This window comes from Thalassophryne amazonica, chromosome 2, assembly GCF_902500255.1.
Source record: "Thalassophryne amazonica chromosome 2, fThaAma1.1, whole genome shotgun sequence".
Lineage (NCBI taxonomy): Eukaryota > Metazoa > Chordata > Actinopteri > Batrachoidiformes > Batrachoididae > Thalassophryne > Thalassophryne amazonica.
In genome coordinates, this window is record NC_047104.1 from 69,191,352 (window position 1) to 69,263,440 (window position 72,089).

Here is a 72,089-nt window from a genome sequence, read left to right on the forward strand (position 1 = left end):
GACTCCTAAATATCAGGAAGTCTCAAGTCTTCACTAAATTAAACTTAGCTATGACCTACAAAGCCTCTTATGTGGATGTTTATGTATCATTTTTGTTTTCGTGTTTAATAATCAATTTGAGTCAGTGATTTTTTTTTTTATGGTTACGTGTCATTTACACTCTATTCCACTAGGTGGCGGGAATGTACCTTTACGTCGTTTACCAACCAAAAGTCGAAGAAGTCGATGTTTTGATTACGTTTTAGGAAGTGCGCAGCTCCAGGCAGCTTCTTCGTCAGCTCATTGCCAGCTCGGTGAAGTCCATTAAACGCCAAAAATGGCGATGTTAACTGTATTTTCAAAGCAGCTACTTTAAAGTATTACTTTTCATATAGTACGGGGCGTTGGATAAAACATAACTGAAATTGTGACAAACTGTAAGTGACGCTTTGATGTGAACTCGGTGTCATTGTTCTTGGTAACAGTGAGCTAGCGTTAGCTGCTAACATTGCTATTTGATAGCTACAGTAAATGGTTATGCTGCGGGTGTGAGTGTTAGCTAAATAATAGCTATTTACAATAAGGCATTAACGTATTTACTATAAATGGACACAGTCAAGGTTGTTAGAGGGCGACATTTTTCACCTTTGTTGGTTTTGGTAAAGCTGAAGGCATTCCTTTTCAAAAAATAATGCTACAGGTAGCTTTGCTTGTCAGCAATATATAAGCTAGTTAAGTGGTGGGACATCAGTTTTCGTTGTCGATTGGTTTATCGCTTATTCAAAAAGTAAAAAAAAAAAACTCTTAGTATTAAAAATAACAATTTTGCAGATCCCACAGAAATACCAGAAATACCAGTCGTTAGTGTCTCCAAAGACGTTGTGTTAAGCCCCGGTCACAACGGGGGTGCGTTTTTTTTCACCGTACGTTTTCTGCGGATGCCACGGCCACTACGTTTTTGTGAAAACGTACGGAGGCAGTAGCAAGAGGAGGGAGGGAGTATGTTCAACGCACGTCTCTAGGAGTGTAACGATAAAGAGAGATGACAGTAATGCAGTGTGTGTGTGTTGGGGGGATGTCGCTTTTCTTTTTTTATGAGACCGGAGCGGCAGGTGTTTTTCGGCGTCGGCGATGCATGAGCATGTCCAGCCTGCAGCGGTCAGTTGTACGAGTGTTTACTTGCCTCGAAAAGTTACAGCTAGTTAACAGACTGAAGCTGTGGAGTGTGTGTTGCTGACGTTTGGAAATAAAGTCCAAGTTCAAGTGAGAAGCTGCATTGTGCATGCAAGTCTGTCGGCCTCCAAATCCGTACTGATTTGGTTAATTCAATAGTAATTGAATGAAAATGTGCTGCTTTGAATCCGTACTGAGGCAGTACTCACAACTTGCGTCATCTGTACTGCTGGTGAATCCGCATCCTGACCGCAGCGAAAGTTCTGCATGCACTAAAACCTCTGCGTGTGTCTGCGTGCTCCTAAATTCGTACTGAGGCAGTACTTACGAAGTACGGATCTCCAATTTTAGCCCACGTTTTTGCATGTAGACTGCACACACGTGCAAGTACGGCGGGTTGTGACCACGGCTTTAATGACAAACATCGTTTTACGAACATTGGTATATTTATTACATAAATAATGCTTAATCTATTGTCAAAATTGTCTGCGATGTTTGCTGATTAACTGATTTGTTCCAGCACAGGATTACACACACGCATACAAAAGTTTAACTGACCTTAACTTATTTGTTCATGTCCCGGTATTATAGGTCATTTTCAGTTTTTGGCTCAGGACATACTGATTTTTCATAAGTAGAGAAGTGGAAAGTCACCTCAGCAATGCCTCTGTTGTTTTTGGAGCGATTTCCTTGGCCCAGTCTGCAGACCTACACAGCACTCAGTGTGGCGTTACTTGCTGGGAGCATCTTCAGTGCCTATAAATCTGTGACTGACCCAGGCTTTACGACCTTGGAAAATGATGAAACACCAACTTCTCCTGATGTCGAGCTTGAACATCTAAACAGTGAACTTGGTAACACAGAATTGGCAACCACAATCCTGAGCTACCTTGTCACTGATAGTCTCTTTGTATGGGTGAGTCTGATTTTATTTTCATTTTGTGATGAGTTGATACTTTTTGTTTAAACTAATTATAATTTTTTTTGTGTGTACTCTCCTAGGTTTTAGTCAACATGTTTTGCTGCTCATTAATGTTAATTGCAAAAACAATTCAATATGTGGTCTTTGGCCCTCTTAGGGTCAGTGAGAAGCAGGTGAGTTTGTGTAACCCCAGCAGTTTCAAAATAATACATTTTGATGTATGTTTACACAGTCCTGGTTAAAATTTCTATCCCTGAATTTCAGCTGTATAATTTAGAATAGTTTTAAAAATAAATGCAGTAGATCCATTTTCAGAATTCTTAATAATAGAATGTCTAAGGTTACTGAAAAAATATGCATAATATTGAAATAATCCAAACACAGGATGTACCTCAGACTCGAATATTGGGCCCCTTCATAAATATTTGGTTGCAGAACATTTGGCAACAGCAACCATTTCTGAATGTTTCTTGTCAAAGCTTTTAATGCAGCAAATCCACCATTCATTATTTAATTCACATCATGTGAACCCTGAATAATAAACAAGTGAGTCTTATTTGTTTCGTAATTTAAATTAATTATATAGGTGCAAAACCCTGCATTTAAAAATGATTTAATTTGCATTTATTTCTGAAGATTTTCTGAATTTTGTACTTGAAATTCGGGCATGTTAATAATTTTGACCACAACAATACAAGAAACCTGACTGTGGTTATCAATAACTAGGGTGTTTTGATGTGTGTATTGTTTATGGGTAATGGCCCGGTCACACGGCATACGACGATTCCTGAATGAAAGGGGAAAAAGTAAAAAAATAAAATAAATAAACAAATCGTCGAGAAAAGGTGGACGAATTAGCTTTTGACTTTTCCCATCACCGGAGAGCCTGTGAATCAAGAGTGCAAAAGGAACGAAAGAGGAACAAAATGAAACCAAAGCTAACATTGATCTTGATGCTTTAAATGAAATGCGCCTGCCGCCTGGAGCCACTGCTGGAGCAGTGTGTGTCTGCATCCTGCTCTGCGTTCCAGGACTCGGCACTGGAACGGAGCTCTGTAGTGCCTGAATCCTGGAGTAACTGCAAAGAGTAGCGCGTGATCCGACCCATTGTGGAGATCTGTGCGCACTTCGGTGGATCTCCCTGCTCTGGTTGCTTGTCCAGAACAAAAGAGGGATCATCTCCTTCATCAGAATCCTCACTGTCTGGTTCAGACTGACAACACGCTGTGTTGTCTTGCTCCAGTAAAAAAAAAAAAAAATACTGAAGCACTTGCTCAATATTCATAAGACACCTCATTTTTACAAAAAAAAAAAAAACACCACCACACTAACCACACATGCTAAATACTCCACCAAAATAATACACACTCCAAACATGCCAAATAGTTCTCAAATCTCTCAAATACCAAAACTCTAATCACTATCTGTACACCGAAATGCGCACATACTCAGCGTTTTTCGTGTTTCGTTGCGTTTAGATTTGCTTGCAGCTGTGTATGTTTGCTTTTAATGTATGTGTACTGTTGTGTGTAGCCCTTTTTTTTTTTACATTGCAGAAATGCGCTCAGTTCTCAAAATGGTAAAGCAAACGGCACTCATGTTTCCAGATGTACAGCGGGACATCTGCTTCCTTGTTAGGGCTGGGAACATCTGATCGCAAAATTCAGTCCTTCTGTTCCCCCCCCCCCCCCCCCCCCCCCAAAAAAAGAAAATATTGGCATTTAAAGTCACAAGCAAACTTAAAACTTCCCGTCTCTTGTTTCGAGAGAGAGAGAATACGCAGCCATCAAGGATCACCTCCTCAAGACTTTTGAACTGTCAGACACTAAAGGGCCAGCAGCAGGCTCTTCTCTCTGCACGGGCTGGAGAACAGCAAGCCCTTCAGAGTTCATGGACAGAATGCTGCAGCTCCTGAGAGGACACCGGCTGGACTTACTGTGCCGCAGCCTCTCCTCAGGTGCGCGCAGCGCTGGCCAACACCACGATCACGGACTGCCGTGCGCTGGCGGAGGCGGCCCATAACCGCTTCCTGGCTGGCCACGCATGACAGTAGCTGCACTTGTCCCATCACACACAGCGGCAGAAGCCCCATACCACACAGCGGCACTGCCGCGGAGAAGCTGCATCTCTCCTCCACAGCAGTGCTCACAAACCGGCTTCTGCACTGTATGAAAACATTGAGCTGGTAAAACAGTCGAACTAAACACTGACATTACAAAAACTAAGCAAACAATAAGAAACAGTCAAGAACGGCAGCAATACGAAATACAGAATAACTGAGGTTTTCGACGGCATTTCTTCAAATGTTTTGACAGTTTAAAAATTCTGACGAAGCACCAGCTGCAGAAACAAAGCTGCGCGAAGGTTAAATGATGCCAACAAAAGTCCAGATTTCTTGTTTCATTTGGGCTTTGTTGTCCTTCGTTAGTGCCGTGTGAACGGGCCTTGGAACAGCTGTGGTATTTTTTTTTTTTTTTTTTTTTCCCCCATTTAGCCCAGTTACTGATATTTTGTACAGAGTGGACCACCAAAATAACATTTGGGTGAAAGATAAAGCAAACAGGACAAGGCCCACAAAGGTTAATAGGTTTTGGCGCATGTTGTAAATGAAACTAGTGACCAGAGACTTTTCTTCCAGTAGCAAATGTGTATTAAATCCACATCTTTAATACGAGGGGTGATAAAAGTTTTGAGCCTGACCCAGAAAAAGGAGGGTGTAGTTCTCCATCTTTTACATTATGAAAAACCAACATTTCTCTTGAGAATGTATGAAATTGTTACTCACTGGGTACAGTGTTGCAGTTACCATATTTTAGTGAAGTGAGTAATAGGTGTCTCAGATTGGTGAAATGGGTTAATGTGGTGGGTGTGCTGTGATTCAGTATCTCATGACAAAGGAAACGTCTTTGAAAGAGATTCATGAGGATATGTTACTGGCATTAGAGGAGGATGTCCTGTCTCATGATACAGTTAAATGCTGGTGAGTTGAATTCAAGAGGGGCAGAACAAGCATCGAAGATGCAACAAGATCAGAAAGACAGAGAACTGCCACCTCGACTGATTATGATCCAAAAAAAAACCATGGTGTAGTACTCGCTGACAGAACAGTAAGTAAGTGGCACATAGCCATTTCGGTAGGCATTTCTCAGGAGAGAATTAGTTCGGTTCTGATGGAAGAACTGAATGATGAAATTTTCAGCACAACGGGTCACAAGGCTTTTCACTGCTTATCAGAAATGCACGAGGTTCCAGAAATCCAGGGAGAATCTTTGACTTTTTGACGCCGATCTGGATAACTTCATTCAACGTTTCATGATCATGGATGAAACGTGGGTCCATCACTTAGATTCAGAGTCCAGACAACGGTGGAAGCAATGGAAACATGTGGGTTTCTCCCCCGCTGAGGAAAGCAAAAGCTGTCTCATCTGCTGGTAAGGTCATGGCTTCTATCTTTTGGGATGCTGAGGACATCATAATGGTGGAGTATCTCCGGAATAGACAGACCATCAGTGGAGCCTATTATGCTTTCCTTCTGGGATAACGGTGGGAGAAATTAAAGCAGAAGCGGCGTGGAATGCTCAGCAGACAAGGTGTTCTGTTTCACCAGTCCAAGACAATGTTCTGTTCCACACGTCATTCATCGCAGATGGCTGCCATTCATGGATGTGGCTTCGAACTTGTACCGCGCTCACCTTACTCCTTAATTTGACTCCTTCGGGCTTCCATCTGTTTCCAAACCTGAAACGGCGTCTTGCTGGAACTCATTATAATACTCATAATAATGTCAGATCTGCAGTGGATGACTTCCTTAAGCTTCAGGATAAGACCTTCTATGAGAACGGTAGACATTGCAGCGATGCTGGAAAAGTGTGTAAACTTGCATGGGGATGATGTTGAAAAATAAAGTATTACATTAATTTAGTTGTAGCTTTGTTTTGGTTGGCTCAAAATTTTTCAATCACCCCATCCCTCATACCAACATAGAAACGTGCCAAAGAAGCATCACCTCAATGCCCAAGTAGAGGCATTCTATACAATCCCAGATCAGAGTCTTAACTCTATAGAGTATAACAACTTGGCATTTGTCAAATGTTAGAAAAAAGACTGACACCCCCCCCCCCAGATTATTAATTTCCTTCACATCTATGTTAAATTGTAAACACAAATCACAAACTCTCTTCATTGTGTAAAATAATGTTGTTGATATGAAATCTGATTTGCTGTGTTTTTATTCCTCAGCATCTGAAAGATAAATTCTGGAACTTCGTCTTCTACAAGTTTATTTTCATCTTTGGTGTACTGAATGTGCAAACAGTGGATGAAGTAGTCATGTGGTGTCTGTGGTTTTCTGCATTGGTCTTTCTTCACCTCATGGTGCAGCTCTGTAAAGACAGATTTGAATATGTAAGTTTTTAAAAACACACATTTACATTGTTTTTATTGACATAAGGCATTGTGTCTGCCTACATTATTTGAATGTAATTGAATTTATGTAGCGCCTTCCCACACACACACACACACACACACACACACACACACATATATATATATATATATATATATATATATATATATATATATATATATATGGCAATCTATGGATGTACAGTGAGGAAAATAAGTATTTGAACACCCTGCGATTTTGCAAGTTCTCCCACTTAGAAATCATGGAGGGATCTGAAATTTTAATCTTAGGTGCATATCCACTGTAAGAGACATAATCTAAAAAAAAAATCCAGAAATCACAATGTATGATTTTTTTTTTTTTTTTATAATTTAATAATAATTTATTTGTTTGCAATTACAGAAGTCAAACTTTTCCTGTAGTTTTTCACCAGGATTGCACACACTGCAGCAGGGATTTTGGTCCACTACTCCATACAGATCTTCTCTAGATCTTTCATGTTTGGAGTTTCAGCTCCCTCCAAAGATTTTCTATTGAGTTCAGGTCTGGAGACTGGCCAGGCCACTCCAGGACCTTGAAATGCTTCTAACGGAGCCCCTCCTTATTTGCCCTGGCTGTGTGTTTTGGGTCATTGTCATTCTGGAAGGCCCAGCCATGACCCATCTTCAATGCTCTTACTGAGGGAAAGAGGTTGTTTGCCAAAATCTCGCAATACATGACCCCATCCATCCTCCCTTCAATACGGTGCAGTCGTCCTGTCCCCTTTGCAGAAGAGCACCACCAGAGTATGATGTTTCCACCCCCATGCTTCATTGCTGGGATGGTTTTCTTGGGGTTGATCTCATCCTCTAAACATGGTAAGTGGAGTTGATTCCAAAAAGCTCTATTCTGGTCTCATCTGACCACATGACCTTCTCCCATGCCTCCTCTTGATCATCCAGATGTTCACTGGTGAAGTTCAAACGGGCCTGGACATGTGCTGGCTTGAGCAGGGGGACCTTGCTGCCCTGCAGGATTTTAAACCATGACAGCCTCATGTGTTACTAATGTAATCTTTGTGACTGTGGTCCCAGCTCTCTTCAGGTCATTGACCAGGTCCTCCTGTGTAGTTCTGAGCTTTCTCAGAATCATCTTTACCCCACAAAGTGAGATCTTGCATGGAATCCCAGACCGAGGGAGATTGACAGTCATCTTGTGTTTCTTCCACTTTCTAATAAATAATCATAACAGTTGTCTTCTACCAAGCTGCTTGCCTGTTGTCCTGTAGTCCATCCCAGCCTTGTGCAGGTCTACAGTTTTGTCCCTGGTGTCCTTAGACAGCTCTTTGGTCTTGGCTATGGTGGACAGGTTGGAGTGTGATTCATTGAGTGTGTGAACAGGTGTCTTTTATACAGGTAACAAGTTCAAACAGGTGCAATTAATACAGGTAAAGAGTGAAGAATAAGAGGGCTTCTTAAAGAAAAATTAACAGGTCTGTGTGAGCCAGAATTCTATCCTGGTTGGTAGGTGTTCAAATACTTATTTGTAGCGGTAACATACAAATAAATTATTTTTAAAAAAATCATACATTGTGATTTTCGGATTATTTTTTTTTTAGATTATGTCTCTCACAGTGGACATGCACCTAAGATGAAAATTTCAGACCCCTCCATGATTTCTAAGTGGGAGAACTTGCAAAACCGCAGGGTGTTCAAATACTTATTTTCCTCACTGTATATGGCACAGCTTGTGTTTGTTGTGCATAGCCACAGTAATTAAGTGATCAACACCAAACTTGCTATGGTGACTGAGGGCACTAAGGGGGAGTTCACTGGGGCCCTTAAGGTGCTTTTACACATAACCAAGACGAGTTACGAATGTAATTTTTCTGTCATTCGTGACACATTCCTGACATTCTTAATGTGACTTAACGCATCTGAATAGGTTTCTTAATAGTGCGTGTTGGTGCGTGATATTCTTGATATTCGTGGAGCATGTTTTTGACTGTCAAAAAATCTTCCACGAATGTCACACACCACCCTCATTTCGTCTCACGTTGTGGAGGTCGCAACTGAGCATGTTGATCCGTCTTGATGAGTAGTGATCCTTAATAGAACGTGACAACGTTTGTAGTGGTTCCTGTGATGGTTCGTGGAGCCCAAACTGTCACGCGCTATTACGAAGTGACACGGAAACTGTCAAGTTTTGACACGACTTGTAACGCGGCGTCACATTTCACTGCGCGCCACGACAAATCAGTTTTCTGTCATGTGCGCACAATTAAACTCGGCTCCATGTGTCCTTCCACGGTTCCTGCTGAAGCTCCTCAGGACGCTCCTGCAGGTGTTCCACCTGCTGTTGTAACCGATGAGCGGGAGAACGAGTCTGAGCAACCAGAGGAGCGAGAGGAGACTCACGTGCAGCCAGACATCTCTGCACCTCCTCCAGTCCGGCGGAGGATGATACATTGTGATTTCCGGATTTGCTCTGCAGAAGCGGTTGATTACAGACCCTGCAGCGGGTCTGTAATCAACGTAGAGAAATGATCATTTTCCAGACAAAGACCCTCAAAAACAATGGCTGCTCTGAAGGACCGATAAGGGAATCATTAAGTAAAAAGATTATTGATATCGGTGGATCGAATCATTTAACGATACCCAACCCAAGATGCGAGATGTGGTCCGTGGTGCAAGACCAGAACAAATAAAAAGAATAAGAATAAGACCATAACAAACATGGCGGACTCGGTGAAGTTTGTTGACAGAGAGATGTGAAGAAATTCGACTTTGCCGCCGCAGAACATGGTCAAATAAATAGAATTTTGCGTATTTTTGTAGGGGCCCAAGCGGGCTATCCTTTGATAAATTGTAGTGGCCCGAAAGTGGGCCAAATCGGCGCCGGGCCAGCGGGCAAATGGCTTTGTCGAGCCCTGGGTCATTGGAGCCTTGAATGGCTCGCATCAGCCACGCTGCCACATAGCGCGACATCGGTGCACGAACGTACATGTTTGGTACTACCTTCCGCCCCTCCCACACTTGTTTCCTCATGGAGCAGGAAAGAGAAGAAAAAAGTGTCCAGATGAAATAGTCTTCTCGAGCCCTGGGTCATTGGAGCCTTGAATGGCTCGCATCAGCCACACTGCCACATAGCGCGACATCGGTGCACGAACGTACATGTTTGGTACTACCTTCTGCCCCTCCCACACTTGTTTCCTCATGGAGCAGGAAAGAGAAGAAAAAAGTGTCCAGATGAAACAGTCTTCTGTGATTCCAGAAGTGATTAGAGGTGTTTTCAGCATCCAAGATTTGGCAGAAAATGATTATAATCCGGTACAAAATAATTATTTTATATACAGCGTCCAGAGCACAGATAAAGGCCACCACAGATAGAGGCACTGGGATAATGGGCTTTTAGCAGCCTCATCCACACCACAAACATGCCTCTAAAATCTTTGTTAGTTGCCATAGTAACTCGTACACAAACTGCCCCACGCTGTTGTTGCTAAAGGCTTTCACACCGGGCCCACTTCGAGTTGCATCATGTGGCGTCATGACGACACCACGTGGAAGCAACCCAGTGCCAAGACAATGTAGCTCAACGCCACAACAGCACGAGGGACGCAAAGGATGAAGTGAATCGGTTGCCAAAAATTAAACATGTTTAACATTTAACATGTTTAAGGAAGAGGTTTCAACACAAGTCAGGGCAATGCGACGGTACGCCACGTGACTCGAAGCCACACCCACACAATATAGCGTTACCCGACGCCAATTTATGATTTCTGCTGTGTTCCGTTATTCCCGAAGTATAAATAATGCAGGATTGTTCTTATACCATGTACACAATACCGTGAAACTACATGCTCAAAAAGAGTACAGAAAGAAAATGCTCAGCCTGGCTGATGCTGCAGCTACTCGCTTTTAAATTCTCTCACAACTGTGTTTAAATAAAGTCCATAAAAGTCCCGCTCACAGACTGATTGCCAGAGACAGGACATGTCCACATCCAGTAAAAAGTCCGGACATCTCCAGTCCGCTCACGGACGATTCGTTTGCGCGCACACATGTGAACAATTAAAAGAAAGAAAAAAAAAAACTGGTTGGCTGCAGGCAGTTAGTTCCTTGCTCTCCCCTCAAACTCTTTCATAATTGTGTTAAATAAAGGACAAGAAAGGACATAAGTCCTGCTCACAGACTGATTGCCAGAGACAGGACATGTCCACATCAAGTATAACTCCAGACATCTCCACATTTACACACGGATGGTTTGTTCGCATGCACGCGCATGCATGCAGCTCACGGTCAAAGGAAGAAAGATAAACTATAACAGAAGGATTCCTGCTCAAGAACAAATATAAACTAGAAGAGAAATCAGAGTGCATAGTCTGGCTGCAGCCAAACTGTGCAGTCTGATTTCTCTGTGCAGAGGACCCGCAGGCTGCGTCATCAAAGCCTCTCTGCCCCCCTGCTGCGCGCACCTGACGTATACATTCCTGCGTTGTCATGACACCACATGAAGCAACTCGAAACAGCCCCAGTGTGAAAGGGGCTTAAATTTTGAACATCTTGAAATTAGCGCCACGCTCAAAGATGAGCCTCATTAACCGAAGATAATGCCTCTAAGAGCCACTCAGAGCCACTATTCTCCCACAATAGTTGAATAAACCCTCTCATAGCAAAAAAAAAACATGCTGCATGGCTCATTATTCATCCTTCATTATTTGGTGGGACCAGGGCTTAAGCCATTTAGTAATCGTAATTACAGAAAACAAAAGTTTTCAGTTTGGATTTAAATGATGCAAGAATATCTGGCTGTTTAAACCTGTCGCAGTTTATGCCACACATTACAGTATAGCCTGCTGACGTTTTTCTCCAGTTATAGTCCAGTCACACGGCACTTAACGAAGGGCAACGAAGCCCAAATGAAACAAGAAATCTGGACTTTCGTTGGCATTGTTTAACCTTTGCGCAGCTTCGTTCCTGCAGCTGGAGATGCGTCAGTATTTTTAAACTGTTAAAAAATTTGAATGCATGCCACCGAAACCCTGAATTTGTCCGTATTTTGTTTTGCTGTCATTCTTGACGTTTTTTTTTTACCGTTTGCTTAGTTTTTGTAACGTTAGCGTTTAGTTTGACTTTGTTCGACCAGCTGAATGTTTTCACACAGTGCAGAAGCCGGTTTGTGAGCGCTGAGGCTGCTGCTGCGTTCATGTACCATCAGAAATTACAGGGCAAACTCAGCCTGTTTGCTTGAATTTTTTTTTATCTGGGTGGGGGCTCAGCTTCAATGGGCTCAGGCACCTAATATAGGCCAGAATTAATCTTTTGTGTGGATACAATTAATTATTTTGCCACAAGCAACTGCTGAATTTGAAACAACAAATTATGTAATTTCCGATGGTGTGGAATGCAGCCGCTGCAGCAGCTCCTGCGTGTGCTTATTATTTTTTATTAAATATAACAATATGAGTGTAGGAATGACAATCCAGCCCTTATGTACACGTGACAACAGGTACATGATTCAAATTATTATATAATGAGCTGTTCTGGAAGGCAGAATTCACATTGTGGATCAGCTGCAGCTGGTGGAAATAACCACACATGAGTCAATGCGCATTCACACGGACTGATCAATTTACTGCTATGTTATATTCATTAATCTTTACACTTATATTTATTCCCCCTTTTGACAGTTTTCTGTTATAAATCATATTCCTTAGTAACATAATACAGTGATACAGTAGTCACCACGGCACACCAGAGGTTTTTTTTTTTTTTTTTAACTGGAGCAAGACGGAGCGCCCAGCATGTCGTCAGACAGTGAGGGTTCTGCTGATGAAAGAGATGATCCCTCTTTTGTTCTGCACGAGGAACCAGAGCAGGTGGGTCCACCGACGTGTGCACAGATCTCCACAGCTTCTATTGCAGTTTCTCCAGGACTCAGGCGCTATGAGCTCCATCCCACTGCCAAGTCCTGGAACGCAGAGATGCAGACACGCACTGCTCCAGCAGTAGCAAAAGACGCGTTTCGTGCAAAGCGTCAAGATCAACGTTTGTTCCCCTTTCGTCTCTTTGCGCTCTTGGTTCGCAGGCTGTTCGGTGATGAAGCTCGTTCGTCCACCTTTTCTCGACGAATTGTGACATTTTTACTTTTTTACCTTCGTTTGTTGTATGCCGTGGGACTGGGCCATTAGGGACACACACACACACACACACATATACACAGCGAGCCGCAGGGCAGTGGGCACTTGACAGACTCATGGAGTTAACTGCTGATCTTTGTTGGAAATCGTTCAAAGCAAAACACCCAGAAGCAGTACATCATTTGTGTCACACTTTGAAAAAATAAATAAATAAAAAGGAAATATTTACACATCAACAGAAATAATTTTCCACTTGCAGGCTAAAACAGTCTTTCATAGTTTGAAAGTGTAATGGTTTTTTTTTTTTTAAACAACTTTCTGATTCTGTGTTGCTTTGTTTTGAATTTTGAAAACAGTAGCTGGAGGAAAAAAGACCCACACAAATGTTGATTTGCTGTTTAGTCCCGTTGTTGCCTTGTTAGTATTTAATTAATGCGGCAGTCCCTATCTTGGTTCTTGTTGAAGTTAATTTTAAAATCTAATTCAGCAAAAAGTTGGGGGATGTTGTCATTCTTTTTCTGAAGCATTTCTGTATGTCCTCTTATGAACCCCTATTTCTATTTATAGTACTGTACTCAGTAAACATGATAGGAGCAGAACTACTTTTCTCAGTGGCTGTCCTCTCATAATACATTTACTCCCAGGGCTGAGAAATAACGCACAGTAGTCAGTAACAAAAGGACTTGCATTTGACAAAATCTAACCCCTTTCAGAAAATGAGATTTCATTGAACTGTGTGCTGGGTGTCCAGCATAAGTGAGAGTGACTGTATCATCTGCAGCTTTGGAACTATTAATAGTACCTTTACTTGCATATCGTGTTGATGATACAATTTCACATCGACACAACGCAGTCCATGTATCAGATCTTGTTTTGCATGTTGAGAAAACAAAATACCCAGTTTAAATAAAGGGTAAAATGGCCTTAATGAGACTGAAGCAATATAGTGCATAGTTTGATTAGATTTCAAACTGCATTTTGTATTTTGCTAGATTGGCTTTGGGAGTTACTACTAGTTTGTATTTGCTGGCAGGTTTGCAATTTATGGCTAATTGGTGGTTGTGCAGATTAGCTTTAGATCAGTTGTTTTGTATTAATGCATGAGGTTTTGTTATTAGCGAGATTGGTTCAGAAAAAAAAAAAGTTTGTGATCTAAGTATAATGACTATTAAGATGCTGATGTGTAGATGAAGAACAGCTGAACAGTACAGGTTCTGTTTTGAACTTTGCTCAGTGTCTCAGTCAGAGAATGGCCTTTTGCTGTGGCCAGTCATCGAACTTCACCAGCACCACATCTGTCAGCTGAATTTGTTTTGGGAGGCCATCAAGGTGGAGCTAGATGTCCTACATTGCACGGGTATCAAGTTCCTCAGTGTCTGGAAACTAGATGTTCTGCTTACTGCTCATCCTCATTGTTTTCAAGTTAGCCACTGAACATGGATAATTTGATGTTCTATACCTATCTGTTCTATCAAGAAGTGCTGTGTGCTTTTTATCCCCCGCTGACCGAAGGTCCAAAAGGGGATTATGTTGTAGCGATTTACATCTGTCTGTCCCAAATAAAGGGTATAGGCGTTCTGAAATTACCTCCTCTCACACTTTTAGGAGGAATTTTGTGAAAGGTACAAGTCATTGTTATAGGTTGGTAATACACCTATTATCATGCATATCATTCGAATTGGACCCATTTTACCAGAATTATGGCCCATGATTAACAGATCTAGACTCCATCAGTTTTATGAGTGGGTGCCTGCATTCTGAAGTCAACTGCTCTCACATTTTTAGTAGGTACTTTGGGAAAGTTGGCACAATGCCTCATTATAGGTTGATAATACACACATTGTAATATTGTACAAGACTGGCACATTTTGGCAGAGTTATAACCCTTAATTAACCAACCTAGACACTGCCAATTTCATGAGTTGGTGTCTGCATTCTGAAAGCAACTATCACATACCTTGACATGTCGGAATTTAGCAAGCACTTGTACCAAAGCAGCATTTGCCAGCGGGGATATTGTGCTCGTGGAGCACTCTTGTTAATGTTGTGGTGGGCGATTACCTGCTTTTGCTTTTCCTCCTTTTAATGAGCAATTAGTTGCTTAACTTAACCCTCTGGGGCCGACGCTGGCGTATACGTCGGCTAAGACCAAGCTTTACTAAATTATAAATAACTTTTAAATGATATGAGATAGAAACTTACTTTTTGTTTTTGTTTTTTTTTTTGTTTTTTTGTTTTTTTTGCTGAAAAGTTAACTCCGTGGACTTTCGAGCCAGCCATCGGCCATCTTTGTACTCCTCATGGAAGCTGTGTGATGACGTGCGCAATGTGAGTGTCCAATCGGAATTGGTTCACCGTCACGTGGTTTTCCAAAATCCATTCGTAGGGCAGATTTACCTCACGTGAAAAGCCAAAGATCGTTTTCAGGAGTGATATGTTCCTAGTTGGCCCGTTTGAATAGCCCCCTGGGTGTGCCAAGGAGTCCATACTATTAGTACATACTCAGTGCGCCCTGCACCATTACGCACAGCGATCAGTGAAAGCTGGAGCACACAGAGAGCCTCTGAGGACAATCTCATGTGCTCAAACAAAGAGTGTGTAACTATCACGATTGCTCCACTAGTTTGCATGTGAATGTTACTGGATAACTCTGTTGCTTTCTCTGCATAAAGCACTGTTTACCATATCAATGGACAACAAAACGCATAGACCATTTTGTATATATTGTTCAAAATGTGCATTTGTGTTTATTGTTTGAACCTTTTTGTTGTACACTCTTTCACACAAGACCTCAAATTACCTTTATATAGTGTCAAAACAGTTGTTTATTATCTTTTGCTCTGTGTTTTGAATAAATGTGTGTGAAAAATGATTTTTCGCTTTATTTTTTCATTGCCTAGTTTTGATTTTAAACCTTTATTACACTTATAGAACACAACAAAAACATATATATTCTGAAAGCACAGGTTGTCCTGAAAAAAAAGAGACATAAAACTTGATTGTGGGATGCAGGGAGAGCTGTTAACAGCAATAATAAAACATTTATGCCAGGCAAGTGAACTGTCCAAAAAATGCCCTTGGACCCCAGAGGGTTAACACTCAAGCTACAACCCCAATTCCAATGAAGTTGGGACATTGTGAAAAATGTAAATAAAAACAGAATACAATGATTTGCAAATCCTCTTCAACCTATATTCAATTTAATACACCACAAAGACAAGTTATTTAATGTTCAAACTGATAAACTTTATTGTTTTTGTGCAAATATTTGCTCATTTTTGAAATGGATGCCTGCAACATATTTCAAACAAGCTGGGACAGTGGTATGTTTATCACTGTGTTACATCACCTTTCCTTCTAACAACACTCAATAAGTGTTTGGGAACTGAGGACACTAATTGTTGAAGCTTTATAGGTGGATTTGTTTCCCATTCTTGCTTGATGTACGACTTCAGTTGTTCAGCAGTCCAGGGTCTCCGTTGTTGTATTTTGTACTTCATAATGTGCCACACATTTTCAGTGGGCGACAGGTCTGGACTGCAGGCAGGCCAGTCTAGCACTTGCACTCTTTTACAATGAAGCCGCTTTTGTAACATGTGCAGAATGTGGCTTGGCAGTGACTTGCTGAAACAAGCAAGGACGTCCCTGAAAAAACGTTGCTTGGATGGCAGCATGTGTTGCTCCAAAACCTGGATGTTTCAGCATTGATGGTGCCATCACAGATGTGTAAGTTGTCAATGCCATGGGCACTAACACACCCCCATACCATCACAGATGCTGGCTTTTGAACTTTGCGCTGGTAACAATCTGGATGGTCTTTTTCCTCTTTTGTCCGGAAGACATGGTGTCCATGATTTCCAAAAACAATTTGAAATGTGGACTCATCAGACCACAGCACACTTTTCCACTTTGCGTATGTCCATTTCAAATGAGCTCGGGCCCAGAGAAGGCAGCGGCGTTTCTGGATGTTGTTGATGTATGGCTTATGCTTTACATGCTAGAGTTTTGCACTTGTAGATGTAGCGACGAACTGTGTTAACTGACAATGGTTTTCTGAAGTGTTCCTGAGCCCACGCTGTAAGATCCTTTACACAATGATGTCGGTTTTTAATGCAGTGCCACCTGAGGGATCGAACGTCACAGGCATTCGAAGTTGTTTTTTGGCCTTGCTGCTTATGTGTAGAAAGTTCCCCAGATTCCCTGAATCTTTTGATTATATTATGGACTGTAGATGATGGAATCCCTAAATTCCTTGCAATTGAACATTGAGAAACATTGTTCTTAAACTGCTGGACTATTTTTTCACGCAGTTGTTCACAAAGTGGTGATCCTCGCCCCATCTTTGCTTGTGAACGGCTGAGCCTTTTGGGGATGCTCCCCTTATACCCAATCATGATGCTCACCTGTTTCCAAACAGGTGTTCTTTGAGCATTCATCAACTTTCCCAGTCTTTTGGTGGCCCGTCCTAACTTTTTTTGAAATCTGTTGCAGACATCCATTTCAAAATGAGCAAATATTTGCACAATCAATCAATTTATTTATATAGCGCCAAATCACAACAAACAGTTGCCCCAAGGTGCTTTATATTGTAAGGCAAGGCCATACAATAATTACGTAAAAACCCCAACGGTCAAAACGACTCCCTGTGAGCAAGCACTTGGCGACAGTGGGAAGGAAAAACTCCCTTTTAACAGGAAGAAACCTCCAACAGAACCAGGCTCAGGGAGGGGCAGTCTTCTGCTGGGACTGGTTGGGGCTGAGGGAGAGAACCAGGAAAAAGACATGCTGTGGAGGGGAGCAGAGATCAATCACTAATGATTAAATGCAGAGTGGTGCATACAGAGCAAAAAGAGAAAGAAACACTCAGTGCATCATGGGAACCCCCCAGCAGTCTAAGTCTATAGCAGCATAACTAAGGGATGGTTCAGGGTCACCTGATCCAGCCCTAACTATAAGCTTCAGCAAAAAGGAAAGTTTTAAGCCTAATCTTAAAAGTAGAGAGGGTGTCTGTCTCCCTGATCTGAATTGGGAGCTGGTTCCACAGGAGAGGAGCCTGATATCACAGGGTTTCTGGTTCCGGAGCACAGCGGTGTTCTGCTGTATCTGTTAGCTGTTTGAACTGAGCTGTTTGAGTTCTTTGAATTAATAGTCTTTTTCAAGACTTTTTTACTTTTTTTTTTACTTTTTCACCGTGCTCCAACGCCTAAAGAAGACCTCTAACGGTCGAAGCATCGCGACGGAGCTCTTTTATCAGCTAACCTTCATCAGCGTTGGCAAGCTAACTAGCTTGCTAACGCTTTCGTTTTTATTTTTATTTTATTTTTTAGCACTGTTGTCGTGCTGCTCCACAGCCTGCCTAGTGGATTTTTATTTTATTTTAGCACTGTTGTCGTGCGTTACCTGTGCTGCTCCACAGCCTGTCCAGTGGATTTTTATTTTATTTTTAGCACTGTTGTCGTGCGTTACCTGTGCTGCTCTACAGCCTGTTCAGTGGATTTTTATTTTATTTTTTACCACTGTTGTCGTGTGTTACCTGTGCTGCTCTACAGCCTGTTCAGTGGATTTTTATTTTATTTTTTACCACTGTTGTCGTGCGTTACCTGTGCTGCTCTACAGCCTGTTCAGTGGATTTTTATTTTATTTTTTACCACTGTTGTCGTGTGTTACCTGTGCTGCTGTACAGCCTGTTCAGTGGATTTTTATTTTATTTTTTACCACTGTTGTCGTGTGTTACCTGTGCTGCTCCACAGCCTGTTCAGTGGATTTTTATTTTATTTTTTACCACTGTTGTCGTGTGTTACCTGTGCTGCTCCACAGCCTGTACAGTGGATTTTTATTTTATTTTTTACCACTGTTGTCGTGTGTTACCTGTGCTGCTCCGCAGCCTGTCCAGTGGATTTTTATTTTATTATTTTATTTTATTTTATTTATTTATTTTTTTTATTTTTTTATTTTTTTATTTATTTATTTATTTATTTATTTTTTTTTTAGCACTGTTGTCGTGCGTTACCTGTGCTGCTCCACAGCCTGTCCAGTGGATTTTGATTTTTATTTTATTTTTTTGGGCGCTGTTGTCGTGCGTTACCTGTGCTGCTCCACAGCCTGTCCAGTGGATTTTTATTTAGCGCTGTTGTCGTGCGTTACCTGTGCTGCTCCACAGCCTGTCTAGTGGATTTTTATTTTGTTTTAGCACTGTTGTCGTGCGTTGCCTGTGCTGCTCCACAGCCTGTCCAGTGGATTTTTATTTTTTAGCACTGTTGTCGTGTGTTACCTGTGCTGCTCCACAGCCTGTCTAGTGGATTTTTATTTTATTTTAGCACTGTTGTCGTGCGTTACCTGTGCTGCTCCACAGCCTGTCTAGTGGATTTTTATTTTGTTTTAGCACTGTTGTCGTGCGTTGCCTGTGCTGCTCCACAGCCTGTCCAGTGGATTTTGATTTTGATTTTATTTTTTTTGGCACTGTTGTCGTGTGTTACCTGTGCTGCTCCACAGCCTGTCTAGTGGATTTTTATTTTATTTTTTACCACTGTTGTCGTGTGTTACCTGTGCTGCTCCGCAGCCTGTCCAGTGGATTTTATTTTATTATTTTATTTTATTTATTTATTTATTTATTTTTTTTTAGCACTGTTGTCGTGCGTTACCTGTGCTGCTCCACAGCCTGTCCAGTGGATTTTTATTTTATTTTTTAGCACTGTTGTCATGCGTTACCTGTGCTGCTCCACAGCCTGTCCAGTGGATTTTTATTTTATTTTTTACCACTGTTGTCGTGTGTTACCTGTGCTGCTCCACAGCCTGTCCAGTGGATTTTGATTTTGATTTTATTTTTTTGGGCGCTGTTGTCGTGCGTTACCTGTGCTGCTCCACAGCCTGTCCAGTGGATTTTTATTTAGCGCTGTTGTCGTGCGTTACCTGTGCTGCTCCACAGCCTGTCTAGTGGATTTTTATTTTGTTTTAGCACTGTTGTCGTGCGTTGCCTGTGCTGCTCCACAGCCTGTCCAGTGGATTTTTATTTTTATTTTATTTTTTAGCACTGTTGTTGTGCGTTACCTGTGCTGCTCCACAGCCTGTCCAGTGGATTTTTATTTTGTTTTAGCACTGTTGTTGTGCGTTACCTGTGGTGCTCCACAGCCTGTCTAGTGGATTTTTATTTTGTTTTAGCACTGTTGTCGTGCGTTACCTGTGCTGCTCCACAGCCTGTCTAGTGGATTTTTATTTTGTTTTAGCACTGTTGTTGTGCGTTACCTGTGCTGCTCCACAGCCTGTCTAGTGGATTTTTATTTTGTTTTAGCACTGTTGTCGTGCGTTACCTGTGCTGCTCCACAGCCTGTCTAGTGGATTTTTATTTTTATTTTTATTTTATTTTTTAGCACTGTTGTTGTGCGTTACCTGTGCTGCTCCACAGCCTGTCCAGTGGATTTTTATTTTTATTTTATTTTATTTTTTAGCACTGTTGTTGTGCGTTACCTGTGCTGCTCCACAGCCTGTCTAGTGGATTTTTATTTTATTTTAGCACTGTTGTCGTGCGTTACCTGTGCTGCTCCACAGCCTGTCTAGTTGATTTTTATTTTATTTTAGCACTGTTGTTGTGCGTTACCTGTGCTGCTCCACAGCCTGTCTAGTGGATTTTTATTTTATTTTAGCACTGTTGTCGTGCGTTACCTGTGCTGCTCCACAGCCTGTCTAGTGGATTTTTATTTTGTTTTAGCACTGTTGTCGTGCGTTGCCTGTGCTGCTCCACAGCCTGTCCAGTGGATTTTTATTTTTATTTTATTTTTTAGCACTGTTGTTGTGCGTTACCTGTGCTGCTCCACAGCCTGTCTAGTGTCGGATTCCCTGTTTGGGAATCCGCTAGCTTAGCATAGCTACTAGCTCTTAGCCGTTTTAGCATGGCGGCTTCTCCTGTCTCTCCTGCACTTTTCTGCTCTGGGTGTGAAATGTTTAGTTATTCCTCGGCCTCTTTTAGCAGTAACGGTACTTGTAATAAGTGCAGCTTATTCGTAGCTTTGGAGGCCAGGCTGGGCGAATTGGAGGCTCGGCTCCGCACCGTGGAAAATTCTACAGCTAGCCAGGCCCCTGTAGTCGGTGCGGACCAAGGTAGCTTAGCCGCCGTTAGTTCCCCCCTGGCAGACCCCGTGCAGTCGGGAAGGCAGGCTGACTGGGTGACTGTGAGGAGGAAGCGTAGCCCTAAACAGAAGCCCCGTGTACACCGTCAACCCGTTCACATCTCTAACCGTTTTTCCCCACTCGACGATACACTCGCCGAGGATCAAACTCTGGTTATTGGCGACTCTGTTTTGAGAAATGTGAAGTTAGCGACACCAGCAACCATTGTCAATTGTCTTCCGGGGGCCAGAGCAGGCGACATCGAAGGACATTTGAAATTGCTGGCTAAGGCTAAGCGTAAATTTGGTAAAATTGTAATTCACGTCGGCAGTAATGACACTCGGTTACGCCAATCGGAGGTCACTAAAATTAACATTGAATCGGTGTGTAACTTTGCAAAAACAATGTCGGACTCTGTTGTTTTCTCTGGGCCCCTCCCCAATCAGACCGGGAGTGACATGTTTAGCCGCATGTTCTCCTTGAATTGCTGGCTGTCTGAGTGGTGTCCAAAAAATGAGGTGGGCTTCATTGATAATTGGCAAAGCTTCTGGGGAAAACCTGGTCTTGTTAGGAGAGACGGCATCCATCCCACTTTAGAGGGAGCAGCTCTCATTTCTAGAAATCTGGCCAATTTTTTGGGATCCTCCAAACTGTGACTGTCTAGCGTTGGGACCAGGAGGCAGAGCTGTGGTCTTATACACCTCTCTGCAGCTTCTCTCCCCCTGCCATCCCCTCGTTGCCCCATCCCCATAGAGACGGTGCCTGCTCCCAGACCACCAATAACTAGCAAAAATCTATTTAAGCATAAAAATTCAAAAAGAAAAAATAATATAGCACCTTCAATTGCACCACAGACTAAAACAGTTAAATGTGGTCTATTAAACATTAGGTCTCTTTCTTCTAAGTCCCTGTTGGTAAATGATATAATAATTGATCAACGTATTGATTTATTCTGCCTAACAGAAACTTGGTTACAGCAGGATGAATATGTTAGTTTAAATGAGTCAACACCCCCGAGTCACACTAACTGTCAGAATGCTCGTAGCACGGGCCGGGGCGGAGGATTAGCAGCAATCTTCCATTCCAGCTTATTAATTAATCAAAAACCTAGACAGAGCTTTAATTCATTTGAAAGCTTGTATCTTAGTCTTGTCCATCCAAATTGGAAGTCCCAAAAACCAGTTTTATTTGTTATTATCTATCGTCCACCTGGTCGTTACTGTGAGTTTCTCTGTGAATTTTCAGACCTTTTGTCTGACTTAGTGCTTAGCTCAGATAAGATAATTATAGTGGGCGACTTTAACATCCACACAGATGCTGAGAATGACAGCCTCAACACTGCATTTAATCTATTATTAGACTCTATCGGCTTTGCTCAAAAAGTAAATGAGTCCACCCACCACTTTAATCATATTTTAGATCTTGTTCTGACTTATGGTATGGAAATAGAAGACTTAACAGTATTCCCTGAAAACTCCCTTTTGTCTGATCATTTTTTAATAACATTTACATTTACCCTGATGGACTACCCTGCAGTGGGGAATAAGTTTCATTACACTAGAAGTCTTTCAGAAAGCGCTGTAACTAGGTTTAAGGATATGATTCCTTCTTTATGTTCTCTAATGTCATATACCAACACAGAGCAGAGTAGCTACCTAAACTCTGTAAGGGAGTTAGAGTATCTTGTCAATAGTTTTACATCCTCATTGAAGACAACTTTGGATGCTGTAGCTCCTCTGAAAAAGAGAGCTTTAAATCAGAAGTGTCTGACTCCGTGGTATAACTCACAAACTCGTAGCTTAAAGCAGATAACCCGTAAGTTGGAGAGGAAATGGCGTCTCACTAATTTAGAAGATCTTCACTTAGCCTGGAAAAAGAGTTTGTTGCTCTATAAGAAAGCCCTTCGTGAAGCTAGGACATCTTTCTACTCATCACTAATTGAAGAAAATAAGAACAACCCCAGGTTTCTTTTCAGCACTGTAGCCAGGCTGACAAAGAGTCAGAGCTCTATTGAGCTGAGTATTCCATTAACTTTAACTAGTAATGACTTCATGACTTTCTTTGCTAACAAAATTTTGACTATTAGAGAAAAAATTACTCATAACCATCCCAAAGATGTATCGTTATCTTTGGCTGCTTTCAGTGATGCCGGTATTTGGTTAGACTCTTTCTCTCCGATTGTTCTGTCTGAGTTATTTTCATTAGTTACTTCATCCAAACCATCAACATGCTTATTAGACCCCATTCCTGCCAGGCTGCTCAAGGAAGTTCTACCATTATTTAATGCTTCAATCTTAAATATGATCAATCTATCTTTGTTAGTTGGTTATGTACCACAGGCCTTTAAGGTGGCAGTAATTAAACCATTACTTAAAAAGCCATCACTTGACCCAGCTATCTTAGCTAATTATAGGCCAATCTCCAACCTTCCTTTTCTCTCAAAGATTCTTGAGAGGGTAGTTGTAAAACAGCTAACTGATCACCTGCAGAGGAATGGTCTATTTGAAGAGTTTCAGTCAGGTTTTAGAATTCATCATAGTACAGAAACAGCATTAGTGAAGGTTACAAATGATCTTCTTATGGCTTCGGACAGTGGACTTATCTCTGTGCTTGTTCTGTTGGACCTCAGTGCTGCTTTTGATACTGTTGACCATAAAATTTTATTACAGAGATTAGAGCATGTCATAGGTATTAAAGGCATTGCGCTGCGGTGGTTTGAATCATATTTGTCTAATAGATTACAGTTTGTTCATGTAAATGGGGAATCTTCTTCACAGACTAAAGTTAATTATGGAGTTCCACAAGGTTCTGTGCTAGGACCAATTTTATTCACTTTATACATGCTTCCCTTGGGCAGTATTATTAGACGGTATTGCTTAAATTTTCATTGTTACGCAGATGATACCCAGCTTTATCTATCCATGAAGCCAGAGGATACGCACCAATTAGCTAAACTGCAGGATTGTCTTACAGACATAAAGACATGGATGACCTCTAATTTCCTGCTTTTAAACTCAGATAAAACTGAAGTTATTGTACTTGGCCCCACAAATCTTAGAAGCATGGTGTCTAACCAGATCGTTACTCTGGATGGCATTTCCCTGATCTCTGGTAATACTGTGAGAAATCTTGGAGTTATTTTTGATCAGGATATGTCATTCAAAGCGCATATTAAACAAATATGTAGGACTGCCTTTTTGCATTTACGCAATATCTCTAAAATCAGAAAGGTCTTGTCTCAGAGTGATGCTGAAAAACTAATTCATGCATTTGTTTCCTCTAGGCTGGACTATTGTAATTCATTATTATCAGGTTGTCCTAAAAGTTCCCTAAAAAGCCTTCAGTTGGTTCAGAATGCTGCAGCTAGAGTACTGACGGGGACTAGCAGGAGAGAGCATATCTCACCCGTGTTGGCCTCCCTTCATTGGCTTCCTGTTAATGCTAGAATAGAATTTAAAATTCTTCTTCTTACTTATAAGGTTTTGAATAATCAGGTCCCATCTTATCTTAGGGACCTCATAGTACCATATTACCCCATTAGAGCGCTTCGCTCTCAGACTGCGGGCTTACTTGTAGTTCCTAGGGTTTGTAAGAGTAGAATGGGAGGCAGAGCCTTCAGCTTTCAGGCTCCTCTCCTGTGGAACCAGCTCCCAATTCAGATCAGGGAGACAGATACCCTCTCTACTTTTAAGATTAGGCTTAAAACTTTCCTTTTCGCTAAGGCTTATAGTTAGGGCTGGATCGGGTGACCCTGGACCATCCCTTGGTTATGTTGCTTTAGACGTAGACTGTGTTTCATAATTATTGTATGGCCTTGCCTTGCAATGTGGAGCGCCTTGGGGCAACTGTTTGTTGTGATTTGGCGCTATACAAGAAAAAAGTTGATTGATTGATTGATTGATTGAAAGCTGAAGGCTCTGCCTCCCATTCTACTCTTACAAACCCTAGGAACTACAAGTAAGCCTGCAGTCTGAGAGCGAAGCGCTCTATTGGGGTGATATGGTACTATGAGGTCCCTAAGATAAGATGGGACCTGATTATTCAAAACCTTATAAGTAAGAAGAAGAATTTTAAATTCTATTCTAGAATTAACAGGAAGCCAATGAAGAGAGGCCAATATGGGTGAGATATGCTCTCTCCTTCTAGTCCCCGTTAGTACTCTAGCTGCAGCATTTTGAATTAACTGAAGGCTTTTCAGGGAACTTTTAGGACAACCTGATAATAATGAATTACAATAGTCCAGCCTAGAGGACATAAATGCATGAATTAGTTTTTCAGCATCACTCTGAGACAAGACCTTTCTAATTTTAGAGATATTGCGTAAATGCAAAAAAGCAGTCCTACATATTTGTTTAATATGCGCTTTGAATGACATATCCTGATCAAAAATGACTCCAAGATTTCTCACAGTATTACTAGAGGTCAGGGTAATGCCATCCAGAGTAAGGATCTGGTTAGACACCATGTTTCTAAGATTTGTGGGGCCAAGTACAATAACTTCAGTTTTATCTGAGTTTAAAAGTAGAAAATTAGAGGTCATCCATGTCTTTATGTCTGTGAGACAATCCTGCAGTTTAGCTAATTGGTGTGTGTCCTCTGGCTTCATGGATAGATAAAGCTGGGTATCATCTGCGTAACAATGAAAATTTAAGCAATGCCGTTTAATAACACTGCCTAAGGGAAGCATGTATAAAGTGAAGCACAGAACCTTGTGGAACTCCATAATTAACATTAGTCTGTGAAGAAGATTCCCCATTTACATGAACAAATTGTAATCTATTAGATAAATATGATTCAAACCACCGCAGCGCAGTGCCTTTAATACCTATGGCATGCTCTAATCTCTGTAATAAAATTTTATGGTCAACAGTATCAAAAGCAGCACTGAGGTCTAACAGAACAAGCACAGAGATGAGTCCACTGTCCGAGGCCATAAGAAGATCATTTGTAACCTTCACTAATGCTGTTTCTGTACTATGATGAATTCTAAAACCTGACTGAAACTCTTCAAATAGACCATTCCTCTGCAGATGATCAGTTAGCTGTTTTACAACTACCCTTTCAAGAATTTTTGAGAGAAAAGGAAGGTTGGAGATTGGCCTATAATTAGCTAAGATAGCTAATTATAAACCTGGGGTTGTTCTTATTTTCTTCAATTAGTGATGAGTAGTAAGATGTCCTAGCTTTACGGAGGGCTTTTTTATAGAGCAACAGTCTCTTTTTCCAGGCTAAGTGAAGATCTTCTAAATTAGACGCCATTTCCTCTCCATCTTACGGGTTATCTGCTTTAAGCTGCGAGTTTGTGAGTTATACCACGGAGTCAGGCACTTCTGATTTAAAGCTCTCTTTTTCAGAGGAGCTACAGCATCCAAAGTTTGAATGCCCTCCTCTTTTTGTCTAAAACCTGAATCTCTGAAGGATCATGATGGTGGAGGTAATAGTGTGGAGGACGTGATTGTCAACCTCCATGATGAACAGAATGAAAACGGTGAGGGTGCCATCTGTGCAGTTATTTTGGCCAGGTAGCTTGACTAGTGGGGACGCACATTCCAGCCAACCACCACAGGAGGTGCATTTATGCAATGATGGAAAAATATTGCCACCTAGACAAGTTGCAGCCACCAGATTGAAACACAAGGGGAATAAAAAGTTCCTTCACACAGGGCTGTTGCTTCCATGCAGCAGGCCAGTGATCTGAGGAGGCATTTTAGGCCAGGAGCCAGTCGTCAATTTTGACCTGATTGGTAACACTGAAGGTGATCAAACAACACTTAGAATCCAGCCTCAGTGTACCATGGGCTACACAAAAATGTTTGATAACCATCACAGGGTGGTAGCTGTAGCCAGCTAGGGGTCAGTGAAGAATTACACAGAGGTCAAAATGTAAAGATGCTCCAGTCATGTTGAAAACTATATCACATTATTTGTCTGATTATAACGATTCCAAAAAGGTATAGTTTGGACTATCTGTGACAGAATGTTCTGGAGTTATGGGCAAAAATGGTGACAAATGTTAGTTTCAGTTTGTACAGGGGTCAAAAGTTAAAGTTGCTCCAATTTTAGTAGAAAATGATGCATCAGCTAGCAGGTTGTGTGGCTGCAGTGTTCTGATTGCTTCCTCCATCTTTTATGATAAAATAATGCTGAATTTATGCGGAAATGATTGTTGTACAAAAGCTTCAGATATCTGTCGCTGAGATAGATGATGACTGGAGTGCAGTTTGAAGCAGAAACGAGGTGATAATCTGTGAACCGCATCGAACGACGCAGGGCGGACCGATTTTTAAGGGGGGACCGTTTGGTCAGCAACACTGGAACTCTGCTGAAACTGACCTCTCGTGTGAGTCATGGACCACGAGATGGCGTGAGATTCACAACTGCGAAACAGCAAATATGTCTTCTGTTGATGTATCCATCCCCTGACTTGTCTGAAGAAAACTGGCAATAAAACTGATCATTTACATATACCAAAAGGACCCATTACTTATGCAACCCATCATCTTGGCTTTTATATTTTTAATTAATTTATATCAAGTTGTAGAGATTTGCATTGAGTTTGAGTTTAAGGAAGATAATTTTAGAAATTTTTATACTGAGAAGCCTGATTTACTTTTTGTATTTGAAATGACATTAACAAATTAAAATGTGTGAAATACCAAGGGGCCGAACACTTTCACAAGACACTGTAGTTCTATACACAAAATCAAGACAAAACAGGCAAATTAGCCACAATTTATCAGTTGGAAACTTACTGAATTGGTACTAATGACATGTTGGCACATGTCGCCTGAATGTGGGCCGAATGCCACATAGACTGGTGATGAAAATGGGGCCAAAAATAGTAGTCTGCGTACATGGCACACTCCCAGACTGTATTCACAGAAGGCTAAGCCCTGCAAATGATAATAAAATAAAATAATTATAAATAAGTAATAATAAAAAAGCCTGTCATGGCTCCTTGGAGGAGGGAAAAAAAAGACAAGTGTGGACAGAGCACTCTGCAACTTTTGCAGTTTGATGTCCAGGAGAGTGACAGCCTGCTGTATCTCATTGTTATTATTGTTCCCACTGGATCCACTGTCCTCTCCGTCTGTGGATGACTAGTATGCGATTCTCCACTTCAACAGTTTTCCTTCCTTGGTAGTCTTATCACAGATCATTAATATTGCTTAACCTGGAAGGATAGGGCAGAAAAACTCAAAACATTAAGGCATTGTCATGGACAGTGGCAGAATTGATTTTAAACATAAGCATGTATTACATATGTGATATTGTTTCTCCTTCACAGCTGTCATTTTCCCCTTCAACTCCTACGAACAACCATGTGCGAGTTCTTTGTCTGCTGTTCTCCCTGCTGCTGGACTGCTGTGGCCTAGCTGTGGTCTGTGGTCTGCTGGGCGCCTCCCATGGCATGCACACACTCTCCTTTATGGCAGCAGAGGTGAGAACCATCAGCCACAACTGGATAAAGTTCTACAGAAGAAAAAATCTATGACACTGTATGGAGCCTATACATTATTTAAAGCAACGTACTCTGGCATCTAGACACAATGTGCACAGAATAAAAATGCACAGAATTAACAATCTATTGTGAAATGGTAGAATAATAATAAATAATGTGCACTTTATCTGATTCTTTTTGTTAAATAATTATTCAGTTAACATGAATGTAGTAATTAGCTATATAGATAATTAACTGACATTAACTGTGTAAAAATTACAATCAGTTACCCAGTCTAAAGTATGTTTGTTCATTCTATATTTGGAAATTTTTACAGTATTTTTGATGTTTTGGATTCTCTCTCACTTTGTCATCATTTGTTGGAAGTTGGTAAAATATGTGTAATATGACCCCTTTAATATCTTGAAGGGGAACTACGTAACATTTTGACCTTAATTTTACAGTTTAGGAGTAATTGTAATGGTTAAATGACTTATTATGGGGAGAATGGGAGCTTTCTTTCTCCCACCAGGGCTCTCGTAGCAGAAAACCAGTAACGTCAAAAACACTCGCCCGGAGTTGTGTGACCGAGAGTCTTGGGTCTCATGGAAGAACACAAACTGCTTACCGGCACTACAACAACACATACATGCTACCCTGTTGAGGCATGGGCAAGCTAGTGGCTATAAGAACAAGCCAACAAAGGCTTTATTTCTTACATGATCATAGTCATGACAGAGCCAGCGGAAAAAGCAAAAATCAAAACACAAAAAACAAAACAAAGAAACGCTGTCGGAGTAAATGAGAAAGAGGAAAAACAGCATGATAGACCTGTGTTTCTGCTGCCGGGGGACAATTGTGAGCTGAGTTCACCATGAAAGCATGACATTATATTTCCTCACCGGTTGTTTACGTACGTCCTGAAAGAGAGAAACAAGTGGGGGGGGGAAGCGTGCGATTGCACACATGAGACAGGCAGAGAGATGCAGAGTGTGAGTGGGAAACAGAAATCCACCTGAACTAAATCTGATCTCTGTATTTCTGTGGATTGTTGCTTTCTTGACATGGGTTGCATAAAAACAAATGCACATTGGGGGGAGCAGTGAGGTTTTTTGTTTTGTTTTTTTACAAAGGTTTTGTGACCTACATACTGCCAAGTTCTAGGGGGAGCTCCGTAGACAAGAATGTGACCAAAAAACAGACGAAACAGCAAAGAACTGACCAAACCTGTTTCCCCTTAATTTCTGTTTCTTGTTACCACAAGCCGGCGTGTCTATCATTTGGGATTTTTATATTTTAGATTAGGTCTATGCACTAGTACAGCAAATTGTTATCTCCACCACATTAGAGAATTGCCCTCCATCCTAATTGGCGCCTACCCATGCAAAGGACTGGTTGAGCCCCATCTACAAAAAAGTAACCATCTGTCTATTGTTGCCAAGTGATATGGAGGTCTGTCTTCAGCTTTTTCCAGTTGCTTTGGTCCTCAACATTTGACACAGATCATTTCAGTGGTATAGTACCCAAGGATTCTCCATAGAGACCTAGTATGAAAGATGACTACAGTGACAGCCAGAAGTGCCACTGCTCTCAGTGGCAGGGATATGGGACTAATCTTGGACCTTGTCGGGACCGTGCACTATCATGCTTTATTGTGTAACTGGTTATAACTTTTAGAATGGGCTAAGCAGTGGGTCACCCTTCCCACTGTGGTCTGCTTGATGTTTCTTCCTCAAGAACGCCTGAGCGAGTTTTTTTTTTTTTTTTTTTTTTCTTTTTTCTTACCACTGCCTATGTGCTTGTTCAGGGAGGTTGGTAAGGTTATACCTTAACCGTTTGAAGAGCTTTGGGGCAGCTCTGTTGGGATTTGGCACGATATAAATAAAATGAATTGAATAACCCTCCTAACACACGTTGCAATAGGCGTTACCTGACACCATGATAAGCGAGCAGTTTGCCACAGCACCTGCAACTCCCTCTGTATGCTGACCTTCCACAGAGATGTGCTCACTTCCACATTTGTAGACCTCATAGAGCAGGGCTACTGCAGTGTGGGGCTTTCTAAGCTTCCTCAAGAGCAGTGGAACGTGGTCATACTTGGTGAGAAGAAAGGATATTCTGGGTGCGCAACTGCATGAGCTGCCACCTTGCTATGAATGTCCTGTTTCATTAAACTTAAGAAAAACATGGAATGACTCTTTTACCAGATGCAAATACTTCACATGTAGACATCAGTTTCTGAATTATTTGCAGTTCAAATTATTGGCTTCTTATTTCATTGTAATGTTGCATTTGTGAGTTTTTCTGTGTGGATAGTAGACAGTCCTGTTACATTCACATATGTGCTCTTTTCACTAGTGTCTGCTGGTGACTGTACGCACTGGACATGTCATCATGCGGTAAGTCCAATCAAGGCCTCATTCCAAATGCATGTACATACAGTTAATGAAAATGCATACATTTAAGAAAATGCACATGCAACAGATTATTTAAATGTACAATATCAAGTCAGGTCTGTGCGCATGCACTGGTGCTGTACTTCACCGCGCTCACGACACCACAAAACTGCCTTGGGTCCTGGATGGTAATCATACAGTCAATCAACCAGTCAGCTATATTCATTCATTGACTCAATCATTTTCTACCGGTTATCTGTGTCTGGGCTGTGGTTACAGCAGACCAAGCACCCCATACCACACTCCCTATCCTTGTCAAAGTCCTGTAACTCTGCCTGAGTGATCCTGAGGTGTTCACAATCCATCTGGGAAATATAATCCCCCCCACGTCCTTGGTCTTCTGCAGGGCCTCCTCCCATTTGGCCAAGCATGGAAGACCTTCTTGGGGAGAAGACCAGGGGACATCCTCACCACATGCCCAACCCACCTCAGCTGGCTCCTTTTGTTGCGAAGAAGCAGCGGCTCTACTCAAAGTCCCTCCCGGATAGTCAAGCATCTTACCCTGTCCAGGGGTTGAAACCCAGGTACCTGATGGAGGAATCTCATTTCTGCTGCTTATATCCACGACCTTATTCTTTTGCTCATTACCCAAACTTCATGACCATAGGTGAGGATAGGCGCATAAATCGGCTCGGAAATTGTGAGTCTCTCTTTTTGGCTCAGCTTTTTCTTCACTACAACGGTCTGGTACAGTGTCTGTAAAATGTCAGATTCTGCCCCAGTCGAAAATGACCCAGTCCGCCTATCAATCTTACTCTCCAACTTACCCCCACTTGTGAACAAGTCGCTGAGATACTTGAACTCCTCCACCTGGGCAGTAACTCTCCCCTGACCCAGAGGGACAGTCCACCATTTTCCAACAGAGCACTGCGGCCTCAGGTTTGAAGGTGCTGATTCTTATCCCAGTCACTTCACTTTTGGCCTCGAACTTGCACGGTGCACATCAGAGGCCACTGCTTGTTTAAGCCAACAGAACCACATCACCCTCAAAAAGCAGAGATGCAATGCTGAGGTCACCAAACTGGACACCGCCCGGTCCCTGACAGCACCTTATAATCCCATTCATGAACATCACAAACTGGATTGGTGACAAGCGGCAGCCCTGGAGGAGTCTTAACAACCACTGGAAATGGGGCCAATGTAATTCCGAGAATGCGGACACATTTTCTAATTTGCTCATATAGAGGCCAGATTGCGCATTGCAATGGTTAAGGGTACCCCATACTCCTTGCACCCTCCCACAGAACACCTCAAGGTACCTGGTCGCACGCCTTTTCCAAGACCACAAAACACATGTAGACTGGCTTGTCATACTCCCAAGACCCTTCTAATATCCTTGTGAGGGTAAAGAGCTTGTCCACTGTTACATGAGCAGGACAGAACCCGCATTGGTCCTCTGGAATCTGAGGTTCAACTAATGGTCGAAGTCTCTTCTCTAGTACCCTGGCATACGCTTTCCCAGGGTGGCTGAGAAGTGTGATTTCTTTTTTATTTTTATTTTTTTGTCATTCAAGTTTTTAGTAATTTTCCTTTTTCACACAACTAACACATTATAATGATCCAACAAAGTAAAACAAATAAAAAGTTTAAAAAACAGAATATGTAATGTGTAAAATAATCAATGGCACAATCATGGTATTTTGATGACAGCAGAGTCTTGTTCTTTAAGAAATGACATGAAATACGTATATCCACATTTTGCTGGTTTTGTCATGGGCCTTATGTATTTTGTAGATGAACGCCTCATAGGCCACAGTCTCTGACATCAGTGTAATCCAGTCCTCAAGTTTAGGCCTGTGGGGGCTCTTCCAAATCCGTAGGATTGATTTGGTAGCCACTATAAATGCAGCCATCAAAACACTTCTTTCGTAGGTGAAGGGGGCAGGAAGGACTTATCTTTCAACAGGCACAATTGTGGTACTGCTGGAATAGTTATCCCAGTCCATTTTTCCAGGTTTTTAATGACCTCTGTCCAAAGTGAAAAGACCAATGGACATTCCCAGAGACAGTGAAGGTACGTGCTATATCTATGCCACATTTCCAAAAAACATTACTTTGAAGTAGTCCCATTTTGAACAGCTTTGATGGTGTAAAATAATATCGATGTATCACTTTGTAAAGGATAAACTTGCTTCTGGCATCTCTAGTTGCCCAGCCTATATTTGAAATTATATTGCTCCACCTTTCTTTGCTAATTTCAATTTGTAAATCCCTTTGCCAGATCAATCTTAAGCCATTACAAAGTGCACCTTGATTACTAAGGGTATAACGGTATGTATTTGTATTGAACCGTTTTGGTAAGGGGCGTTCGGTTCGGTACAGGGCTGTGCACAGATGTGTTCGCGTTGCGTGTGTTTACATTCAGTGTTGACAATTTAGCAACTTTCTCGCTAAATCTGGCGACTTTCCAAACCCTCTTGATGACTTATTTTCTCAAAAGCAACTAGCAACAATGTTTGATGATGATGTTTGGCAACTGAAAGTGAAAGTCTCTGTTGTCACCGAGTGGCAGCAAGTCTCCCCCTCCTCCGCTGCAGCAGCCTGAAAGCACTGAGCAGAGGGATATCTACAATCCTCCTCACTCGGACTCATTCAGCCCACTGACCTTGTTTGCTGCGCTTTGACTAAATAGTCCCCAGACTTGGAGAAGCCCTGGCCTTGAGAAGTTATTTTATTTTAATAAGTGACGGCCAATTTTAATGGCAGAATAAATAAACAAACCAAGAAAATATTTTAAAGATGGTTTTACTCGCTTTTTTGCCTCTCCCACAATGGTTTCAAAACTTAGCTATATTAATAAGCATTAAACAAACAGTTAATAGAAAGAGATAGAAAATAAAATAAATTGTACAAAAGTAAAGGGATTCTTTAACATTAATTCTCTTTTTTTTTTAAATCCCTTATAGTGTGACAGTTTTGGACAAGTTAATTTTTCTGTCAAAAAAATATGAAGGTTGAATAAAATTTAACAGAGTTTCATGCTGGAACTGTTGTACTGCTCTTTACTTGTGGAAAGTGTTGTGTGGGCCGCTGAAGAGGAGGTACTGCTGGCCCATCACCACCAGAGGGCGCCCTGTGTGGAGTGCGGGCTCCAGGCACCAGAGGGCGCTGCCGCCTCACAGGAGCAGCCGGGTGATGACAGCTGTCACCAATCATCTGATCAGCAGTGGTATATCAGCAGGACGACATCTCCACCTCTTTGCCGAGATATCGCTCTACCTTGAAGGTACTGTTCTCAGCCGACTGTGTTGTCTTTTGTCAACATTAACACTTTGTTACTTTTGTGCGTGAAATAGCAGACATTCTTCCGACGAGAGGAGGAGGTGGTTTTCCCGCCATACGGGTTGCTGGGTGCACACGCACCCACCTTTAACTGTTTTTGTTCCTCGCCAGCAGTACCAGATCCGACACGCGGAGGCAGTGGCCACCTGGGAGTTCGGGACTTGGCGGCTCCAGTATTCCCGGGGTTCGGTGGCGGAGGAAATCATGTAGTTCCGGTTCTGCTTTGGACAGACGTCTCTTATCTTCGAGCCTGCCCACGTGACACATTGTGTGAATTGACTTCTTGTCTATTGTTGTAATCTGTTGTGTTTGTTGTGCTTTTTGTCACAACAATAAAGTGTTGTTATTTGGCTACCTCCATTGTCCGTTCATTTGCGCCCCCTGTTGTGGGTCCGTGTTCCTACACTTTCACAACAGGATATCTCGGCCAACGTCATGGACCCCGAGGGGCGTCAACCGGCTGTTGAACGGCCAATGGAAGAACAGGGCGCACAGGCGTCTGCAGGAGGAATGATCGGTGAGTTGCAGCGAATCCTCACTGCTTTTACGGCTCGGTTGGATCTAATGACCGAGCAGAACGTCCTCCTTAACCGCAGAGCGAGACGAAGGGCGTGGCCGGGCACGCGCCGTCCCTCTCCCTTCCGGTTCCGACCGAGTTTCGCCCTCCCCACGCTCCACGGCCTCTACGCTCCGTGTGGTTACAGCTCCCCCTGCTGATGAAGCTATGGACACGAGCAGGGCCACATTTAGGCCACCAGATAGACAGAGGAGGCTGGTCCGCGGAGCGTGCTTTGTTTGTGGCTCAATAGAGCATCAAGTGAGGAACTGCCCCGAGCGGTTAAATACCAACGCCCGCCCCTAGAAACTGGGTTAGGGGTGGGCCAAAACATTCACGTGGGACATACCCATATCGCCACACGACTCCCAGTTACAATCCTTTATGAGGATTTAATCCTGAAGGCCCCAGCACTGGTGGACACGGGCTCTGAAGGGAATCTGTTAGACAGCAGATGGGCCAGGGAGGCAGGGCTCCCTCTGGTGGCGCTTACCTCGCCTGTGCAGGTGCGGGCACTACATGGCTCCCTACTCCCTCTAATCACACATAAGACACCACCAGTAACTCTGGTGGTGTCAGGGAACCACCGGGAGGAGATCGAGTTTTTTGTGACTCCTGCCACCTCCCGTGTGATTCTCGGGTTCCCTTGGATGTTAAAACACAATCCCTGGATCGATTGGCCGTCCGGGGTAGTGGTTCAGTGGAGCGAAACCTGCCATCGGGTATGTTTAGGTTCCTCGGTTCCTCCCGGTTCCCAGGCTAAGGAGGAGGTCAGAGTCCCGCCCAATCTTGGGACGGTGCCGGGGGAGTACCATGACCTTGTGGAAGTGTTCAGTAAGGATCTGGCGCTCACCCTTCCCCCCCACCGTCCGTACGATTGTGCCATTGATTTGGTTCCAGGCGTTGAGTTCCCGTCCAGCAGGCTGTACAACCTCTCACGACCTGAGCGCGAATCAATGGAGACCTACATCCGGGACTCTTTAGCCGCCGGGTTGATCCGGAATTCCACCTCCCCGATGGGTGCAGGTTTCTTTTTTGTGGGTAAAAAAGACGGCGGACTTCGGCCATGCATTGATTATAGGGGGCTGAACGAAATCACGGTTTGTAATCGATACCCGTTGCCCTTGTTGGATTCAGTGTTCACGCCCCTGCATGGAGCCCAGATATTCACTAAGCTAGATCTTAGAAATGCGTATCACCTGGTTCGGATCCGGAAGGGAGACGAGTGGAAGACGGCATTTAACACCCCCTTAGGTCACTTTGAGTACCTGGTCATGCCGTTCGGCCTCACAAACGCCCCCGCGACGTTCCAAGCATTAGTTAATGATGTCTTGCGGGATTTCCTGCACCGATTCGTCTTCGTATATCTAGACGATATACTCATCTTTTCTCCGGATCCTGAGACTCATGTCCGGCATGTACGTCAGGTCCTGCAGCGGTTGTTGGAGAACCGGCTGTTTGTGAAGGGCGAGAAGTGTGAGTTTCACCGCACCTCTTTGTCCTTCCTGGGGTTTATCATCTCCCCCAACTCCGTCGCTCCTGATCCGGCCAAGGTTGCAGCGGTGAGAGACTGGCCCCAACCCACCAGCCGTAGGAAGCTGCAACAGTTCCTCGGCTTTGCAAATTTCTACAGGAGGTTCATTAAGGGCTACAGTCAGGTAGTTAGCCCCCTGACAGCCCTGACCTCTCCAAAAGTCCCCTTCACCTGGTCGGATCGGTGCGATGCCGCGTTCAAGGAGTTGAAACGGCGCTTCTCGTCTGCACCTCTTCTGGTGCAGCCCGATCCTAGTCGCCAGTTTGTGGTTGAAGTGGACGCCTCGGACTCAGGGATAGGAGCCGTGCTATCCCAGAGCGGAAAGGCCGATAAGGTCCTTCACCCGTGTGCCTATTTTTCCCGCAGGTTGACCCCGGCCGAACGGAACTATGACGTCGGCAATCGAGAACTCCTTGCTGTGAAAGAGGCTCTTGAAGAGTGGAGACATCTGTTGGAGGGAACGTCCGTGCCATTTGGTGGACTGGGAGGGGTACGGACCCGAAGAACGCTCCTGGGTGAAGAGAAGCTTCATCCTGGACCCGGCCCTCCTGGCCGATTTCTACCGCCGCCACCCGGACAAGCCTGGTCGGGCGCCAGGAGGCGCCCGTTGAGGGGGGGGTCCTGTTGTCTGGGCCGCTGAAGAGGAGGTACTGCTGGCCCATCACCACCAGAGGGCGCCCTGTCTGGAGTGCGGGCTCCAGGCACCAGAGGGCGCTGCCGCCTCACAGGAGCAGCCGGGGTGACAGCTGTCACTTATCGCCTATGACAGCTGTCACCAATCATCTGATCAGCAGTGGTATATCAGCAGGACGACATCTCCACCTCTTTGCCGAGATATCGCTCTACCTTGAAGGTACTGTTCTCAGCCGACTGTGTTGTCTTTTGTCAACATTAACACTTTGTTACTTTTGTGCGTGAAATAGCAGGAGGTTCATTAAGGGCTACAGTCAGGTAGTTAGCCCCCTGACAGCCCTGACCTCTCCAAAAGTCCCCTTCACCTGGTCGGATCGGTGCGATGCCGCGTTCAAGGAGTTGAAACGGCGCTTCTCGTCTGCACCTCTTCTGGTGCAGCCCGATCCTAGTCGCCAGTTTGTGGTTGAAGTGGACGCCTCGGACTCAGGAATAGGAGCCGTGCTATCCCAGAGCGGAAAGGCCGATAAGGTCCTTCACCCGTGTGCCTATTTTTCCCGCAGGTTGACCCCGGCCGAACGGAACTATGACGTCGGCAATCGAGAACTCCTTGCTGTGAAAGAGGCTCTTGAAGAGTGGAGACATCTGTTGGAGGGAACGTCCGTGCCATTCACGGTTTTCACTGACCACAGGAACCTGGAGTATATCAGGACCGCCAAGCGGCTGAACCCCAGGCAAGCCCGCTGGTCACTGTTCTTCGGCCGTTTTGACTTCCGGATCACCTACCGTCCCGGGACCAAAAACCAGAGATCGGATGCCTTGTCCCGGGTGCATGAAGACGAAGTCAAAACGGAGTTGTCGGATCCACCGGAACCTATCATCCCGGAGTCCGCTATCGTGGCCACCCTCACCTGGGACGTAGAGAAAACCGTCCGGGAGGCCCTGGCACGGAGCCCGGATCCCGGAACTGGGCCGAAGAACAAACTTTACGTTCCACCAGAGGCCAGGGCTGCAGTCCTGGACTTCTGTCACGGTTCCAAGTTCTCCTGTCATCCAGGGGTGCGTAGGACCGTGGCAGTTGTCCGGTAGCGCTTCTGGTGGGCGTCCCTGGAGGCCGACGTCCGGGATTATATCCAGGCCTGCACCACCTGCGCCAGGGGCAAGGCTGACCACCGCAGGGCATCGGGACTGCTCCAGCCACTGCCTGTGCCTCATCGCCCCTGGTCCCACATCGGCCTGGATTTTGTCACGGGCCTCCCGCCATCCCAGGGCAACACCACCATCCTCACGATAGTGGACCGATTCTCCAAGGCGGCCCACTTCGTGGCCCTCCCGAAGCTCCCGACTGCCCAGGAGACAGCGGACCTCCTGGTCCACCACGTCATCCGGCTGCATGGGATTCCAACAGACATCGTCTCCGATCGCGGTCCCTAGTTCTCCTCGCAAGTCTGGAGGAGCTTCTGCCGGGAACTGGGGGCCACGGTGAGTCTCTCGTCCGGGTATCATCCTCAGACCAACGGGCAAGCAGAACAGGTCAATCAGGAGGTGGAACAGGCCCTGCGCTGCGTGACGGCCGCGCACCCGGCGGCCTGGAGTACCCATTTGGCCTTGATCGAGTATGCCCATAACAGCCAGGTGTCTTCAGCCACCGGCCTCTCCCCTTTTGAGGTGTGTCTGGGGTATCAGCCCCCATTGTTTCCGGTGGTTGAGGGAGAGGTCGGTGTGCCCTCGGTCCAGGCCCACCTGCGGAAGTGCCGTCGGGTGTGGCGCGCCGCCCGTTCTGCTTTGCTAAAGGCCCGGACGAGGGCAAAAGCCCATGCAGACCGTCGGCGGATCCCGGCCCCTGCGTATCGGCCAGGGCAGGAGGTGTGGTTGTCCACCAAGGACATTCCCCTGAAAGTGGACTCCCCCAAACTACAGGACCGTTACATCGGTCCCTTCAGGATCCTTAAGGTCATCAGTCCAGCCGCAGTGAGGCTTCAGCTTCCGGCCTCACTGCGGATCCATCCTGTTTTCCATGTGTCCCGGATAAAACCCCATCACACCTCACCCCTCTGTGCTCCGGGTCCGGCGCCGCCTCCTGCCCGGATCATCGATGGCGAGCCGGCTTGGACTGTGCGCCGGCTCTTGGATGTCCGTAGGATGGGCCGGGGCTTCCAGTATTTGGTGGACTGGGAGGGGTACGGACCCGAAGAACGCTCCTGGGTGAAGAGAAGCTTCATCCTGGACCCGGCCCTCCTGGCCGATTTCTACCGCCGCCACCCGGACAAGCCTGGTCGGGCGCCAGGAGGCGCCCGTTGGGGGGGGGGTCCTGTTGTCTGGGCCGCTGAAGAGGAGGTACTGCTGGCCCATCACCACCAGAGGGCGCCCTGTCTGGAGTGCGGGCTCCAGGCACCAGAGGGCGCTGCCGCCTCACAGGAGCAGCCGGGGTGACAGCTGTCACTTATCGCCTATGACAGCTGTCACCAATCATCTGATCAGCAGTGGTATATCAGCAGGACGACATCTCCACCTCTTTGCCGAGATATCGCTCTACCTTGAAGGTACTGTTCTCAGCCGACTGTGTTGTCTTTTGTCAACATTAACACTTTGTTACTTTTGTGCGTGAAATAGCAGACATTCTTCCGACGAGAGGAGGAGGTGGTTTTCCCGCCATACGGGTTGCTGGGTGCACACGCACCCACCTTTAACTGTTTTTGTTCCTCGCCAGCAGTACCAGATCCGACACGCGGAGGCAGTGGCCACCTGGGAGTTCGGGACTTGGCGGCTCCAGTATTCCCGGGGTTCGGTGGCGGAGGAAATCGTGTGGTTCCGGTTCTGCTTTGGACAGACGTCTCTTATCTTCGAGCCTGCCCACGTGACGCATTGTGTGAATTGACTTCTTGTCTATTGTTGTAATCTGTTGTGTTTGTTGTGCTTTTTGTCACAACAGTAAAGTGTTGTTATTTGGCTACCTCCATTGTCCGTTCATTTGCGCCCCCTGTTGTGGGTCCGTGTTCCTACACTTTCACAACAGAAAGGTTTTGTTAAAAGCTATTTACGAGGAATGTATTTTTTTATAATATTTCATACATTTGTCGATTATTTAAGGGCGTTTTATTTAACTTATCAGGCAGCACTTTGCAATTATTTTATTTTCCTGTTTGTATAATGTTACAATAAATTGTTGGTTTAAACAAAAGAAAATTTAGGCTTTGCATTTTGTTCCCATACTGTGCCGAAAATGAACCGAACCGTGACCTCAGAACCAAGGTACGTACAGAACCATGATTTTTGTGTATCGTTACACCCCTATTGATTACCCAAAAGCTTCTTATAAAACATTGATGCAGTTTGCTGAGTATCTGGCCGAGTCAACCAATCCTGTAATGTACTCTCTTTCTGTATCTGATTTAAACCAAATACTGAGCTCACACTACTCCTAATCTGTAAATATTTCCAGAAATCCCCTTTATCAACCAAATTAAATGTTTCTCTTTTCATGTTAAATTACATGACATTATCCTCTCTATATAGATGTTCTATTTTGTGCACCCCTTGTTCAAGCCATTTCTGCCACAGAAAGGGAGATTTTTCAATACGCACTAAAGGATTATTCCATACTGAAGAATAGATCTGTTTGTACTGAGAAATTTGTATTATTTTATGTCTTTTTGCCCATGCCCACTGTGAGTGTTATATGATTGGGTTCTGTTGTATTGAATTTGTAGATTTTTGGGAAAGCAATTGAATAATATTAAACAGGGCTGCAATTTCCTTCTCAAGTTACTGAAATCCACCCTACATCCGGTTGCTTGTTTTTCCAATGATTAGATAATTTATTCATTTCAAATGCAAGATTATATAATTCCAGGTCCGGAAGAGCCAGACCTCCACATTCCCTCAAAGATGTGAGTTTTGTTATTCCAATTCTTGCTTTTTTTTTTACCATTCCAAAGAAATTCTGTAATTAATAAATTATATAATTTAAAAAGGATGTTACCTGTTGTTATTGGTATCATCATTGATATATAATTAAATTGAGGAGCAACCAACATTTTAACAGTGTTAATTTTACCCCATAGAGTAAGGTTCAACAATTTCCACTTATCTAAATTAATTTTCAATTTTTGTACAACCCCAATTCCAATTAAGTTGGGATGTTGTGTAAAATGTAAATAAAAAACACAATGATTTGCAAATCCTTTTCAACCTATATTCAATTGAATACATCACAAAGACAAGATATTTAATGTTCAAACTGATAAACCTTATTGTTTTTGTGCAAATATTTACTCATTTTGAAATGGATGCCTGCAACACGTTTCAAAAAAGCTGAGATAGTGGTATGTTTATCACTGTGTTACATCACCTTCTAACAACACTCAATAAGTGTTTTGGAACTGAGGACACTAATTGTTGAAGCTTTGTAGGTGGAATTCTTTCCCATTTTTGCTTGATGTACGACTTCAGTTGTTCAACAGTTCAGGGTCTCCGTTGTCGTATTTTGCGCTTCATAATGCGCCACACATTTTCAATGGGCGACAGGTCTGGACTGCAGGCAGGCCAGTCTAGCACCTGCACTCTTTTACTACGAAGCCACACTGTTGTAACACGTGCAGAATGTGGCTTGGCCATTCAATCCTGATGCCATTGAATGTGAGCATTTTCCCACTCAAGTCGGTTAAACAATGAACTGCAGTAAGGTCGAGACCCCGATGAGGACAACGAGCATGCAGATGAGCTTCACTGAGATGGTTTCTGGCAGTTTGTGTAGAAATGCTTTGGTTCTGCGAACCGATTGTTGCAGCAGATGATCTTGAAGGTGAACATGCTGGATATGGGGGGCTGGTGTGGTTATACATGCTCTGTGGTTGTGAGGCCGGTTCGATGTACTACCAAATTCTCTGAAACACCTTTGGAGACGGCTTATGGTAGAGAAATGAACATTCAATTCACTGGCAACAGCTGTGGTGGCCTCTCCTGTTGTCAGCATGCCAATTGCACAGTCCCTCAAAATGTGTGACATCTGTGACATTGTGCTGTGTGATAAAACTGTACATTTCAGAATGGCCTTTTATTGTGGCCAGCCTAAGGCACACCTGTGCAATCATCATGGTGTCTAATCAGCATCTTGATATGCCATACCTGTGAGGTGGAATGGATTATCTTGGCAAAAGAGAAGTGCTCACTAACACAGATTTAGACAGATTCGTGAACAATATTTGAGATAAATAGGTCTTTTGTGTATATAGAAAATGTTTTACATCTTTGAGTTCAGCTTGTGAAAAATGGGAACAAAAACAAAAATGCTGCATTTATATTTTTGCTCAGTGTATATGTTTTTATACTCTTTTTCTAGGTTACAATCTCCCTACAAAATAAGAGTGTTGCTCATTAGTTTTCTGTCAAAACACTGTCTGGGTCTTCTATACTATTCAAGGTGTGCGTACTCTCTTTCAGGTATTCTGTCCATCTCTGGGATCTGAACCATCGAGGGACCTGGGAGAGCAAGGGAACATATGTCTACTACACTGATTTCATCATGGAGCTAGCGATGCTGTTTCTGGACCTCATGCACCATATCCACATGTTGGTAAGAAACAGAGTGTCTCTCTAGTCAGTGGATTTTTTGTGTTTGTGTGTTTTAAATGGCTATCTTGGACCAATGTACATTATGAATAAAAATAGGCTAAGATCATTTAATTATTTTTAAACATTTAATGACTCATTTTTGTCAGGAAATTTTATTGCATTTCCTTGAAAGAAAGTATGAAGAAAAGCAAACCAAACCTAATGCCTTCAACAGAACTGTCAAAAGTCTCAGTCGTCAGCATCATTGCTTTCAACCATTAGAAGTGAGCATTTCAGTATTTTAATGTGTCTAATCCATAATTAGGTAATATTGGAAGGACGTCATTACATTTGCAGACATGGAAGCTATTGAAATCCAAGCTGTAGTAATTTTAGTTTAGTGTAACATAGCGCAAAATTCAATAAGTACTCGTCAATTGAGTGTGCCTTGTACAGTGTGTTATATTCTCACATCTGTTTCTCCAGAAATATTACTAGTGTATATGGACATCAAGAGCCACAGTGTTTCCATTTTATCTGTGTTCCCACAATCAACTGTCCCAATAATTGGTAGAAACATTACCTGTAAGGTGCATGTGTGAAAGGGGCTGTCCCATTAATGTGATTGCTCACTTTTATCCCATGGTGAAATATCCATCCATCCATTTTCTGTACTGACTTAGTCCAATCAGTGGTCACAGGGGTGCTGGAGCCTATCCCAGCAGTCATAGGGCATGAGGTAGGGTACACCCTGGACAGGACGCCAGTCTGTCGCATGGCCACAAAGACAGACAAACACATTCACACCTGCACTCACTCCGGACAATTTAAAGTTTACATTACACCTAACCTGCATGTCTTTGGGTGTGGGACGAAGCCGGAGCACCCGGAGGAAACCCACGCAGACATGAGGAGAACATGCAAACGCCATACTGGGGAAGTGATCCCACGACCTTCTTGCTGTGAGGCATCAGTGCTAACCACTAAGCCAACGTACCGCCCCATGGTGCAACATTTTCATCCTAATTGATGTGACCTCTTCTGTGACACTAATGGCAACATTCACAGATGGCAAGGGCTCATTTATTGATTTGAAGATGAAGGTTATGCAGAAAAATAATTCATTGTCCTTCACATATATTCAACCTTAATCCAGGTGAACGCCTTTATTTTGGACCACTGTGTTCGGTGGTGATACTACGACTCATCAAAATGAGAAATGATAGATTTCTGCCTTTCCCGCAAGATACAGACTTATAATTTATGGCTGTGCTAACTGGCTGAATCAGCCTTTTCCAAACCACACATGTGAAGCCTAGTGTGGTGATAACATGCCACCCCTATAGGGATGTGATAACTGAACATGCACTCCTCAGTCTGATCTTGCATTCTTAGCCGAGAATATGGCCATCGGGTTTTGCGAAGGATTTGCGTCCGTCTGTCTGTCTGTGCTTAGCATAAGTCCAGTCTTATTGCTGCCAGTCTTCAAATTCACAGGAAACATTCTTGGGACACAGACCTTGGAAAGTTCAAAGATGGCTAACCTTGACCTCGCCGATGTCAGCATGCACACGCATCACATGCGGTCAGAGATAACTTCTGCTCTTTTCAAATGCTCATGTATGCACGCACACACACCCTCCACACACCGTTAAAAGGTAAATAAAATATTATTCTGCAACATCAATATAACAAATATACAGAGATGAAAGTATCAGTGATACACGGATAACACAATAAAGCATAAATGCTTATTTCCATTGTGATCCTTTGAAATTATCACGTGACAAAATAGAGGGGTACAATACAGTGGGGTAAAAAAGTATTTTGTCAGTCCCTGATTGTGCAAGTTCTCCTACTTAAAAAGATGAGAGGTGTCTATAATTTTCAACATAGGTACACTTTACTGTGAGAGACAAACTGAGAAAATAAAATCCAGGAAATCACATTGTAGGATTTTTAAAGAATTTATTTGTAAATTATGGTGGAAAATAAGTATTTGGTCACCCACAAACAAGCAAGATTTCTGGCTCTCACAGACCTGCGACTTCTTCTTTAAAAAGTTACAGACCTGTAACGTCTTCTTTGCGAAGTTCTTCTGTCCTCCACCTGTTACCTGTATTAATGGCATCTGTTGGAACCCGTTATCTGTATAAAAGACACCTATGCACAGCATCAAACAGACTCCAAACTCAGCCATGGCCAAGAACAAAGAGCTGTCGAAGGACACCAGGAAGAAAACTGTATATGTGCACCAGGCTGGGAAGAGTGAATCTACAATAGTCAAGCAGGTTGGTGTGAATAAATCAACTGTGGGAGCAATTGTAAGAAAATGGAAGACATGCAAGACCATTGATATTCTCCCTCAATCTGGGGGCTCCATGCAAGATGTCATCCTGTGGGGTCAAAATGATCATGAGAACGGTGAACAAAAATCCCAGAACTACACAGAGGGACCTGATGAATGACCTGCAGAGAGCTGGGACCAAAGTAACAAAGGCTACACACTATGCAGAGAGGGACTCAAATCATGCAGTGCCAGGTGTATCCCCCCGCTTAAGATAGTACGTGTCCAGGCCCGTCTGAATTTTGCCAGAGAGCATATGGATGATCCAGAAGAGGATTGGGAGAATATCATGTGGTCAGATGAAATCAATATAGAACTTTTTAGTAAAAACTCAACTGGTCGTGTTTGGAGGAAGAAGAATGCTGAGTTGCATTCCAAGAACACCATACCTTCTGTGAAGCAAGGGGGTTGAAACATCATGCTTTGGGGCTGTTTTTCTGCAAAGGGGACAGGACGACTGATCTGTGTTAAGGGAAGAATGAACGGGGCCATGTATCGTGAGATTTTAAGCCAAAACCTCCTTCCATCAGTGAGAGCATTGAAGATGCAACGTGGCTGGGTCTTCCAGCATGACAGTGATCCCAAACACACCGCTCGTGCAACGAAGGAGTGGCTCCGTAGAAAGCATTTCAAGGTCCTGGAGTGGCCAAGCCAGTTTCCAGACCTCAACCCCATAGAAAATTTGTTGAGGGAGTTGAAAGTCCATGTTGCCCAGTGACAGCCCCAAAACATCACTGCTCTAGAGGAGATCTGCGTGGAGGAATGGGCCAAAATACCAGCTACAGTGTGTGCAAGCCTGGTGAAAACTTACAGGAAACGTTTGACCTCTGTCATTGCTAACAAAAATTATGTTACAAAGCATTGAGTTGAACTGTTGTTATTGACCAAATACTTATTTTCCACCATAATTTACAAATAAATTCTTTAAAAATCCTACAATGTGATTTTTTTCTCATTTTGTCTCTCACAGTTGAAGTATACCTATGTTAAAAATTACAGACCTCTCTCATCTCTCTAAGTAGGAGAGCTTGCACAATCAGGGACTGACTAAATACTTTTTTGCCCCACTGTAAGACAATAGGATCCCTCCAACACTCCCTCATCTTCCTCAGCGCCTCCCATCACCATCACTGCAGAGGAGGTGAGAAGAGAGTTTAGTCGCCTGTGTCCAGGAAAGGCTGTGGGTCGTGACGGCCTCAGCCCTAGAGTACTGACGACATGTGCTAACCAGCTGTGTAGGATATTCCAGCACATCTTCAACGTAAGTTGAGACATATGGTTGTTCCTGAATGGTTGAAAACCTCATGTCTGGTCCCTGTGCCCAAGAAGAAGAATCCCAACACACTTAATAACTACAGACTTGTGGCCCTAACATCACATGTTATGAAGTCATTTGAGAGGCTTGTCCTGAGGCCGGTTGGATGTACTGGCAATTTCTCTAAAATGCCTTTGGAGATGGCTTATGGTAGAGAAATGAACATTTAATTCACTGACAACAGCTCTGGTGGAGCATGCCAATTGTACAATCCCTCAAAACTTGCGACATCTGTGACATTGTGCTATGTGATAAAACTGTACAGAGTGGCCTTTTATTATGGCCAGCCTAAGACACACCGCTGCAATAATCATGCTGTGAAATCAGCATCTTCATATGCCACACCTGTGAGGTGGGATGGATTATCTCGGCAAAGAAGTGCTCACTAACAGATTTAGACAGATTTGTGAACGTCTGAGAGAAATAGGTCTTTTGTGTATATAGAAAATGTTTTAGATCTTTTTCAGTTCGTAAAAAAAAAATGGGAGCAAAAACAAAAGTGCTGCGTTTATTTTTTTGTTCACCGTGTATATGTGTCATAGTTTTAGGCAAATGAAAAGGAGGGGGTTGGGGGATTCCTGAACAGAGTCATGAGAATGCTGAATACAGTCAGTGCACATGAGACAGCAAGTGTGGAGCAGAGAGAGAGGATTTTAACCCAAGTGAACTTGTTTAAAAAAATACACACAAAAAAAAAACAGTGGAGCGTCCTTTATTTCTCTCTCCACTTTCTCTACCGGCACAGTTCTGTCGTTATCGTCTTGTTCACACCATGTGTGCGTCGTATACTGACTTTTAGAGAACATGAGTTGAAATAAATAGTCAAATATCCTTTAAAAAATTCCTAAGAAAAAATGAGAATATATAAATGAAAATTATGCATATACGGGTAAAAAACAAAAAATAAATCTGATGTGGAGAAGCTCTGCGGTGATGTTCAGAGGTACAGATCACATAAAGCAGGTGAGAACTCTGAACTTTAACAGGCTGTTATTTTCCAAAGATATTTCTTTGTTCAATCTTGAGCTTAATGTAGTGTTTAAGCACAAAACATGGCTGATGAGGAAGATTAGAAAGGATGACTTCATCACACTAAAATGGAGTCAGAATAAACATACAAGCTGCTGATTTTTGTTATTTTTCAGTTATTAAGCTGCAGCTATGTTTTATTCATTTCAAAGTGAGTTACCTCTTGTTTTATTCTTATTTATGTCCACAAAATATGGAGAGTCTGATCAGCCTGCATTGTTCAGTTTATATAAAAGTTTGCCTGCACATGTCCAGGTATTTTTTTCCTTCTTTATAAGAGTTTGGTGTTTACATTTGTTCTACAAATTAAAAAAAAAAAACAATAAAACCCAGACTGACTCCAAATATTAGTAAATTAAGTACTTTTATTTATTTTTTTGGTAGCTTTCATGGCATTTTGGAAATGCTCTCCATCTTTAAAATGGTACAGGTACTCGGAGCGGGTCTGCCATCTGGTGTTCAAGAGATGAAACATCAGCCACTCACACAACAATGGCACCCTTTACATGTGTACATAAACATAAATACCATTTCATTCCTTTACATTTGCACGTTTCAGCATTCTAAAGAGCCAACTTCTTGGAGGGAGGGGGAGGCAGAGAGAGATAATAGAAACTATTTCAGAATATACACAGGTGCAGAGTTTAGGGGTACAGAAAGAAGCAGTGTGCCAGCTACAAGGGGTTTAGACAAACACATGCAATGAGTTAGCGTGAGTTGAGTCAGGCACAGGACAAGTACAAGATCATGGAAAGTTGAAAACCATCACCAAAGAAAAGAAACCATTACCTGGACAAAAAAAAGGTAACATTTAAACAAGGTAAGAAAAGGGTATAGGTTGCATTAACAATAATGTCAGGCAGAAAAGAATATATTAATGTAAAGAAGCAAAATGTAATTAGTTTTCTAAGGTCAAAGTATAGTATTTGGTTCCCCAGATACACCAGAATGCATCATTTAGGGTCTATTTTTTTCAAACATTTCATGGTGGAGCAACCACCCACCCCCCACCCCTTTGAGTTTGCTACGCATGACGCTGATAGCCGCTGGAAATTTTGGACACCCAAAACTGCCTAAAACTATGATGTGTGTGGGTGCACACACACACACATACATACATAGAGAGAGAGAGAGAATTTATTGTCATTGTCATTACTCAACAACAGCGAGATTACGTCCACACTCACATGGAAATGTGAGTGTATGGTAGTTTACACTGGGATACCAGTTAAACAACTGCAAATTATAAAGACAATACTGATATGACCAGGGTATTTTAGCGCTGCATTATGTTTTTATTTACGGAATGGCTATACGCCCAGCTGTTGGTTCAATAAAGTAAATACTCGAGCATATATGCCCAACCACAACCGACCAATGAGTGCGCTTGTAAGTTCACTTCGGGTTTCAACGTGGGGGGGAGGGGGGTGGGTGGATATTTTCACGCCGGCTGCAGGAGGGTTCGCGGCCCACGGAGGGGCTGTGATCTAAAGCGGTTCTGTTTGGCTCATCACTCCCAGGGAACTGTGTCAAACTAACACCATCTTACAGACAACAACCAGCATTTTGTTCATAAAAACTGTTTCGTCATCGTTAACAGGCTGAAGTTTGTGTGCTTTCATCCATTGCAGTGTTTTTTTCGCAGTAATTAAACACGGCGCCGTTAAATGTGTCAAACATACACCGCTTTTCACACTGCAATACAGGCTTTAAAAAGTGGTGTAAAAAACGTAGTTTAGATGCACAAAATGTGTCAAATGCACGATCATGGTTGGGCAAATAAGGTAAGACATTATATTTATCTGCCCAACGGTTGGGCGAATAGCCTTTGCCTTTTATTTATTACAAATAGTAATAACCATTGCACTTAATGGTATCTTACTATGTAATCCAGTTTTCTGTGACAGAGATATACAGGTTAGACTTGACATCCTTCTCCCTTCCCGTAACCTTTCTTATTCATAATTTTTCCTCATTAGCTTTTCGGTAACATCTGGCTATCCATGGCAAGCTTGGTTATCTTCATGCAGTTGCGGTATCTCTTCCATGAAGTCCAACGTCGTGTTCGCCGACACAAGAACTACCTTCGTGTGGTCAGTAACATGGAGGCCAGGTAAGAATTTCATTGCAGACTCCCTTTTTCAGTTAATTTTTTTCTGTAGTGCCATATCACAACAACACTGCCTTAAGGCACTTTACAAGAGTGTAAGGTCTGACCTTTCCAACCCCCCTGAGCAAGCAGACAGGTGACAGTGGTAAGGAAAAACTCCCTCTGGTGATGATGAGGAAGAAACTTCAAGCAGACCAGGCTCAGAGGGGTGACCCACTTTTGAACCAAGATCTACTTTTAAAGTTGACAGTGTATCAAGATCTACCAAGCCATATCAAACACCATAGCATAGCCACAATATATTGTGCACCAATATAATAACACAATTTTTGTTGTGATGTCTGCCTGGAAAACCTGATGTCCTGTGCACCGGCAACATTTCCAGGATTTTGTATTATGACCTGTTTTATAATATGTGTCGGCCGCATGGCCCAAGCAGAGGGTCACCCCTTGGAGTCTGGTCTCCTTGAGGTTTCTTCCTCATGGGGAGTTTTTTCCTTACCATGTCACCTGTGTGCTTGCTCTTGGGGTTGGTAAAGTTAAACCTTACTTGTGTAAAGCACCATGAGGCAACTTTGTTGTGATTGGCGCTGTATAAATGAAAATAAATTGAAACTGAAATAGAATTTTCTGGCAGGTTTTAACAATAATAATGCATCATTGAAGTAAATGTGCATCGTGCAAAAGAATAAGCACAAGTAGGCCTAGGACTGGCCTCAACATGGAAAAGTTGTCCCCTACCTTAGTGGGACTTCTGACACAGAGAGGAGGAAGCTCGTCTCTCATAGTGTGGACAATAGGAGCTGAGTGCCGCAGTAAGCAGGCACTCAGGCTTTCTCTGTCTGCATTAGATTCCAGATTTGGACATTCATGTCAGGTGTTGCTCTGGATTTGAGCTCAATGTCATTTTTCAGTGTGAGGATCCAGGTTGAAGAGTGATGCCACTTTAGACGATATACAGTCCACATCTGTATTTTCCCCAAATGGAAAACAGAGAAAACTGACAACAGGCTCTTTGAATGCAAAGTCAGTAAAGCGCCTTTCAAATTCTGACAAGATGCTCTGCACATGATCATCATAACATGCACTCTCAGGCTCTGCCCAGTCTGTGTCCTGGTGCTTAGGTTCTGTGTCCATGTGTGGAAAGTTCTGCAGGTCACACTGTTGCAACCTGCTTGATAGCACATGTAATTTGCTTTTAAACATTGCTTTCAAATCCAAAAGCTGTGCATATTTTGCAGGTTGAACATGGTTCGAATGTTCCAGAAATTTACCTCTGCTGAGCCACCTAATGTGTGTCTCCCGCAACTGTGAAGAGAATGTGTCCTCAGACTCCTGGCCCAAACAGAACACTGCAGTCTTGTTCGCAACATTCATCACTCTTCATGCTCGCCGACTACAACAGAATACAATGATTTGCAAATCCTCTTGAACCTATATTCAATTTAATACACCACAAAGACAAGATATTTCCCATTCTTGCTTGATGCACGACTTCAGTTGTTCAATAGTCCGGGGTCTCCGTTGTCTTATTTTGCGCTTCATAATGCACTACACATTTTCAATGGGCGACAGATCTGGACTGCAGGCAGGCCAGTCTAGTACCTGCACTCTTTTACTACAAAGCCACGCTGTTGTAACATGTCTTGCTGAAATAAGCAGGGACATCCCTGAAAAAGAGGTTGCTTGGAGGACAGCATGTGTTGCTCCAAAACCTGGATGTACCTTTCAGCATTGATGGTGCCATCACAGATGTGTAAATTGTCCATGCCACATGAGCACTAACACACCCCCATACCATCACAGATGATGACTTTTGAACTTTGCGCTGGTAACAATCTGGATGGGATGCTCCTTTTATACCCAATCATGACATTCACCTGTTTCCAATTAACCTGTTCACCTGTGAAATGTTCCAAACAGGTGTTCTTTGCGCATTCATCAACTTTCCCAGTCTTTTCTTGCCCCCGTCCCAGCTTTTTTGAAATGTGTTGCAGGCATCCATTTCAAAATGAGCAAATATTTGCACAAAAACAAAAAAAAAGTCTATCAGTTTGAGCCAGTCTGAGACAGCATGTGTTGCTCCAAAACCTGGATGTACTTTTCAGCATTGATGGTGCCATCGCAGATGTGTAAGTTGCCCATGCCATGGACACTAACACACCCCCATACCATCACAGATGCTGGCTTTTGAACTTTGCACTGGTAACAATCTGGATGGTCTTTTCCCTGTTTTATTCGGAGGACACGACATCCAGGATTTCCTAAAACAATTTGAAATGTGGACTCATCAGACCACAGCACACTTTTCTACTTTGCGTCTGTCTATTTCAAATGAGCTCAGGCCCAGAGAAGGCGGCGGCGTTTCTGGATGTTGTTGATGTATGGCTTTTGCTTTGCATGGTAGAGTTTTAACTTGCACTTGTTGATGTAGCGACGAACTATGTTGGCTGACAATGGTTTTCTGAAGTGTTCCTGAGCCCACGCGGTAATATCCTTTGCACAGTGATGTCGGTTTTTAATGCCATGCCGCCTGAGGGCTCGAAGGTCACGGGCATTCAGTATTGGTTTTCAGCCTTGGCGCTTACATGTAGAAAGTTCTCCAGATTCTCTGACTCTTCTGATTATATTATGTACTGTAGATGATGGAATCCCTAAATTGCAATTAAACATTAAGAAACATTCTTCTTAAACTGTTGGACTATTTTTCACGCAGTTGTTAACAAAGTGGTGATCCTCACCCCATCTTTGTTTGTGAACGGCTGAGCCTTTTGGGGATGCTCCTTTTGTAGCCAATCATGACACTCACCTGTTTCCAATTAACCCGTTCACCTGTGAAATGTTCCAGACAGGTGTTCTTTGAACATTCATCAACTTTCCCAGTCTTTTGTTGCCACTGTCCCAGCTTTTTTGAAATGTGTTGCAGGCATCCATTTCAAAATGAGAAAATATTTGCACAAAAGCAAAAAACGTTTATCAGTTTGAACATTAAATATCTTGTCTTTGAGATGTATTCAGTTGAATATAGGTTGAAGAGGATTTGCAAATCATTGTATTCTGTTTTTATTTACATTTCACATAATGTCCCAACTTCATTGGAATTGGAGTTGTAACTAGCAGTCCATCTTGGGTCTTTAGTCTCTGTGGTTGAGTAGGTAGGCCTTTCATAGGTAGGGCTTCCTGGTGTCAGTTTGACACCCTTTTCCCCCTCATAGCTTTGGGTTTCATGATATATATGTCATTTCCATTGCATGTTCTCCATTATTCCTGCATGCAGTTACAGTGTATTTTTGTTGTTTTCTCTCCCACACCAGGTTTTCTGTTGCTACTGCAGAAGAGTTGGCAACTAATGATGATGATTGTGCTATCTGCTGGGATGCTATGATGACAGCACGCAAGCTTCCCTGTGGTCATCTCTTCCATAAGTAAAGCTTTGCTTTTTCATTAGCAGGATTTGCTGCTGTTTTTGTACGGAGACATTTGTGACTGTTACATCTGATCTGTGGGTTATATTCTAGTCTACTGTATATAAGTGAAAGCTTGATCTTCCTTTGCCAACATTAACATGGCTACAATAGAGAATGCAGCTTTAGCAGGCGATCCAGCCTACGAGACCTGAATGTGGTTTTGACAAAGTTCAAAACTTATGGTAAATCTGGGCGGGGGCATATAACTGAGGCTCCCCAAAGATGCATGTAAAATCTTAGAACATCAGGCATTGCTTTTCACCCTTATGGTTATAGTAGTTAAAACTATAAAAAAAAAACTCCTGAGTTCTGAAACCTGTCTGGGTATCATAAGGAAGAATGGTGTAAAAATATTTGTGTTTGATTGTTTGTGCTACTGTTTGTTTCCAGTTCTTGTTTACGCTCCTGGTTGGAGCAAGACACCTCATGTCCAACATGTAGGACATCCCTGAACATTAACGGAGATGAGGACGAGACAAGAAACCAGCAGCAAGGAAGAGGCTTGGAAGAAAACATGGGTCCAGTAGGAGCGGCTGCAGATCCCCGACCACACATTAATCAGCACAATCACTTCTTCCATTTTGATGGTCAGTCTGTTAAACACAAATCCAAGTGCTGTATTGTCCAGTTGTAAGTCACAGGGGGGGTTTAACTAGTTTGGGAGGTCCTGCAAATTATACTCCAGTGTGGCTTATATACCAAAAATTCATGTGATGATGATGATTATTATTATTTATTAAGATCTTCCCAGGAATCAAAGCACAAAATAAAATAAACGCCAATAATAAAAGTACTTATGTATGGTTTACCACACCTTCAAAAGATGTCATCTGATGAGCGATAATTGTCGTATTTTATGCTTCATTTCGAGTAAAGTGAGGTACAGCGGTTGAATGTTATTTGTACGTGTTTCCATTATTGTCAGTCCAGTCCTCTTTGTGTAGAATATAAAAAAGTATGCACATATATTGACCTTTATTAAATTGAAGTTTCCTTAGTTGCCTTCCTTTTTGCTCATGATAATGGCACATTTCCTTGCAGGATCTCGCATTGCCAGCTGGCTGCCCAGTTTCTCAGTGGAAGTCATGCACACCACCAACATCTTGGGCATTGCTCAGCCCAACAATTCTCAGCTAATGGCCATGGTGAGCTCATCGCACTCCTCACATATTCTTGTCAGTTTCAAATTATTTATTATGGCACAAATGCTCTTCATTATTTTGCTCACAAAGTTTACTGAGTGAATGCTTGATGTAGTGATGTTTCTGTTGATAAAATTGTGGACTAGACTCCCAGTATATTTAGTGAATGCTGTAATCCAGAAGAGAGTAGACCTATCCGTTTGAAGAATTCTTGAACAGTTTTCCCTGATATGTGGTTTGTAAACAAACTTTGACATTTTAGTATGTAATGCTTGTGATGCTCTACTGCAGATTTTAGCATTCTCTTTGAGACTTGATTGAGGTTTTTTTTTTTTTTTTTTTTTTTTTTTTTTCGCCATTAGGCCCATCAGATCCAAGAGATGTTCCCTCAAGTGCCCACCTACATGGTGATACAGGATCTGCAGTTGACCCGCTCTGTGGAGGTCACCACTGATAACATTTTAGAAGGACGCATCCAGGTGCCTTTCCCTGCGCAGGCAAGTCAACTGGGGGTTGACAGTTTTGAATTGTGGTCATATTGTAAACGTTTTATGTTTCATGCTTTCAAAACTCTTGAGTCCAATGTCAAAGAAAAGTTCTGCTCTCTTTTTACCAACCCTATCAGTGCTGCATGTTCTACTATGTATTTTATGTCTGTTACTTCACTGTTGATTTGTCTCTTTTTGCTTTTACTCATGAACACAAGGTTGTGTTTTCAGGCCGTAGAGCGTGTGCCTTTACAGGTGGCCCAGGCACCAGAGGAGCAGGCTGGTCCAAGTGGAGCAGCCGAGCACAGCGCCGGTGAGCCAAATAACATGGATGCCAGAGGAGGTCGCTTTTCCAAGTCAGCTGAAGAAAGGCAGAAGATGTTGAAGCAGAGGAAAGATGAGATGCTGCAGCAAGCTCGCAGGTTGTTGTCCTTACAGAAAAGGGGGGGGGGGGGGGGGTGTTCAGAATGTTTAGCATTAAAAGCAGAGACTAAAGTTCTCCATCGCTACAATAGATTTCCGTCAATTGGGCTGCCAAAATGCAGGGTTCACACTGACGCCATCCTGATGCAAAATCAAGGCTGGACACAAGATATAAAATTTACCGCTTTCAAAGTTCAAAATTGATTTTTAGAATGTCTCTGAGTGTCCTTGCTGTGGTTAAACTAAAAACACAGCTGCCGACCCGAAACACATGGCCCAGTCACACGGCACTTAATGAAGGGCAACGGAGCCCTAACGAAACAAGAAATCTGGACTTCTGTTGACTTTCATTGGCATCGCTTAAAAGTTTGAACGAAGAGCAACGAAAACCTCAATTTGTCCGTGTTTCATTTTGCTGTCGTTCTTGACGTGTTTTTTTTTAATAATTTTAGTTTTTGTAACGTTATTGTTTAAAAAAACGTATCTTTATTATAGATAACCGATAACTATTAGTATTGATTTGGACGCGGCCACATCAGATTACACTGTCGGCTTCTGATAAATCAGTTTCACTTTAAGCGCGACAGGGACTGCTGGGTAAATTCAAGGATCACAAACACAAAGAACACACGAAAAATGAATGAATAAAAATAAAAAAACCCAAACACTGTCATCATCTTTAAAAAGCAGTAAAACACAGTATTGGAAGTCACACTTTATCTTGGTATTAGATACACCGTCATTTACAAGCTAAAAGCTGCTGCTTTTTTCACACACTTTGAACCCTGCGGTTTAAACAACCGAAATACATCCATTAATGCATTGATTGGCAGAGTAAAAGACACGTAGTAAATATAAATTCGTACCTGTTAGTTTCAGTGGGATTCATCTGAATAATCCACATAAAGCGTCCTTTTTTTAAATGCAAAACTTTGTCTAAACGTGAAGAAAAGTCCCACCCTCTGCACACTGAGCTGCGCCGTGAGAGCTCCTTTCCCCCACCGAGTCTTGGCGATTAAATTACAGCCACAAAGAAATAAAATAAAAAAAAATTTAAAATTAGTCTGTTTTTGTGTCAAGTGGACAAGTCGCTGTAACGTCCAAAGTGAACCTGAACTGCACTACCCACAATGCTCCCTGCATCGACCGGCCAGTCACGTTTTGTGCTTAATGATGATAATGTCATCAGCAAGTGACAGGCAGCCAGTCTGCTCCGTGGCTATAAACACACAACAAACGGACTAAAATGTTGGATTTTAGGGTTTACAAACATTTTTATGTGTTAAACTTTACCAGCAAAAAAATGTTATCGGAACTAAATTTATTGGAAGATAATTGGTCCGATGATGACTTTAAAATTTATCTGAAAAGCTAATCCCATAGCAAGAACATTAGCTTCGATAATTATCTGCTATGCAGGTCTCTCACCGTTGTCTCGGCCTACAGGCCGAGCAGCAGTGCAGAGTACCCGACCTTCCTGGAGTCCCTGGGAGGGGTACTAGATAGCGCTCCGACTGGGGACTCCATTGTTCTCCTGGGGGATTTCAACGCCCACGTGGGCGGCGACAGTGAGACCTGGAGGGGGGTGATCGGGAAGCACGGCCTCCCCGATCTGAACCCGAGTGGTGTTCAGTTGTTGGACTTCTGTGTTAGTCAGTTTGTCCATCACGAACACCTTGTTCGAGCACAAGGGTGTCCATAAGTGCACGTGGCACCAGGACACCCTGAGCCGGAGGTTGATGATCGACTTTGTAGTCGTATCATCTGACCTTCGGCCACGTGTCTCAGACACTCGAGGAAAGAGAGGGGCAGAGCTGTCGACTGATCACCACCTGGTGGTGAGTTGGATCCACTGGGAGGGTAGGAAGCCGGTCAGACCTGGCAGGCCCCCTGGCAGGGTCTGCTGGGAACGACTGGCGGAACCCTCTGTCAGCGAGGTCTTCAACTCCCACCTCCGGGAGAGCTTCTCCCAGGTCCCGGGGGAGGTTGGAGACATGGAGTCCGAGTGGACCATGTTCTCCACCTCCATTGTCGATGCGGTTGCTCGTAGCTGTGGTCGCAAGGTCTCTGGTGCCTGTCGCGGCGGCAATCCCCGAACCCGGTGGTGGACACCGGAAGTAAAGGATGCCATCAAGCTGAAGAAGGAGTCCTACTTATCTTTGTTGGTAGGTGGGACCCCAGAGGCAGCTGAAAGGTGCCGGCAGGCCAAGCGTGCCGCAGCCCGTGCAGTCGAAGAGGCAAAAACTTGGGTCTGGGAGGAGTTCGGGGACGCTATGGAGGAGGACTATCGGTCGGCCTCGAAGATATTCTAGTAAACCGTCCGACGCCTCAGGAGGCAGAAGCAGCTCTCCACCCGCACTGTTTATGGTGCGGGTGGGGAGCTGTTGACCCTGACTGGGGATGTTGTTGGGCGGTGGAAGGAGTAATTCGAGGATCTCCTCAATCCCATCGTCACATCTTCCTAAGAGGAAGCAGAGACTGGGGACTCAGAGACGGACTCATCCATTAACTAATAGTTACTTTGCTGATTACTCAGTCTTAAAAGTAGCCAAGTTAGATTATGCGTTACTTTCATTTACATTCGGCAGCTGCTAATGAAGTAACTGTATAAAGTAACTGTAAAATATAACTGTATAAAATAACTAATAAAGTAACTTTTCAAAGTTACTTTGGCAACACTGCTCATCACAGTTGCTGCAGTATGCAACAGCTCTAGCAGATTTGTTTTGTTTTTCACCCTCCAAAGGATTCATACTTTACAAATGTTTTTTTGAAGAAAAATAAGTGTCTTGAGTGGAGTTTGCTGCCTTCAACGTGATTGAGGACCACAGAATCATCAGTTTTCTTTCAAACGCTTCACTTTTCTCATTGTTGAATATAGCAATAAAATTATTTTGACGTAAAGATAGTTTTAAAGGTTTCTAGAAATATGGTCGAAATGTGGTTTTTGTTAGGTGAGCACAGAGAGAGAGAGATTTGCACTAAAACATGCTTGCTCATCACAGCGATGAATGATCTGCCGTTAAGCTGCATGTAGATCTCTGATCATTGCCAAATATTTACTTAACATAAAACTGCAAAAAAAAAAAAAATGTATAAAAAGCCTGCATGATTATTGTAGATTTTGAGTGAGGTTTTTACTCTTGAGTGAGCAGGTCTAAAAATGAAAATAGTCCACTCTTGCGCAAATTAGATGATTATTAAAGGGATCATACTGTGTACAATGTTTTATCCACCTTTGAAAGGTTCTTGTTTGAGGTTTCATGTTAAACATCCAAGTCCCACAATTCTGAGTCGACTCACAGAAATTCATTACTTCATTTTCAATACCTGCTTATTTCAAGTTAGGGTCGCGGGGGAGCTGGAGCCTATCCCAGTGGTCACTGGGTGAGAGATGGGGTTCACCCTGGACAGGATGATACTCTATTGCAGGGTACTTGCAGAAAATCTCTTGCTATAAACATAATTTAGGGTTAATACACCTTGTTTTTGGGTTGTGTGACATATGTAACAGGAATACCCCCAGATGTTTTAATTTTATTTCAAGTTATTAAAAGATCCAGGCCCAGGATCACTACTGTATTCTAATACTGTATTCTGAATTATTTTTCAGTATTTAGTATATTCTGTAATAAATCATTCATAAATCTTTGTTCGACTAGTTTACTCCAAGCCCGCTCATAACGCGTCGCTATGCACTGGACTCCCCAACACCACAATTCTCAAACAGTGGTAAATACTGACCTGAATGTAACGCTTTGCAAATAGCAGCATAGGCTGCAATGAAGCACTGCTGATATTTACGAGTGCGTTCTATGAGAACTTGCAGAGCTAGAATGCAGTCTGTCTTCAACTTCTTTGGTGTGAAGCTGGACTGTTATTAAGAATAATCCTTGCTAGCACCTTTTCTTGCACAGAGAGCAGTGTAATACTCTGTAGTTTTTTTTTTTTTTTGCAGTACAGTTCTATCCTTTTCCTTTTCAAATTGGGATCAATCCTTTCTTCCCCTCTGTAGGGATGATATGCATCTCCCAGATTGAAACAAAGCTTGTTTGCAGTGCCAGGAGAACAGCATTTCCTCCTGCTTACAGGCCCTCAGTTCCACTGCCTTAGGTCACTGGAGGTTTCTCCACCCTCAGCTGCTTCATGGCCTTTACCATCTCACCAAAGTGATGGGTCACAGCTGACTGAAGAATCAGCCACAAGAACCCTGGCAACAGAGATGTCTCACATCCCCCCCCCCCCCCCCCCCCAAAAAAAAACAAAACAAAGCAACATTTCAAAAAAGTTTGTGACGGGGGCAACTTAGGGCTAATAATGAAGTTTTAAAAAAGAGATGTTTTTCGAACTGGTGATGTCAACACTTGATGGTAGAGAGAACATACTGTCAAATGTTTTTCAACTTTTTTCCACCTTCCTGCAGATACAATAACAATCCGAATGTTGATCTGTTCTCGCAGCGAGAAACCTATCTTGTTTTGGGGGGGACAGATGCCAAACATACCATGAATAACAGACAGCAGCAAAACTGTTATTTTTTTATGTTTTTCTCCAGATTTGACATTTTAATTACTATGTCTTTATTTTGCATCACTTCTTTATAGGAGATACCTAAACAAAACTCCAGAACACCAGGATGAGGATTTACCTGGACTGGAGGAGGGTATAGTGTCAGAATTGAACTCAACTATGCTGAGACGTACAAACATGGCAGCAGCTGCTGAAAGACGCATGCAGACCCAACAAGACCCGGCACCCTAACACTACAAATGAGTATCAGCAAGTCATGGCAGGAGTGTCTGCCTCAAGTGATCCCAGAAGGCACCAACAGAGGTTTCACCCTGCCCCTTCTTTGGTGTTAAATAAAAATAAGAATAAAAAAAAACCTAAAGCGTGTTGAAAGCATGGCCTTTGGACTTTATGCTGTTATTGGCTAAGTGAAATAGCTGATGTCTGCGTCACTATTCCAGCCAGGGTTTTTCTTCTTTCTTTGTGCATTATATAAAGTGCAAGTCAAGAGATGTGATTTTGCACCACCTTTTATTTATGTCATGCCACAGATCGTAATCACCAGCTTCAGTAGAATCAGTATTCACTGCGAGTGCAAGCGGCTGCCCAAAGCTTCAGAGTGTCACTACTAGATCAGTATCATTCAGTTTTGTTTTGTTTTTCACACTTTATCATGGGGAAATCTTTGTATTATGGGTGGAGAAAGTCATAGGATTTTTCTGTTATTTTACAGAACCCACTGTGAATTACTTATAGGCAAAATACTTGGAGTAAAAGAATGTCACTTTAGTATTTTTATATTTTCTACAACTTTCAGATATGAATGTTCCTAACAAACAAAATGCTGCAAACTGATTTTGACATGCAAGGGTTGTTCTGTACTTTGTATTTCCCATTGCAGACAGTTTGCATTTTGTTACTTAACACGAGTAAAGTGGGCGTGTATGTGCTTGTTTTCTGACTAACTTTGAAATGCTTGGACAGTAAATAGGAAGCATTTCTTTTTGTAGAAGTTCAGTGTTGTCCTCACTCTTCTGCTTCACTTCAGCTTCTGTTCCAAAGTTTTCCGAGTGAGAAAATTGTTCTGTCTCAAATAATTGAGTAATCTGTCTTTTTTTTTCCTGATTAATCAGTTAGTTGTTTGAGCCATAAAATGGTTAAAAAAAAAAAAACATCAGCCAGTCCAAATTGATGTCTTTAGATGTTTCGTTTTGTCCAAAACATAGATTTTCAGTTTACTGCTAGAGTAGTGTGAAGAAAGATCATAGAATTTGGACATTAAAATAAAATAAAAAAAATCATAGTATCATAAGAGTTGGTTTTTATTTAAATAATCTACAAGTCAATTAATTGTTGCAGCTGTAGTCCTAACATAGTCCTTGGCCATTTTTGTCCACTGTTGGAATTTTTCAGGCATCTAGTAGTAAAATCTCAAGCTGCTGAAGCTGCTTTAAAATGTTTGGACAGTCATCTGAACATCTTTGAGAGTGAAGAGTTTGGTTTTGCTTACCCTCTCAGTAGTACTTGCAAAGTAGAGCAGATCCACTGGTCTTCTTGATGATATATGTTGGGTTGCATTGGGTATGTGACTTGAGAAGATGATGAATAAACTTCACAGCAGATCTTGAGGTGTTCTCACTTTGAGGAGCGCCAAGTGGAAAAACCAGCAGTGTGTGGTCTCACGCATCCTCTTCTCATGTTAAAGCAAAAAACCACCCGTTTTTAAGTAGCCAACAAATTACTTTTGAAATCTATATGTTTTTTGTTTTCATAACGGTGACAGATGTTGGTGGTAGCATGTGTGGGTGTTTTAGGGTTATAATTTTGGAGCAGCTCTTGTTTAACATTACACACCCTTATGGTCTCTGAGTCGTGATAGTGTCACTTATTTAAATAATGTACAGTATTGTCTGGGCCTTTTAAAATTTTTGCATACGGTTTAATTCCAGTGACTCTCTTGCTGGTTAGTAGATCACGTTGACATGCACGGTTTGATTTCTGTTTGGGGGTCAAAGATTAATGATCACATTTGTTTCTTTCCCAAAGAAGTTCTACTGATGGCTGAATTCACGTTATGTTTATTTTACATCACAAACTGTTCAGGGGTGTTGGAAGAAAATGTATTTAAATTTCAGATTATCAGCCAAAATAAAAAAAGGGGGGGGGTAATCATTTTGAGTTTTTTAAAAAAAATGTTATTTCATGAAAACTAACATAATTTTGACTGAGCTTTCTGTATTTTGTGCCTGAATGAGAATCGTTTAACAATGGATAATTTCTGTAAATCTAGTTTTTGTAAAAAGTGTTAATACAACTCAATAAATGGAGCTTCTACAGCTTTTTAACAAAAACAATTTAATTTTATTCTTTTTATTGTGTAGAACTTCAACTGATGTTACTGCTTTTCCTTATCTAAAATTTACAAATGTAACTGATGCATATCTGGCGGTCCTTTGTTAGAGCCACTTTATTAGGTACACGTTTTTGTCCCCACTGATCAGAAAGTCGTGTTGGATAGACCCAACTGTCTGTGTGTCTGTCTGGAGCTATTTCTTATTAACTGCAAACTGGATTGCTTTCACGTTTGGTGTGAAGAGTTTCTGTAATTGTTTTCTCCAACCTTGAACCCTGTCGTGACTTGATACCCGTGTCACTTTCGCTTGTGTGACAACACATCCAGTGGGTTAGAAAATCTGTTTACAAGTGGACTACTGCTAATGGCTGTTCTTCCATTGTTACGTCCGCCAAGGACGTAATAAACTCATCTGCGTTTATTTATTTATTTGTCTGTCTGTCTTTTTAGCAAGATTGCGTCAAAACTACTGCATAGGTTTTGACTAAATTTTCACCACATGATTTCATGATTTCTTCACATCTGCAAGGCATTAATTTTGCTGGTTTGGAAACAGGATTTTGCTCGTTTACTAGTGTGCTTGGGGTCATTTTCTTGTTGAAACACCCATTTCAAGGGCATGTCCTCTTCAGCATAAGGCAACATGACCTCTTCAAGTATTTTGACATATCTAAACTGATCCATGACACCTGGTATGCGATATATAGGCCCAACACCATAGTAGGAGAAACATGCCCATATCATGATGCACCACCATGCTTCACTGTCTTCACTGTGAACTGTGGCTTGAATTCAGAGTTTGGGGGTCGTCTCACTAACTGTCTGCGGCCTTTGGACCCAAAAAGAACAATTTTACTCTCATCAGTCCATAAAATATTCCTCCATTTCTCTTTAGACCAGTTGATGTGTTCTTTGGCAAATTGTAACGACTTCTGTACATCTTTTATTTAACAGAGGGACTTTGTGGGGGATTCTTGCAAATAAATTAGCTTCACACAGGCGTCTTCTGTCACAGCACTTACAGGTAACTCCAATGATCTGATCAATGGGTGAGCCTTTGCCATTCTTGTTATTCTTCTATCCATTTTGATGGTTGTTTTCCATTTTCTTCCACGTGTCTCTGGTTTTTTTGTCCATTTTAAAGCATTGGAGATCACTGTAGATGAACAGCCTATACTTTTTTGCACCTGCGTATAAGTTTTCCCCTCTCCAATCAACTTTTTAATCAAACCGCTGTTCTTCTGAACAATGTCTTGAACGTCCCATTTTCCTCAGGCTTTCAAAGAGAAAAGCATGTTCAACAGGTGCTGGCTTCATCCTTACATAGGGGACACCTGATTCACACCTGTTTGTTCCACAAAATTGACAAACTCACTGACTGAATGCCACACTACTATTATTGTGAACACCCCCCTTTCTACTTTTTTTTTACTAATAGCCCAATTTCATAGCCTTAAGAGTGTGAATATCATGAATTCTTGGTCTTGTTGGATTTTTGAGAATCTACTGAATCTACTGTTACCTTGTTTCCCATGTAACAATAAGAAATATACTCAAAACCTGGATTAATCTTTTTAGTCACATAGCACTACTATTATTCTGAACACTACTGTATGTATTGTATTATTGTGCAGGGGTGGTGGCCGAGTAATTAGGGTGCTTGGTTTCAGTGCGGAAGGTTCCTGGTTCAACCCCTACCCCTGCCAGTTTCTTCATGTAATCTGGAGTTCCATCAAGAAGGGCATCCAGCATAAAACTTGTGCCAATTCAACATGTAAATCCACATTGGATCTGCTTAGGTGACCCCAAGTGGAAAAACAACGGAGTAGCTGAAGGGACTTACTATGTATTGTATTATACAAACTAGATCTTTATCATTTCACCTGTGTTAACTAGAAATGACTAACCCAAGACAAACTACAGCACCAACGGCAGCTCATTTATAGTTGCCTTTTATCAGTGTTTATTATATATTATTAGGCTATATACGTACAGTGAGGAAAATAAGTATTTGAACACCCTGCAGTTTTGCAAGTTCTCCCATTTAGAAATCATGGAGGGCCTGAAATTTTCATCTTAGGCGCATGTCCAGTGTGAGAGACATCTAAAAAAAAAAAAAAAAAATCCGGAAATCACAATGTATGATTTTTTTTTTAGAATTTATTTGTATGTTACTACTGTTTTTCACCACAAACTTCACTGTGACAGGTTGATGACAGCTGCCTTTTATCAGCAGTCACTATATAATCGGCTATAAATATATCTATATCTATAGGTCTTCATTCAACTCCACTGAGACAGCTGCCTTTTATCAGCACTCATTAAATAGTATGAGGCTATAAATAGAGATATATATGTTTATACAGATTATACAAAGCTAGGTCTTCGTTATTTCACAAATGACTACAAACAATGAATAAACTGCAGTAGCAGCACCCTGTGGTGCACTATGAATCTGCATATCTACAACCCCTGGCAAAAATTATGGAATCACCGGCCTCGCAGGATGTTCATTCAGTTGTTTAATTTTGTAGAAAAAAAGCAGATCACAGACATGACAAAAAACTAAAGTCATTTCAAATGGCAACTTTCTGGCTTTAAGAAACACTATAAGAAATCAAGAAAAAAAGATTGTGGCAGTCAGTAACGGTTACTTTTTTAGACCAAGCAGAGGAAAAAAAACATGGAATCACTCAATTCTGAGGAAAAAATTATGGAATCACCCTGTAAATTTTCATCCCCAAAACTAACACCTGCATCATATCAGATCTGCTCGTTAGTCTGCATCTAAAAAGGAGTGATCACACCTTGGAGAGCTGTTGCACCAAGTGGATTGACATGAATCATGGCTCCAACACGAGAGATGTCAATTGAAACAAAGGAGAGGATTATCAAACTCTTAAAAGAGAGTAAATCATCATGCAATGTTGCAAAAGATGTTGGTTGTTCACAGTCAGCTGTGTCTAAACTCTGGACCAAATACAAACAACATGGGAAGGTTGTTAAAGGCAAACATACTGGTAGACCAAGGAAGACGTCAAAGCGTCAAGACAGAAAACTTAAAGCAATATGTCTCAAAAATCGAAAAATGTACAACAAAACAAATGAGGAACGAATGGGAGGAAACTGGAGTCAACGTCTGTGACCGAACTGTAAGAAACCGCCTAAAGGAAATGGGATTTACATACAGAAAAACTAAATGAAAGCCATCATTAACACCTAAACAGAAAAAAACAAGGTTACAATGGGCTAAGGAAAAGCAATCATGGACTGTGGATGACTGGATGAAAGTGTTGTGAAAGTGTAGTGACACGGACCCACAACAGGGGGCGCAAATGAACGGTCAATAGATGAGCCAAAAAGTAACAATTTAATGTTGTGAAGGTGCACAACGAATATACAAACAATCTCAGTATCTGATAACAGTCAATCCACAATGGTGACGTGTGGGCAGGCTCGAGGATAGAAGACGTCTTTCCCGAGAAGAGCCAGAACCACATGATTTCCGCCGCCACCGAACCTGGTGAATACTGGAGCCGCCAAGTCCCAAATTCCCAGGTGAGCACCGTCCCCGACTGTCGGATCTGGTACTGCTGGCGAAGAGCAAAGACAGTCAAGTGTGGGTGTGTGTACACCCCGTAACAACAACGGTGGGAATGCCACCTCCACCTCAAATCACACACTCGTGCAGCTCCTGTTTAAGCACTTATCTGGTTGGGGTGTGAGGCGAAGCCGTCGCTAATCACACCAAACGCCAATCCAGCAGATAAGAAAACACCACAGGAAAACGGCTGCAAAAAGAGCTCAGATTATTTCTTAATGTAAGTCAGCAGAGAAGTTACCTCCATAGAAGTACGATATCTCGGCAACGAGGTGGAGATGACGTCTGGTCTTTATGGAGTGAGATGATGTAGAGTAGATGGGTGACAGCTGTCAAGAGATAATGAGTGACAGCTGTCACCCCCGGCTGTGTCCGTGGCGGCAGCGCCCTCTCGTGCCTGAAGCCCGCACTTCAGGCAGGGCGCCCTCTGGTGGTGGGCCAGCAGTACCTCCTCTTCTGGCGGCCCACACAACAGAAAGTCATATTCAGTGATGAATCTCGAATCTGCATTGGGCAAGGTGATGATGCTGGAACTTTTGTTTGGTGCCGGTCCAATGAGATTTATAAAGATGACTGCCTGAAGAGAACATGTAAATTTCCACAGTCATTGATGATATGGGGCTGCATGTCAGGTAAAGGCACTGGGGAGATGGCTGTCATTACATCATCAATAAATGCACAAGTTTATGTTGATATTTTTGTTGTGTGGGCCGCCAGAAGAGGATGTACTGCTGGCCCACCACCAAAGGGCGCCCTGCCTGAAGTGCGGGCTTCAGGCACGAGAGGGCGCTGCCGCCACGGACACAGCCGGGAGTGACAGCTGTCACTCATTAATTCCTGACAGCTGTCACACATTCTTCATCATCGCACTCCATAAAGACCAGACGTCATCTCCACCTCATCGCCGAGATATCATACTTCATTGGAGGTAATACTCTCAGCCCTTTTTGTGAGATTTATAAATCTGTTATTGTGAGTGTTTGCAGGAGAACCGGTCGTGTTTTCGGAGGCTGTGCAAGACGGCGCTCCTTTTCATCTGAGACCGCTGCAACGTACTGAGTGAGAGGTGGAGGTGGCATTCCCACCTCTGTTGTTACTGGGTGTACACACATCCACACTTGACTGTCTTTGTTCTTCGCCAGCAGTACCAGATCCGACAGTCGGGGACGGTGATCACCTGGGAATTCGGGACTTGGCGGCTCCAGTATTCACCAGGTTCTGTGGGGGTGGAAATCGTGTGGTTCCGGCTCTTCTCAGGACAGACGTCTTCTATCCTCGAGCCTGCCCACACGTCACCTTTGTAATTTGACTGTAATTATATTCTGAGATTGTCTGTATGTTCGTTGTGCACGTTTAACAACATTAAATTGTTACCTTTTGGCTCATCTATTGACCGTTCATTTGCGCCCCCTGTTGTGGGTCCGTGTCACTACACTTTCACAACAGGATATCTCGGCCAGCGTCATGGACTCCGAGGGGCGTCACCCGGCTGTTGAACGACCAATGGGAGAGCAGGGAGCGCAGGCGTCTGCAGGAGGCGTGATTGGTGAGCTACAGCACATTCTCACCGCCTTTACGGCTCGGTTGGATCAAATGACCGAGCAAAACATCCTCCTGAACCGCAGAGTGGAGGCTCTCTCCGCACAGATGGCGGCGAGCGCTCAGGGCGCTGCTGCAGCTCGTCCTCCTGCCGACCCTGTGCAGAATATGAACGTTCCAGTGGTGGTTCAACAACCCCTCCCACCATCCCCTGAAGCATACATAAGCCCTCCTGAGCCGTACGGAGGTTGTGTGGAGACGTGCGCAGACTTTCTCATGCAATGTTCACTCGTCTTCGCACAACGTCCCGTCATGTACGCGTCAGATGCTAGTAAAATAGCTTATGTGATTGCTCTGCTTCGGGGTAAAGCACGCGCCTGGGCTACGGCGCTCTGGGAACAGAACTCACGGTTGTTATCAGCATACACTGGGTTTGTATGTTGTGTGGGCCGCTGAAGAGGAGGTACTGCTGGCCCACCACCACTAGAGGGCGCCCTGCCTGGAGTGCGGGCTCCAGGCACCGGAGGGCGCTGCCGCCTTACAGGAGCAGCCAGGATGACAGCTGTCACCCATCACTGGAGACAGCTGATTCCAATCAACAGGGAGGTATATCAGCAGGACGGCATCTCCACCTCATTTGCCGAGATATCGCCTTATCAAAGAGGTAACAATCTCCGCCCAATCATACGTGTGACTATAGTTGTAATTCTTGTTGATTATTTGTAGGACAGCTGACTACCGGACAACATTTGGATAAGTACTCACCTTCCTACACTTCTTGATTGTTGTTGACGAGAGGTGGAGGTGGACTCTCCACCCTCCGTGTTGCTGGGTGCAGCCGCATCCACACCTGACTGTTTCTGTTCCTTGCCAGCAGTACCGGATCCGACGAGCGGAGGCAGTGGCCACCTGGGAATTCGGGACTTGGCGGCTCCAGTATTCCCGGGGTTCGGTGGCAGAGGAAATCGGGTTGGTTCCGGTTCGACTTGGACAGACGTCTCCTATCGTCGAGCCTGCCCACACGACACCATTGTAATTGAACTCAGTCTCAATATTGTAATCGATTGTGTTTGTTGTGCCTGTTTCCCGAGGGGCGTCAACCGGCTGTTGAACGGCCAATGGAAGACCAGGACACGCAGGCGTCCTCGGGAGGGGTGATCGGTGAGTTGCAGCGGATCCTCACCGCTTTCACGACTCGGATGGATTTAATGACCGAGCAGAACGTCCTCCTGAACCGCAGGGTGGAGGCTCTCGCCGCACAAGTGGAAGCGCGCCCCCCGGGCGCCGCTGCGGCTCTCCCTCCCGTCGACCCTGTGCGTAACAGCGATGTTCCACTGGTTGTTCAACGACCCCACCCACTTTCCCCTGAAGCATACATAAGCCCCCCAGAGCCATACGGAGGTTGTGTGGAGACGTGCGCGGACTTTCTCATGCAATGTTCGCTCGTCTTCGCACAACGTCCCGTCATGTACGCGTCAGATGCTAGTAAAATAGCTTATGTGATTGCTCTGCTTCGGGGTAAAGCACGCGCCTGGGCTACGGCGCTCTGGGAACAGAACTCACGGTTGTTATCAGCATACACTGGGTTTGTGGGGGAGTTCAGAACAGTGTTTGATCACCCTAACAGAGGAGAGACCGCTTCAACCGTGCTGCTGTCAATGAGACAGGGACGCGAGAGCGCAGCCGCTTATGCAGTCAACTTCCGCATCGCGGCTGCGAGGTCCGGCTGGAATAACGTTGCGCTCCGCGCCGCCTTCATATGCGGACTGTCGTTGGTTCTGAAGGAGCAGCTGGTAGCTAAGGAGGAACCGCAGGATTTAGATGGGTTTATCGATCTCGTTATACGGTTAGACAATCGGTTGGAGGAACGCCGTCGGGAGCGAGGCGAAGGACGTGACCGGATACGCGCCGCCCCTCTCCCTTCCGGGTTCGAAAAGGCGCCGCCCTCCCCACGCTCCACAGCCACAGCGCTCCGTGGGGTAACAGCTCCCCCTGGTGACGTTGTTAGGGAAACGCACAGGGCCAAAATGAGGAGGCTGATCTGCGGAGAGTGTTTTCTCTGCAGCTCAAAGGAGCACATACAGAAAAACTGCCCCAAACGGCCAAAACGACAACACTCGCCCTTAGAGACTGGGCTAAGGGGGGGCCAAAACATTCAATTGAGACACACACAGATTGCCACACGACTCCCAGTCACAATCCTGAGCGGGGATTTAACCCTTCAAGCCCCAGCACTGGTGGACACGGGGTCAGAAGGGAATCTGCTAGACAGCAGATGGGCAAGGGAGGTAGGGCTCCCTCTGGTGGCGCTTCCTACGCCATTGCAGGTTCGGGCACTAGATGGCACCCTCCTCCCTTTACTCACACACAAGACACAACCAGTAACTCTGGTGGTGTCTGGAAACCATCGGGAGGAGATTGAGTTTTTTGTAACTCCTTCTACCTCCCGCTTGATTTTGGGCTTCCCATGGATGTTGAAGCACAATCCCCGGATTGATTGGCCGTCTGGGGTGGTGGTTCAGTGGAGCGAAACCTGCCATCGGGTGTGTTTAGGATCCTCGGTTCCTCCCGGTTTACAGGCTAAGGAGGAGGTCAAAGTCCCTCCCAATCTGACGGCAGTGCCGGTTGAGTGCCACGATCTTGCTGACGTCTTCAGCAAGGATCTGGCACTCACCCTTCCCCCGCACCGTCCGTACGATTGTGCCATTGATTTGGTTCCAGGCGCTGAGTTCCCGTCCAGCAGGCTGTACAACCTCTCACGACCTGAGCGCGAATCAATGGAGACCTACATCCGGGACTCATTAGCTGCCGGGCTGATCCGGAACTCCACCTCCCCGATGGGGGCAGGTTTCTTTTTTGTGGGCAAGAAAGATGGCGGACTCCGTCCATGCATTGATTACAGGGGGCTGAATGAGATTACGGTTTGCAATCGATACCCGTTGCCATTGTTGGATTCCGTGTTCACCCCCTGCATGGAGCCAAAATCTTTACTAAACTGGATCTTAGAAATGCATATCATCTGGTTCGGATCCGGAAGGGAGACGAATGGAAGACGGCATTTAACACCCCGTAAGGTCACTTTGAGTACCTGGTCATGCCGTTCGGCCTCACCAACGCCCCCGCGACGTTCCAAGCCTTGGTTAACGACGTCTTGCGGGACTTCCTGCACCGATTCGTCTTCGTATATCTGGACAATATTCTCATCTTTTCTCCGGATCCTGAGACCCATGTCCAGCATGTACGTCAGGTCCTGCAGCGGTTATTAGAGAACCGACTGTTTGTGAAGGGCGAGAAGTGCGAGTTTCACCGCACGTCTTTGTCCTTCCTGGGGTTTATCATCTCCTCTAACTCCGTCGCCCCTGATCTGGCCAAGGTTGCGGCGGTGAGAGATTGGCCCCAACCAACAAGCCGTAGGAAGCTGCAACAGTTCCTCGGCTTCGCTAATTTCTATAGGAGGTTCATTAAGGGCTACAGTCAGGTAGTTAGCCCCCTGACAGCCCTGACCTCTCCAAAAGTCCCCTTCACCTGGTCGGATCGGTGCGAAGCCGCGTTCAAGGAGTTGAAACGACGGTTCTCTACTGCGCCAGTTTTGGTGCAGCCCGACCCTAGCCGCCAGTTCGTGGTTGAAGTGGACGCTTCTGACTCAGGGATAGGAGCCGTGCTGTCCCAGAGCGGAGAGACCGATAAGGTTCTTCACCCGTGTGCCTACTTTTCACGCAGGTTGACCCCGGCTGAACGGAACTATGACGTCAGCAATCGAGAACTCCTTGCGGTGAAAGAGGCTCTTGAGGAGTGGAGACACCTGTTGGAGGGAGCGTCTGTGCCGTTCACGGTTTTCACTGACCATCGGAACCTGGAGTATATCAGGACCGCCAAGCAGCTGAACCCCAGGCAAGCCCGCTGGTCACTGTTCTTCGGGCGTTTGACTTCTGGATCACCTATCGCCCCGGGACCAAGAACCAGAGGTCGGATGCCTTGTCCCGGGTACACGAAGAGGAGGTCAAAACTGCACTGTCGGATCCACCGGAGCCCATCCTGCCGGAGTCCACTATCGTGGCCACCCTCACCTGAGACGTGGAGAAGATCGTCCGGGAGGCCCTGGCACGGAGCCCGGACCCAGGTACAGGTCCGAAGAACCGTTTATACGTCCCACCAGAGGCCAGAGCTGCAGTCTTGGACTTCTGTCACGGTTCCAAGCTCTCCTGTCATCCAGGGGTGCGAAGGACCGTGGCAGTTGTCCGGCAGCGCTTCTGGTGGGCGTCTATGGAGGCCGACGTCCGGGAGTATATCCAGGCCTGCACCACCTGTGCCAGGGGCAAGGCTGACCACAGGAAGGCCCAAGGACTACTCCAACCGCTTCCTGTGCCTCATCGCCCCTGGTCCCACATCGGCCTGGTTTTCCTCACGGGCCTCCCGCCGTCCCAGGGCAACACCACCATCTTCACGATAGTGGACCGATTCTCCAAGGCGGCCCACTTCGTGGCCCTCCCGAAGCTCCCAACAGCCCAGGAGACAGCAGACCTCCTGGTCCACCATGTTGTCCGTCTGCATGGGATACCCACCGACATCGTCTCAGATTGTGGTCCCCAGTTCTCCTCACACGTCTGGAGGAGCTTCTGCAGGGAACTGGGGGCCACCGTGAGCCTCTCGTCCGGGTACCATCCACAGACGAACGGACAGGCAGAGCGGGCCAACCAGGAACTGGAACAGACCCTCCGCTGCGTCACATCCGCGCACCCGACGGCCTGGAGTAACCATCTGGCCTGGATCGAGTATGCGCATAACAGCCAGGTGTCTTCCGCCACCGGCCTCTCCCCATTTGAGGTGTGTTTGGGGTATCAGCCCCCGTTGTTCCCCGTGGTGGAGGGAGAGGTCGGTGTTCCCTCGGTCCAGGCCCACCTGCGGAAGTGCCGTCGGGTGTGGCGCTCCGCCCGTTCTGCCTTGTTGAAGGCCCGGACGAGGGCGAAGACCCATGCAGACCGCCGGCGATCCCCGGCCCCTGCTTACCAGCCCGGGCAGGAGGTGTGGCTGTCCACGAAGGACATCCCCCTCCAAGTGGACTCCCCCAAGTTGAAGGACCGGTACATTGGACCTTTCAAGATCCTCAAAATCCTCAGTCCTGCCGCAGTGAAGCTCCGACTCCCAGCTTCACTGCGGATCCACCCGGTTTTTCATGTGTCCAGACTCAAGCCTCACCACACCTCACCCCTCTGTGCTCCCGGTCCGGCGCCGCCTCCTGCCCGGATCATTGACGGGGAGCCGGCTTGGACAGTGCGCCGGCTCCTGGACGTCCGTCGAATGGGCCGGGGGTTCCAGTATTTGGTGGACTGGGAAGGGTATGGACCCGAAGAACGCTCCTGGGTGAAGAGGAGCTTCATCCTGGACCCGGCCCTCCTGGCCGATTTCTACCGCAGACACCCGGACAAGCCTGGTCGGGCGCCAGGAGGCACCCGTTGAGGGGGGGGGGTCCTGTTGTGTGGGCCGCCAGAAGAGGATGTACTGCTGGCCCACCACCAAAGGGCGCCCTGCCTGAAGTGCGGGCTTCAGGCACGAGAGGGCGCTGCCGCCACGGACACAGCCGGGAGTGACAGCTGTCACTCATTAATTCCTG

General features: G+C 44.0%; 1 protein-coding gene across 1 annotated transcript; it reads left to right on the plus strand.

The window, feature by feature from the left end:
* Positions 1–236: 236 nt before the first annotated feature.
* On the plus strand, positions 237–60,198 carry LOC117525460 (E3 ubiquitin-protein ligase AMFR-like). The gene is made up of 14 exons (XM_034187307.1): positions 237–416; positions 1,744–2,068; positions 2,155–2,247; positions 6,314–6,478; positions 27,992–28,144; positions 30,503–30,543; positions 42,045–42,177; positions 48,826–48,959; positions 52,271–52,381; positions 52,814–53,010; positions 53,465–53,568; positions 53,928–54,062; positions 54,285–54,475; positions 59,081–60,198. The coding sequence occupies exons 2-14, from the start codon at positions 1,814–1,816 to the stop codon at positions 59,235–59,237; spliced, it is 1,869 nt and encodes a 622-aa protein (XP_034043198.1). The 5' UTR covers positions 237–416; positions 1,744–1,813; the 3' UTR covers positions 59,238–60,198.
* Positions 60,199–72,089: the final 11,891 nt, after the last annotated feature.

Bases quoted from the DNA above. Each gene is read 5' to 3' on its own strand.
- LOC117525460 (XM_034187307.1), top strand. From the start codon at position 1,814: ATGCCTCTGTTGTTTTTGGAGCGATTTCCTTGGCCCAGTCTGCAGACC. The intron at 53,569-53,927 runs GTGAGCTCATCG...TTTCGCCATTAG, and splicing joins ATTCTCAGCTAATGGCCATG to GCCCATCAGATCCAAGAGAT. The intron at 54,063-54,284 runs GCAAGTCAACTG...TTGTGTTTTCAG, and splicing joins AGGTGCCTTTCCCTGCGCAG to GCCGTAGAGCGTGTGCCTTT.